The sequence below is a fragment of the Homalodisca vitripennis genome, chromosome 4, assembly GCF_021130785.1.
Source record: "Homalodisca vitripennis isolate AUS2020 chromosome 4, UT_GWSS_2.1, whole genome shotgun sequence".
In the NCBI taxonomy this organism is placed as follows: Eukaryota; Metazoa; Arthropoda; class Insecta; order Hemiptera; family Cicadellidae; genus Homalodisca; species Homalodisca vitripennis.
In genome coordinates this window covers 96,496,207-96,563,699 of record NC_060210.1, presented here as the reverse complement: position 1 = coordinate 96,563,699, position 67,493 = coordinate 96,496,207, and the positions used below count along the sequence as shown (strand labels likewise).

Genomic DNA, 67,493 nt, shown 5'->3' with positions numbered 1-67,493 from the left:
ATAGACACTCTGATTCAACAGCACCCCATCCCCTCTATTTTTTGGCCAAAGAACTCAATACAATTATTTGGAACCTCCAAAAAATCTGTATGGGGTATTTTTGGAGAATAAGGGTTGTTTTTAAGACAGTTTTAAATGTTATCTACCCAGAAACCAACCAGCCAACACAAGAAAGTAATAGAATTTCAAACATTATTTTGGAATGTGCAACACAGAAAGTCTGACCAATAATGAAATAGCTAAAAATAACATAATCAATAATGAGATGCACATTGGTAGAAAATAATGCAAAAATGTAGAGAAACAAGAGCAGAGGAGAGGACAGAGGAATAAATGCCAACATAGAGATATAAATTATTGCAAAAATGTTCGGACCTCTAAAATTCCTTCTACTATGTTGGCCTGTGTTGATGCTGATTATATCCTCCACCTATTTCCTACTACCCCTTAGCTTGTTATGCTCCCAGCCAGAAACCCTTATTCTCCCTGTCCCTTAGATTGTTGTACTATTCAAGATATAAACTAAGTTGAAACATAATATCAGTTATTGTACAATTATGGATCCCGATCCCCTAAAAATTCTTTCTGGGTATGAAAACATACTACTGGGTGCTTCAAAAAAACGTATACACACTTTGAACTTCCATAGAAAATTTATTTACTGTTCTACAAAGTAAAATTTCTGGAAATTAGAAAGCTTAAAGTCCAATGTAAATGAAACGCAAATAACAAATGTTAATACTGTTCAAATTGGTGACCTGCAGCATCAACACAATTCCGAGTGCGAATCACCACTGATTCTGTACATCGTATCAAAACGTCCAATGAGATTTCTCTACACACAGCTTGAATCTCATTCCAACGAATGTCTAGGTTACGTGGTTTACGTTTGTACACCTCATCTTTTACTGTGCCCCATAAGAAGAAATCCAGTGGTGTAAAGTCTGGAGAGCGTGCTGGAAACTCGATTGGCCTCCTGCGTCCTATCCACTGGCCCGGCAAATTTTGATCCAGGTAAGCTCTGCTATTATTAAGCAGGTAAGACTGCTGTTGAAGACTCATCAATTGTAGCTGTTCGAGGTCGACCTGAATGACCTTTATGCATATCACACACTGTTCCATGAACTTTGAATTTGTCTTGTATGCGTGTAATTGTTAATCTTGAAGGTGATTCTGTATCATAATCCCTTCTCCACTGTCTTTGAACTTCATTTACATTCTCAAACTTCCAGTACCACTTAATAACCTGCTTACGTTCTTCAAAACTCAAACGTACGTCCGCCATGTTGATATTACAAATTCCAACTAACAATATAACAGATTATGCTGCCACCTGGCGAAGAAATATAACATTAGCCATGTAGAGCGGGAAAACTACGAAAGTTCAAAGTGTGTATACATTTTTTTGAAGCACCCAATATTTTAAGAAATTAATAAAAGTGATTTCAGAACATTATAGCTAACGCGGCTAAAGTATATACCAACCAAGAAATGTATATGTTTAAGCTTATATAAAATAACTAAACTTTAAACTATGTTTGAGCTGCATAGTACTTACGATTACTTTAGCCAATCTGAAATGGTATTTCTGCAGGTAGTGATGCCCTCAAAATTACATTCATTAAGTAAAGTTACAGTTTGTTTGATTCTTACTACAATAGCTCATAATTTTCAATAGCCTACATTCATAATATCAAATTTAGAATGTTCAAAAAGTCTTTTCAAGTGCGATATTTTATATGTCTGGTTTGTTCTGATTTTTCTTGCAGTGAAAAACTATTTGATTTTCACCTTTCATCTCGTCTCTACAAACAACACTTTAGATTTAAAGGAGGGAGGTTATTATCGTGTAAACATTGTTCAATGTTTAAAAATACATATTGGGGCATGTTCATTGCCATTGATCTTGCTGGTGTAACTAGCCTACTCACTAAAAAATGAAATAAAAACAGCTGGTTACAATGTCACTTGCCTACTCGGTACATAATTGAAATTAAAACAGCTGGTAATGATTAATTATGAATATCTATAGGTCAAATGTTTAATTCGAAAGTATTTATAATTGATAATTATGATTTGATTGTGTTGGTGGCCGCTTATTATACTGCAGCCAAAATATGTGCCTAGTATTACATTCAAGTTTTATAAGCTCATTTTTGTAAAAACTATTGCTTAAAAAAATGTGTAGCCTAAAGTGAACTCCCACATGAAGCCTTCACCTTACCAGTAACATGGGGTTTTAGAACCTTACCAATATAGGGCTATATGAGGGTGTTAAGCCTTAAGAGTATAGATCTTAAGTAGTTCGGTGTTTTTCATTAGATTTTCTTACATAAATACTGTTAATTTATAAATACATCTAAGGTAGGCCAGTTTGGTAAATTTTATTTGCAAGACTTGAAATTCAAAGTGCAACTCTACAGTTTAGAACTTTTATTTGGATTACCTGTTCACTTCAGTAAAACGTCCTAGTACAGTATACTGTAATATATATTAGATCGTATCACTTTAGTGTTCAATGTGTCTTGTGCTGACACAATTTCTCACTCTGATTATTTTATTTCTGTAAATGGCGAGTAACACATGTAATGCACTGTATCCATTCCATTGATTTGATTCAATTAGTTCAACTGTGGTAACAATTAACTTTGTTATTATTTTAGTTACAACATTGTAATTTGTGCCAGTACCTGTTATTACGTAGTAATTATTATATTTATGTACTATTGTGATTGTTACTAGGTTACATTAGTTTTGGTTATACTGTAGCCAATTGTGTTACAGTTGCCTTCTTCGTTTTATTATTATGACACATATTATTTTGAAATCGTGTATTACAGTTTAAATAAATATTAAATAGTAGGTCAATGAGTCGAGGCTGTCGAGCAATACCTAATGGACGAGGACGAGTGAAGTGACGACTAGCCTACTATTTTTTTTCTGGGTTTGCTCAAAAGAGCAGGCAGGCTTCGTAATAACATGCAACTTCGTGGTTCCTTAATATATATTTCAACTGATATTTTTTACTTATTGAATGTTAATGGAGTTGGATTTACATTAATGTCATGTATTTGTTAGTTTTAAAAGAGGATTGTAATGTCTAGGTGAGTGAATATAAAGGAAAAGGTTTTTTATTCGGAATCTTCATGACCAGGCACCATCAGGCCAACTTCCTAATCCGAAAAGGTTTAGATCTCGGTTTTTTATTTTGTTAAAACTCCCAGGTGATGTACAAATTATATGAAAGAGTGGAAGAGAACGTTTTAATGTTTAAATTTTTTTTTATACTGCATTTCCTTATACATGTTCAAATCATTGGTTTTGAGAACACCTTTATGCCATAGTTTAGACGTTTAAACTTACCAGATATAAGAGAAAATGTTCTTTTCTGGCAATGCATAATTTGTGCATTGTAGTAGTACAAGGTTAATAGTCTATTCTACACATAATCGTACAGTTTAAGCACAATGGAGTATTTTTTTTTTTATTACAAACGAATTACTGTTTACTCTGGCATGGCCCAGTCTCAGACGAGAAATTTTGATGATTTCTTTTTTAAACAGTTTAATATTTTTAAACTGTTAAGGCAAGGAACACAATTTACCTTTTTTTACAATATGTTTGTACCAGTGAACTTTTGAAGTCGATTCAAAGATTACTTGATCGAAAGTCTTCAATCCACTTCTTTTACTAGGTACTAAGGGGAGCGGGAAGGCCCTATCCCGACAATGTTAAATTACCAATTTTCAGGTACATTTTTCTCAAGAGCTAATTGGACTACGTACATGAAATTTTTACACCGTATTATATACACTATATTGAGTAAACACATGCTGTTTTAACATTTCTTAACAAAGTTTACTATAGCTTTTGAATTTTTGAAAAATATGATTTTAAAAGTTTTAATTTTCACGTTACTTAATTTTTTTATAAAGGGTTAATGTAATGTTAAGACCTTGATTTAGCATGTATTTGTTGAATATAGCCATCTTCAAAAGCACAAAAAATTTCAACTCTCTACCTCCAATAGTTTTTGAGAAAAATGTACCTAAGTATTAAAATATATTAAAGTTACGGAGAATGAGCATTAAAGTCAAAACTCACCAATAAGCTCAAAACATCCCTCCACCATAGGCTGGATCATCTGCTTTCTCTTCTTCCTCTCCCAACTCAATTTTTCTTTTTCTTCTGTTAATTCTAGCTTCCTTTGTCATATTTTCAGCTGCTTTGTCCGCTTTTTTCATATACTATATGAATGTAAGCTTAGTTCATAAGCGCCCGCCCACGCGCAAAGGGTAAAAAATCTGACGTGACATGGCTTACAAAAATATTTATAGTAAGCTAAATAATCATCCCACGACATTGAACCTTATATTTTCTTAAAGAAGACATTCCAAGGAACAATAAAAAAATTAAAGTGAATTTGTAAAAATAAAAAAAGGCCTTCCCACTCCCCTTGCCCTCCAAAGGGACGTTAATTTCTGAAACTTTCACACCTGCTGTTATTGTATCTCTGGCTAAATTATTTACTCTTTCATCAAATTCCAGTGATATATGTCCTGGAATCCGTACGAACACTATACCTTTATCTTATAATTTAAACTCATAAGCTATGCTTATAATTAATTGCCTATTATTTTTACCTATGCTATAATAGGATATTGCTATAACCGCAGCTTGAGTCCGTACATATAACTACGTTATCATATTGAGAAATTGCACTGCTTTATATATAGGTATTAATTCGGTGCTATAACTAGACATATATTTGCTGAGAGAATATAAGGTGGTGGTATTGGTCTGAGGAATCAGAAAGACAGCGCCATATCCATCGTTCCAAAAAATGTGTCCCTTAAAATTAACAATCAGTTCAATACGTGTTTTGTTCATTTCCACTTATAGTTCAAACAGCGTTTGGTTTTACAACCATAATAGGGTGGGGGGGGGGTGGGGGGGGGGGGGGGTGGGGGGGGGGGGGGGTGGGGGGGGGGGGGGGTGGGGGGGGGGGGGGGTGGGGGGGGGGGGGGGTGGGGGGGGACTGCACATATTATTCATAGGTAAAACTTCTTCACTATTTGTAGAAAGTAAGAAAAAACTCAAATACAAAATAACTATTGACGACGACAATAGCTATTTTTTTTTGTTTAAAGAACATTTATTTTGATATGTACTACGCAGAAAATTGTATTGAAACGAGTTACATTAATTTATTAACAAGATGTGCGATGGTATAAAATGTTACAAACATGTAGAGAACGAGGTAAAAGACTGAGATTACAGAGAAAAGTCTGTTAACATAGATGTAGAATCTGATGAAAAGTCAACCAATCTTCACCATAGAGGTAGAACCTGTTGCAAAATTGATCAGACCATCAATTTTGATTGATTGTCTTTCAATTTTTTTCACCTAAATATTGGTAAGCCTAGTCCAATTATCCCCTCCACCAATGCCTACCCATTCTTAGTTTCTTATCTTCCATAGTTGGTTTTGTTGTTTACTTTTTTTAATTATAATGTACGAGATTCTTCTTGTTTCTATATTTTATTAAAACTTATTTTGTACGAATCGTACCTATCGAAGTTGGATAGTAATATAGAAATATCCAATAAAAAACAACCGAATAGCGAGTGTAGGCCGGTTATTAAAGCCTCCCCGTTGATTGTCATGTTGACCGCTCATTATACTGCATCCAAGATTTAATTAAAAAATTTCTTTGCTAAATCTATACTTAGAAAATGCAACCAGCTTACTGCTGAAATATACCTAGCCTGAGTTACCATTAATAAGAAGATAATATAACATAATAAAAGGTTTAATGTATACTATGAAAAAGCCACCTAATTACTTTTGACATCTATGCCTTAGCTCTCATTGATATGTAGATGTATCCACAGACTGCCGCCGGCTGTCTTGTCCTGCCTGTTACTACGATTTACCATGGCGGCTGGGAGTTAGCATTTGAGGTATGTGCATCATCTATATGGAGACTTGCCGATATTTTAAACTTTAAAACTTCACCGTGCCGAGACTTTGTACCAGAAGACAACTAATTCAGGTAAAAAGAGAGCACTCTGCACATTCCCTTTTATGTCGTTGCGACCCGACAGAAATGAACTCAAAGACTATAACGACAAGCGAGAAACTTATAGCAAGTATTAACCTACACGTTTAAAAATTTTAGCGTTATGAAAACGGAAATCGAACTTCAAACAAGTTCAATCCGTCTGCAGTATGGCCACTTTAAAACTGAATAATTTAAACTTGCTAACTCCAACGATCCAAAGAATAGAACATATCATTTTTGATCGTTTGAGCGGCTTGAATACATACAAGAGATAATCCGCCACTAGCAATTTTGCAAGCCATTGCAGACAACAAACCAAAACTAAAAGTGGTAGTTTTTTCTTTAGCTAACAATTTGGCAGCCTGGATTTTATCCATGAAGCTTCACTTGGTTGTCAAAGTGTTTTTCATTTTTGTTCTCAACGTATGAGATTATCGTTAGTAACAGCATTAGGTGTGATATCTGTCGAGTTCTGGTATCTAAAAATAAATTGTTATCAAGAACATTCTTACGTTAGCTACAAATATTCTTGATTCTTTTGTGTGTTATTTAGTGTCTAGTGTAAGTAAAAGAATAAACACTCTAAGACAAAATAGAACATCAAAAATTTTGAAAGGTGAGGTATTTACTTTTTTAATAACAATGTAAACATTTCCTCTATAATAATAACTGCAACCGAGGTAGAGGAGAGTCTCAAGAGTCTTGACTTTTCCAAGGGGCCTGGTACTGACATGGTCTCTGCTGGTGTACTCATGTTTTGCAGTGCAGTACTGGTTCCCCACCTTACCACTTCAATAACCTAACCATGGAGTTTACCCGTCATGTTTGAAGATTGGATTTTTAGTGCTTATCCATAAGTTTGGGGATCGATCTAATGTAAAGAATTATAGACCGATAGTAATCCAGCCGACATTGGCTAAAGTTTTTGAAAAGCTCGTTCTGAACCTTCGCTTTCAAAAGCACAATAATTTCACAGCAGCATGGATTTCAGCAGGGTAAATCGGCAACAACAAATTTGGTGGTGTTCACGAACACGATCCTATCTGCCTTCTTAAGTGGTAACCAACTTGATTGTCTCTATCTGGATTTCTTCAAAGCTTTTGACAGAGTTTGCTACTTTTACCTGATAAAAAAACTAGAGACACTGGGTGTCACGGGTTCTTTACTGGCTTGGTTTCGTAGTTATCTGGTTGGACGTACGTTGTATGTGAAGTTTGCTTGTTTACTTTCAAGGCCTGTTCATGGGTCTTCTAGTGTACCTGAAAGTAATAACTTGGGTCCCTACGTGTTCCTCTTATTTAATAATGACATCGGTAGTAAATTCCGGAACATAATTTTAATTTTTTTTAAATCTTATAACACAGCATCTATTGTTATCCATATCTCGTGGTACTCATGTTTTATAGTTTTACATTGTTAAATTGAATTAACCTTTTAAAAAGTAAATTAATGATTTTGACTTTTATCAGAAAGTTTTTTTGATTGAAACTCGTAAAGTTTTACGTAATTTATTTCTCAAGTGAATATAAGATAAAGCCTAATGTAATTGAGTAAATATTATAATTATAATGAACAAAAAGACTGATTTCCTTCCAGGATCAAATTATACTAATCCTTCTTTAAATCTCGTCTGGACGAAACTAAAAGTGAATTGGAATAGAAATTAATATTAACCATGCGGAAAGATAATTCGATTAGCTTTAAATACTGCTATTAAATGATGCAGCACATTAATCAATTTTACGTTGGATTCATTAATAAATAAATTAGTACTTCGTAGATTTCTTCAAAGTAATCCATAGCCCACAAAAAGAAGTACTTATTTCAATAAGGAGTGGCAGTAAACTTTCACTAGCACACCTGGCTAGCTACTGAACGGAGAAACGCTCTGGCTGATATAATCCCGTCCCTAGCGGCTACAGAGCGAGCAAGCGTAACGCGTAACTAAAGTTTCCACCCCGTGTAAAGCATACATTTATGCCCCGCCAAATGAAGTAGTCTCTTCAACATTGCTTAAATTTCGACTGTAAAGAACGTTACTAAGCCAGTCTAAGATTTTCTTATGCTTAGATATTCACAGGTTTCTTTCCTAACGTAATGAAAATTTAAAGGGATTCCATTTTCCTTTAAACATTGAAGGTAAGTACCAACATATTGTATTTCACGGTTGTGTCATATGGTTAATTGCAATCTTGTACATTTAACGATAACCTAGATAGACCATCGTATGACCATGTTTCAGATCTTACATATTCAATGTTAAAATCGCAACGTTAAGCGTTGCAATCTACTTGCTCTATATGCAGATAACCCTTTCTTAGGACCAAGGATAGATAACAATAGTTTATAATCCGTTATCAATGTAAATTTCTTGTAAAACAAATACTAATTAAATTTCTTAAGAACAAAGATAATCGCTAAGGCTTTATTATCAATGACTGAGTACTTCAGTTCAGCTTAGGATAATGATTCGTAACAAAGTAGAGAGGTCACTCAGTAGCATCTGCTTCCTCTTGATTAAGAACACTATCGATGCCATAGCTTGAACTATCTGTATATAATCGTATTTGGAACTCTGGATCATAATGTGTTAAACTAGGTACTGTCACTACTTTTCTCTTAGTAGGTTCAAACGCCTGTTTACAAGCAGCGTTCCATATATAAACAGTGGCTTTTTTAAATAGTTTAAACAAAAGTTAAGGCAGGCAAATTTAATACAAACTTAGCATAATAATTTACTAAACCTAAAAAACTTTTAGTTCGGAGACATTCTCCGGTTCTAGAGCTGTCAGATTCAATTTTACTACATGAAGTTTTTTAATCTTTCTTTACTAAGTACATGACTAAGTTCTCTGCAGAATCACAAAAACTGACATTTGTTTTTACAAACCGTTAAGCCACTTAGTGGGTTACACACTTGTCTTAGCCTAGGTAAGTGTTTATCTTGATGTTTCCCTGTCACTAGAATGCCATATAGAAAACTTACTACTCATGGGATACCCCGTAATAACTGCTCAATAATCCTTTGAAATAATTATGGCGCAGAGCAAATTCCATACGGTACTTGGTTGTACACAAACAACCCTTTATGGGTGCTAACCGTACATAATTTCTTTAACTTATCATCTAAGCTAATTTAAAAAAAAACTTCGGAAAGATCAATTTTAGAATAAGTAACATCTTTCTGTTAGGAATTCAATAAATTCTCGAACCTAGGAATAAGATGCCTGTCAACTTATACGTAAGGATTTAGCGAGACCTTAAAATCTACATGCCGGTATATTCTTATTTGTCAATTTCTTTTTAATACTGAAACGGTAGACGTTTTTCATTCGCTACACATTACACGTGACAAAATACCATTACATACCAAACTCTCAAGTACTTTTCCACTTTTTTAAGAGAAAATATCAAATTGTGAAATATGTTTTGTTATGTCAGTCTTAATATTTACTATATACAAGATAAAATCATCACTGGGTGTGTACGCAACATTAACATTAAACATTTAATTTTGTCCTGATGGTTAGTTTTAAGTGTGTCAAATCAAACAAAATTAATAGATAAAGAATTATAATTTTATACCTGTATTTTTTACCCTTTAGATACCCTTCTATATGACTTCAACCAAAACTACTGTAGTTGACGATCTACTGGAACATTTCTCTGCCGATTTCAAGAAAAACGAGCTTGTGTGCTTGGAGAGAAAACTGATTCTCTGCTTCTGAATTATTAATAAAATGTCACAAAAAAGCAACTGCAAGAAGAGGATAAGTTTGGCATAAAATAAAAACTTGCTTTTATACAAATACAACAAGAAATGTGCCTAGCTCCTGGCCGCTAACTATTGGCTGAACTGGCAAAATGGTAATGGCATTGGTTAATTGTTAATGGTCTCTTGTTCGGTTGTTCTGTTCCCAACGTGGTGTGTGTAGTAATACAAGGTGTCATAACTAATAGGGGAGTTATCCTGTGTTTTGTTTTATAATTGCTGTTTGCGATGGCTAAACTTTGCTTAAGTAAGTATATACTACAAGATAATCCATCACGGTTTAACATACAGTAATGAATAAGTTGATATAATCTCAGCAATACATCTAACCTAACCTAAAGTCTAACCCTAACTAATTTAAGGTTATGGATAAGTTGAGAAACGCACAAAACTTAGTGGTGTAAGAAAGGTGTTTTATTACGCTAAATACTTATTCATTGGAATATCTGAAAGTTGAATGTCACTAATACTGTCCTTGAATGTGGATAAAGTAGCTGATATGGAACAGCAGTCCATTGAGGCTATATTATGCCTGATACAGTTTGTGTAAACTGCTTAATCAGTTTAATAATGTTTAATTTAGCCATATTACTTAAAACAATATCTTACCAATTTCTTAAAATATAATAATTTCATTTCCAGAAATTTGTGCATAGTTGCAAATCATAATATTGCACAAAAGTAATTAACATTTTGGGTTGATAAGTGGACCCGGTTTTTTATATCGAAGAATGTAATCGTCGATACCTAATATTCCCATCTCAAATCTTAGACTATCAATCGATATACAAGTGTTTATAGTCCGCAACAACAAACATATGTTTTAAATTAAAATGTGAATTTAATATTAACAGTGATCAAACAAATTATTATAACCAAAATTAGGAAAACTGGAGGCGACCATATTTATACTTCTCTCACAGTTACATTTGTTTCTTTCCCACAAATTTCACATAATGGTTTTTCGGTACGAGTCCTACATGTTGAAGCTACGAAAAACACGTATTATCATCTTTCAAAGCAATGTTGTGTAGTTTTCTAAAATTGACTGCCGTTCTTAATAATCAAATGTTACTTATGTAAAATTGAAATATTACCTTACGTGTATTACTTGAAAGTGTTTACAGCTGTAGATATAGGTTATTTAACCCTTTTAAGGCCAATGACCAATTGAGTTGCACTAGTCTCAAAGGCCAGCTCCTGATTTTGCTCAGGTACCTTGAAGGCCAGGCTATTTTGGTTCCTTTTTGCACAGTTTTAGTAAATAAGCTGTAGCTTCCATATTGCTTAGTAAAAATTGATAATTTTCTTAAAAAATTTGTTTCTAAAATTATAGGCTTGGACAGGAAACTATAAGTTAAGGTTGGTTATATAAAATAAAAAATATTTTTTACATACGTGTTTGTATGTAAAATTTGTAAGCATAGTTTACTTTTTTTGGTTTTAACACCTCATAAAAAATACAAAGGATTGTTTTGCACCCAAGTAACACATATTTTCTAAAACTACATATTATTTACAACAAACATGCCAATTTTCAAGTGCTTATCAATAATAAAAGTGAAGTAGGCACGAATTATTCAAAATCTGCAACTGCGGCTTATTTGTGAAAATTGTAGAAAAGCTAGTCTTGTCTTCAGTTTTTACACAAAATATCTTTTTTCTTCATACATCTCACAAGAATGCATACAAAATAAACCCAAAATACTGTTAGTAATTAAAAAGTTCATTCATTTTCTAATTCATCTTTAGAATTATCATCGTACAAAGCATCTAAATCACTATCACCTCCCCAACACCATCAACAAACTGAACACCGGTACCACTAGCAAGTAAATTGTTTACTAAAGTGTTTCCACTTATAGGTGATTTGCCTCTCGTTCTTTTGCTCATATTTAGCCTACACTTAATGGTTCACTGCAAATACTAAAAAATACCTATAACATCGCACATAATTACTGAATTGCATTAACAAAATATAAACACAACAAATTTAACCTATACACCACAACGCCTCTGTAGTAAGACAGACGATTTCATCGAAATGCATAGATGTATAATAATAAAAATCATGCAAGAAACGGCAGTGTTTGCGTTTACTCATGAAGCCCATCTAACCCCAAACAAGAAAATATCATGGTTGGTGGCATTTGGAAAGTTTACTGGCCAGTAAACTGGAAATAATGGACGGCTACCTATTGTAGCCGTCGGCCGCGAACGCCATTATGATCACGGCTACCTATTGTAGCCGCCAGCCGCGAACGCTATTTTGATGAGGGCTACAATAGGTAGCCATCGGCCTTATAAGGGTTAAGTTAATTGTTCAAAGTAATTAATTAGTATCGATTGATTATATCGATGGTGATGATAGAGTAATATCGTTTGCCAATTTCGATATAAAAAAAACCGAGTCTGCTTATCGGACCCTACCCAACACTTTGACTGGTGGATTTTTTCCACCATTATATGAGTCCTATAAAGTGAGATTTTTATGTTTGGTTTTGTTTCTTTAGGTGGTATGGGTTTATTGGAGGAGAAGTGTTATGAAAAATGGGTAGGGTATGATAAGCAGACCTGGTTTTTTTTATATTGAAATTGGCAAACGATATTACTTAATCATAACCATCGATATATCAATCGATACTGATTAATTATTTTGGATTATTAACTTAAATAGTCTATATCAACAGCTGTAAACACTTTAAAATAATATACGAAGGATAATATTTCAATTTTACATAAGTAATTTCAATTATTAAAAATGGCAGTCAATTTTAGAAAACTACAAGACGTTGCTTTGAAAGATGATAAGACGTAAATAAAATATATTGTTTTTGTGGCTTCAACATGGACTCATACCGAAAACCCCATTATGTGAAATTTGTGGGAAAGAAACAACTGTAACTGTGAGCAAATATGGTCGTCTTCAGTTTTCCTAATTTTTGTTATACTAATTTGTTTGATCACTGTAAATATAAATTTCATATTTTAATTTAAAACATGATTGTTGTTGAGGACTATACAGTAAATACTTTTATATCGATTGATAGTCTAGGATTTGAGATGCGAATATTAGGTATCGAAGACTACATTCTTCGATATAAAAACAGGGTCCGTTTATCGTACCCTGCCCTGAAAAACACTTAATTAACCAAATAATCGGTACTTTCTCATCCATACTAAGGTAAAAGATCTGTACAAGTTAGTAACAGTACACAACTCGCAAAACAAACAAAACAAAACAAAGGTGCAGAATCAGTTGGGCACACTAAGCGGAACATTGTAATCGTGGAACATCTATGTTGTGTCCCGGCGCTGCTGCTCGACGACGCTGGTCCATCCGCACACTTGACATTCACTCCTTGGCTTGTACTTCTAATTTATAACAGTGATGTTGGTGGGAAAAAAAGCCGGGCAGTCAGTTTTAGGGGAGCATCTCAGTCAAATATTCGTCAGAAAGTCTTTCTTGTGCCATTTTAGGTAGGGTACGATAAGCGGACCCGGTTTTTTATATTGAAATTGGCAAACGATATTACTTAATTAAAACCATCGATATAATCAATCGATAGTGATTAATTATTTTGAACTATTAACTTAAATAGTCTATATCAACAGCTGTTAACTCTTTAAAATAATACATGTTGGGTAATATTTCAATTTTACATTTAAGTAATTTTGATTATTAAAAACCGTAGTCAAATTTAGAAAACTACATGACATTGCTTTGAAAGATGATCTATATATATAAATGCGAATGTTTGTTTGTATGTTCCGTTATAACTCTGAAACCAATGCACGAAACATCGTGAAATCTTGTACAGATATCAAATTCTAGAGGGGCTGATCAGAAATATAAATTGAATTGTAATGGAAAGGCAATTATGTACCGTGCAAATCATGTGATGCCACGCCCTGCCCTAATCGGGATTATCGAGAAAGATAAGATAACAGCGACAACAATACCGATCACAATACCTGGAAATGCTTGTAATTTTGTAATTAAACAGTTGTTTTTTCGTTCTATCATGTTTGTTTCTATAAATTTATATTTTTGTGTTCTTCATACTGGTGTGGTCGGTATAATCCCAAAGTACCGCCTAATTTTAAATTCAGATTGCACCAATGATCAATAAACTATCTAATGCAATGAAAATACTATTAAACGCTATTATGAAAACAACCTCATTGTAAAAATCCGTGAATGTTTGCACATAAGGTAATCGAATTTGGTTACATGGAAGGTAAATGAAAAGAGCCGAAAGAAGACACTGTATGATCGAAATTGGGTTTCTTTGATACATTTTCTTGAAGGCACACTCCTAAATAATACTGGAAATATCTTAGACAGAAAATTAATTTTAACAGACCGAATTTGATTCTTTATAACCTAATTAGTTTACTGAGATTCATCCATATACATTAATTGTTCTGAATAACTTATCAACACCTAGCAAAAACCACGAAAGATAGAGGCAGGAATATGGTACATACCCTCATAATGCGCCCAAGAGGCTCACGATGGAACGACTATCAATTATCTCGAGCAGCAATGTTTAGAATGTGATAGAAAAAGAATAAGTGAATATAGTGTACTGTTTTCAACGGGAAATATTGTGCGAAGCCGCGGGCAACTGCTAGTAAGACATAAATAAAATATATTGTTTTTGTGGCTTCAACATGTTCGACTCATACCGAAAAACCCATTATAAAAATGTGAAATTTATGGGAAAGAAACAACTGTAACTGTGAGAAGAGAAAATATGGTCGTCTTCAGTTTTTCTAAATTTTGTTATAATAATTTGTTTGATTACTGTAATATTAAATTCATATTTTAATTTAAAACATGTGATTATTATTGAGGACTATAGATACTTTTATATCGATTGATAGTCTAGGATTTGAGATGCGAATATTAAGTATTGATGACTACATTCTTCAATATAAAAAAACCGGGCTTATCGTACCCTACCCCCATTTTACACACTCAGTAATTACATAAACACCTGCATTTATTTACTCATGGTAAACACAACAAATCGTTTACAATCAGGTCAACCTGTAACGCAAAAGTGAGATAGCAAAATGTATCCAGTATGCAAATAGAAATAGAATCAGTCGATACTATAAACAACTGATTGAATGAAGTTGTATGGAATTAAATTAGGACTAAAAGAAATAAAAAAAAAGAGCAACTGCGATCTAGTGCAAACAATGTAAACTACTTGTGTTTCTTATCTTTTCTGTTAGATCGCGATATGTATTCAGACAGAAGGTTATTACCTTAAAACATTATTGTGAAAACTGTTTAATACCATAGTACTTCCTGCATACCTATCGGGATTACTTCAGGCAACACGTAGTGCGCTCCCGAATTCGTTTCAGGATTATTAGTCAAATGGTTAAAGTATTTTTATTTTAAGATGGTAATTGTGAAGTTAATGGACAACCCGACAAAATGCAGTTTTGTTTTATCAACCTATTGCTATCGTCCTCCCGAACAAATGACAAATAACGATGTCCACTTAACAATTAAAGTGGAACTACTTTTCTTGCACGGAGTAAATTTTTATTGTTCAACGAACGCCACATGGTCTTGTTATTTGTGTATGTAAAATAACAATAATGTTGAAATCAGGTGAATTTGACCCAATAAAGATGTTTTTGTTAATTTAGACCATTTAAGAATAAAAATTCATATCAGCCTGACATAAGTGCCTCTGGCCATCAGCGTGGAGCAGTACCGAACGTGACATAAAAAAAACATCTCCTAGGTAGTACTTATCAGTATAAAAAATTCGAAACGTTCTGATCACGAATGCCTCCGGCCATTACTGCTTTATAGAAACGTAACTTTAAAAAACACAATTATTGTAAATTCACCCAACCATAACCTCCTACAATACCGCAAGAAAAGTAGTTCCACTTTGAATGTTCTAAAATTCATTATTTGTCATATTAATACCCTAATACCTTATATTGTTTTGTTCAAAAGGACAATAGCAATAGGTCAATAATGCGAGTTTTGTTTCCGGTGTTCTTAATAATAAATTTGAAAGTAGGCCTAATGCGATATAAATTGAATCAAACTTTCAACAAACCAATATACGGTGTAAAAACTAACATAAGTTTAAACAACACTAACGTAACCATAACTCTGTATGTACGTTCTCTGTACTTGCATACCATGTGGTAGCTTCTAATCACATAAAAATAGCTTTTCTTTATTTAAAAATAACACTTGACTACAGGACGAACTTATACTCACACTCTGAAAAAGCGTGACCAATTTAAAAGGAATAAATTAATTTCCTAATATTTTAACTGTTGTTTGCATTTACCTCTTGTAGCATATTTATAATAAAAATTAGCTTTGAACTTAAAAAAAAATACATTTTATAAATAAATAAATCTTGGCATTAAAGGAATATTATGGAATTCATTATTGACATGCAATGGTCTAATAACGTTGAAATTTTGGTTAGCTATTCCGGCTGTTAACCCTTCTGATACCTCTAAGGTATATAATTTTAGCTGAAAGATTAGGTCTACTAACTACTTTCGAATATAATTTAAGACTTTTTCTGTGGCTTTTTCTGTTTTCTGTCATTTTGGAAACAGTTTTTACGTACATGGGGAAGATTATTCATAGTTTTTCCCTTGTTATTTTGGTCCTGTTAGCTATGTTGCAATTTCTTTACTGGCATTGCTATTCTTGACTGGTTGGATTTGATTGTGTAGTCATTTACATACATAATTGTCATTCAGTGATATTTTTCTACATACTCAATGTAAAAGTTGGTGTTATGAGTGCACTATAAAGTGGACGATCTACTTTATTACTACTAGTAACATGTTTATGATGACGTAATGTAAACCTGCTTATATCGCATAATAACAACAAGTAGATAGGGACATGATGGCTTAATTCTTGCTGATGTTGCTTCCTTTTGGGAGGCAAAAAAACAAGAACCAATCATCATTATGACTTGTAATTTTCACAATACGTTTAATAGAGCATATTTATGAATTTGAACTGATTTTATATTCAAATAGCACCACATGTTTTAAACTTAAGCCCCATGTTAAAACATAGTTTCAGGTGCACTGCCAGCAGCTAGTGTGCCCTCTTAAGGGCTACCCTGTAGTGGGAGGTAATTGTACACCTCTTGCCTATGTGGAAGTCAGTTGTTTCATCAATATAGACGTTAGAACCTATTTTATAATTTCTTTCTTTGTTATTTATACCCCAAACTTCATTTCCATTTATTAACTTGTTAATAAATCCTATTTGCAATTTTACTACAGAACACTAGAAACTGATGTTGACAGTAAAAAATTTCTAAATAATGTAAGCTATATTCTTTGCACTGTTATTATTATATACTAACGTAATAACCTTTTATAACTTTCAGAAAAGAAGAGCAAAAGAATTAAAGCTAGTACAAGATACAAAATAGAAAAAAAAGTTAGAGAACATAACAGAAAAATCAAGAAAGAAGCGAAGAAGAAAGCTAAAGGTAAGTTAACATAACTAGTGTTATAACATGTAAAAGAATACATTAAAATAAATACAGGAAAGTAAATTTAAAATACTTATGTGATATTTTATTTCATTGAACTTGGCTGTAGTATAATTTTTATTTCATTGAATTTGACTGTAGTATAATAAGTGGCCACAATGATAATTGAATCAGCAAACAAAATATGGGTTAGAATAACCTAAATATTGAGTACAAAAACATTCTAATTATGTTATTTACAATTAATTATTGTCAGTAATTTTCAATGTACTAAATAAAAATATTGTTAAAATGAAATGAAACAAAGTTAAATCCGGTAAAATCAAGTGTGGTATTTGAGCAATTGCCATAAGTACAACGGTGGTGAAATTTTTTAATTTTTGTTGTAAGCTGTCAGGCATCCTTCAATATAGTAAGAAGTATAGAAAAACAAATTTACACAGTTTTTAATTAGTTATGAAATTGTTATTTTTTCTATATATAAAAACTTAACAATGTATATACATATTTTCAGACCTATGTTTATATAACATTAAAAACAATTGTTGCTTGTAGAATGTTCTATAGAAGTGGTGGGGATATCTTCATAAATCACCCTTTATTGATTCTGACCAGCATAGTGTACTACTCAGTCCACTGCAATATATAAAAAATTAGTTAAATCTTGTAATTTAATTCTCTTACTTCATGTACTTTATTTAGGATTAGTTGTAGAATGTTTCAAGAAACAAATTTGAGGTATGGTGAAACCCTGTTATAACTTTTTTCTGCAGATACAACCTACACTGACGTTATACATAGCATTTTATAAGAAAACTAAGATTTTCATGTTTCTTGTCACAAAATCACTGTTTTAGGCAATTTAAAGACTATTTAGTGTCTGGGTATTCTGAAGTTGTTAAAAATATGATATGTGTAAGTGGATTGAAAACTTTTAACTTGGAATTTAATTTAGTCAAGCTAGAAGACATTATACAATTGCTAATTTATTTTTAAATGGAAAGATAGTAGAAGAGTAATATAGACCGTTATGAAGACAATAAATATACTTAGAGTGACTTGAAAAAAGTTAATTGTTTCTTTTTGGTTTGTAACAAGTGTCGTTATCTTGGTCAACATTTTTATAAATTCTTGGGAATGGTCTCGCTACTGGCACTTGTCTTTCGGCATGGAGGCACCACGTCATCGCCATAGCCATGACTGTCCTCATACATACCCTGCCCCTGCCAACTCTCATAACACTTGTCTGGTGGTGAAGAGTGAGTTTCCAAGAAAACCCTGCTTAGGTTCTGGGAGGCAAGCAGGGTGCAGCTGTGGTTTCCCTGATGCAGTGCCACCATGACTGCAACTCTGGTGTCCAGTGTGTCCTATAAAAATAATATAACACAGTGATTTGTGGGACTAAATCCATTATAAGCGATCAAAATGTATTAAACTACAACACTTTTTTTTGTATAAAAAAGGCCCATTTTTCTGTGAAATGCGTATAGATGAAAGCGAAACAAATTTACAAGTGGGAGACACTGATAAATAACAACAGACATGTAAATAGATAATAATAATTAATTCATTTTATTACAAATAAAATAATTTTAAATCAACTGTAATATAGTTTATAATTATTGTTTTTAACCGGATAGGTACCCTATATTACTGTTTTGGGTATTAAAACAAATTATTCTACTGCATTTATTATTTGATGATTAGTCTTTTTAAATTTTGCAATGATTGAAACTTTGAAAAATAAACAAATAAAACAATTATTTTACAATTTGTATAATTTTAATTACAATTTGACAAATAAAATAGGACTTGGAAACGGTTATTTTTTGCAGGGAGAAAGAATAAAATGATAACAGTGCCAAATATTTGCCCTTTCAAAACTGAGATTCTACAAGAAGTGGCTGAATACAAGAAACGAAAAGAAGAGGAGCGACTGAAGCAGAGGGAAATTTGGAAGACAGAACAAGAAAAAAAGAAAGGGTTGGAAGGTCTTGTAGCTGATGCCAACTCAAAAGTCAGCCTTTATGAGCAGTTTGAGGATGAGCCTATGAAAGATGATGAGATAAAGGTTAATGAAAAATCAGATGGATCTGTAAAAGCTTACTACAAAGAGTTCAAAAAGGTAAATATTGAATGTTTTGTAGTATTATCAATCAAATGGTTTGTCTCATGCATCGATTTTATGCAAGCGTAAAATAGCAACAATCAAATTTTCAAAAATACCAGTAATTAATTTTAATATTTTTAGATTTGTTTGTTTATTTTATCTACAATAGAAAAGATTTGAAGTTATTTAAGTAATGAATTCATTCTACTAATGTTTATAGTTCATAATGTTTTTATGAGGCCTATCCTGAAGTTTTGGGCCATCACAGTATATTTAAAATTGGTAGATTTGAACACAATTTCAATTGTAATTATTTTTATTCCTTAGTATTTTACGAGCTGGAGAATACAAATTGCAATATCCAAGACAATTGTTTTTATTTGCCAGTGGACTACCTTTTATGGACTGCAGTTTACAAAATGGGGATGATTTATTTTCCTACATTGTTACAGGCAACTTCACATAGACATATAATACACCAGCACAAAATCTAAACAACAGTCAATGTAGTGTTACAATTCAATACAAACCAAATAAATTTATTTACTTGAGTTGATAGATTAATACTGTTGTTATTTTGGGATGAAAATGCTGTCATTTTGATTGATCCTGGAATGTACACCAATACCTACAACTGCTTACATTATAAAATCCTCACCAGACTGTCATATGGGAAATCGCACATCACTCTCTTACATTTATTTATTCAACCAATGGCAATGCCTTTTTATACAAAGTTGCATGCAATGATAAATTAACTTAAGCTAACTCAACTAGAAGTAGTCTAAGAAGTATGAATGAAACACTATTAAGTGTATAACAGATAAACTAATTTAATACTTAACAGGCTGAAGAGTAACAGTTATACCACGTAGGAAACACAGTAGTCAATTCACTACTTTACTAGTAAGATGGCAGATTCAAGTCATCTGTTGTCAATGTGTGATAAACTTGTTAATTTTCCAAATATCACCATAATATAGATAACTTTATAATCTTTACAACAATTTAAAACATGTAACAGATTTATTGAACTAGAGTTGTTAAAATAATGAAAACGTAAAAGTGTTATGTCACAGAGCAGCTGAATGAATTCAGCCCGGTATCGTCAGAGGCATGTCATGGTAATATATTGGGAGAGGGTTAAAGAAGCTACTGTTTCATGAAAACTTCTTAGAGCTGATGAGCCATTAATGTGAGAAAAAACAATACTATCAATTAAAACGGTTTTAGCATATTAAAAAAAATAAACATCTTTTACTTAAGATTATGAATCATATTTAATTCTTTTGTTTTATACTATCTAAAATTTTGACCAAAGCCCTCGCCATTTTTACTTTTTTCATCCATAAAAATATTTGTATAATGAAATATATGTGAAATTTGTCTATTTAAATTTTAGACCAAACTGACTACTCAGCTTGTACGAAAAACACAGCTCTTGTAATTTCTAAAATGTAATAAAACAGTATTAAGTAATTGTTCTGTTAAAAGGTGATTGAACCAATAGATGTGGTATTACAAGTGCTTAATGCTGGAGACCCTTTAGGCTCTCTGTGCAAACATGTGTAGTCAGCTGTTACGCAAAAGCCAGCCCCAATTAATTTTTCTGTTACAAGGTGATTGAAGCAGCTGATGTGGTGTTAGAGGTGGTGGATGCCAGGGACCCAATGGGTACTCGGTGCAAACAGGTGGAGTCAGCTGTCATGCAATCGCCAGCCCGGAAAAGGCTTATAATAGTTGTCAACAAAGCAGGTAATAAAACCTGCTTTTCAATATATCTCATTATTTTTATATTTTGCTCATTATAAAATCATTATTTTCATGTTTTTACGTATAAATGGCTTTTTTAACTTTCAGAGAAGTATTAAAAACTATCCTATTTTAACTAAACAAAACAAAAAGGCAAGAAAACATTCTGCAGTTTGTCTGATTAGGTTAAGTGAAAACAAAATAATAATTAATGTTATTTCTCCTATTTGATAACATACTAAAGCACAAACACTTACACCAGTGCTTCCCAAAGTTTACACCGCGGCACCCCCGGATGCCGCGATTGAGCGACAGTGATCAACTAAAAAAATGTACCATGTTAAAAAAAGTATATATATATATATATATATAATTTTTTCAATAAACATTGAATCATAAAAAGTATTTGCTCCGCCGGGACTTGAACCCGGATCTCTCACTTGCCGGGTGAATGTGCTACCATTACACCAAAGAGCCCTTAGTTTTTACAATTTACAGAATTTGGCCGTATCTGTCATATGCGTTTAAATAGAGGCTCAGTTCACAGTTTATTATCTTCATATTTATTAAATAGGAAACAAAAGGTTACAATTAAAAATAGCTCTTCTGTCAAGTTTTCTTCCCACTGGCAACTCAATGATCGTGGCGTTCCCCAGGGCTCAGTGCTGGGTCCACTACTATTTCTCATTTACGTGAACGATTTCCCACATAACCTAACTACATCATCTGTAGTTCTGTTTGCTGACGACACCACTCTTACTATAAAAACAAAATCTCTTGATGATTTAGAGAACAAAATTAATCAAGCAACTGATGAAGCAGGACAGTGGTTCTCAGCAAATGGGCTACTGATCAATGAAAATAAAAACCAATTATTAATATTCTCAACACTCCAATCGGCAAGCACGTATATTAACTTTAACCTAACTATTAAAGTAACATTGTCATGTAAATTTCTGGGTTTAGTTGTGGATAATTCAATATCATGGAAAGAAGATTACAGTCTATAGAAAAGAAGTTACATTCAGCCTGTTTCGCATTGAGAACTATCTCTCATGTGGATAGTTTAGATACTGTGAAAGCAGTTTACTATGGTTATGTTTACTCGCATCTGAGGTATGGGGTGGTATTTTGGGGAAATTCGGTGTTATCTAAACAAATTTTCAAAACTCAGAAAAATATCATTAGAATCAGATTCAAACTTAAAAAGAGACAATCCTGCAAACCAATTTTTAAAAACCATAACATTCTCACTTTACCATCTCTATATAGTCTAGAAACCCTATTACTATTTAAAACTAATAACAACTCTTTTCAAACAAATCAAGTATTGCACCATCATAACATCAGAAATCAACCCTTACAATACCCCATACACAGATTAAAACTATTCGAGCAGGGTCCTTATTATTCAGCTCTTAAAATCTATAATAAATTACCTCCAAATCTAAGGAGGGAGAATTCCATAAATGCATTTAAAACTTCCCTAAAGTGCTACCTCATTAACCGGGCATACTATTCAGTTGATGAATACTTAAATGAATAACAGTTGTTTACTAGTTCTTATTATTGAATTTTTAGACTAAGCTTACTAAGCTTTGCAGATATGTAACTGATTTCTTGATTAGTTTAGTTTAGTTTATTAGTTTATTTTTAACATTGACAATTCATATGTTTATCTTTAGCTATGCTAAAAATTATAAACCTATGTGAAGCTTATAATAAATAAATAAATAAAAAAAAATAACCAAACTAACAATCGGAAGGCCAAATACCTGTCAAATGACTTTTATTTACATTAATTAAATTTGTATAAGTGGTAATAGCTGAATTTAATTTTTTTGATAAACATTGAATCATAAAAAGTACTTACTCCGCCGGATTTCGAACCCAAATCTCTCACTTGCTGGGTGAATGTGCTACCATTACACCACAGAGCCCTTACCTTTTACGATACAAGAGATACCTGGGTTTGAGTCTCGACGGAGCAAGTACTTTTTGTGATTCAATGTTTATTGAAATTGAAATATGTATTGTATGTCATTGCCTTCACGTTAGACTAGATTTATAATGTCACATTTAATTATTTAATTATCATTGATTTACCTACAGCTCCATAAATTACTTCAAATTACTTTTATATTAAAACAATTAATTAAGCATAAACATGAGAGATTGCTACGTCATCGCATGAATCATGTTATAGTGAGACACTCGCAGACGCATTCACCACTATTTCTTGGAACGTGTTGCCTTAACGCTACACATGACTTCACCCAGACATACCAATAAGCATGACATTGACTAGCAAAAATGTGTGTAATATGTACGAGGTTTACTGATAGTGGTAGTTCAATGGCGGGTCGAAAAAGGGGGCTTCAAGCTCCGTTCGAGCGAAAGTGATCATTGCGATTTGGACCCATTGCATGATCCATAAAGAAGCATTAGCCGTCGAAGATCTCATTAAAGAACCGAACGATATACTTAACATTGTTACTGGGCAATCAACTACATTAAAACACATGCATAAGGACATTTAATCTGACCGCTCATACTTTATTGAACAGTATTTCTTGTTGGTTTTCTCTTAGTAACTCCCTTTCTAGGATGTTAGTTTACCAAATATATGTTTACCAGGAGGATAAAAACATATCACTGCTGATACATTTATTTATAAGAGCTTTCTATCGAAGACAGCTTTTCTTACTTAATTGTTTGAAAAGTTAAACAATTTGAACATTTCAGTCACTACGTAAGTAATTAATTGCAAGAAAAGAACACAAATATGTTAAACTTGTCAGACAAAGTAGAAAGTTTGAAAAAGAAAAACTCTATAGGCTATCATGGCTAAAGGTGAATATTAGATTTTCCACCTTGAAACATTTTATTGAAGAAAGGTCTTTCCAAACTGAGTGTATTTTGATTAATATCTCCGTATCAATGATATCAACTGTATAATGTGGGTATCAAATCCATTTAACAAAAGAATTCGATCTAAACATTGAAGAGAGTGAACAACTGGTTTAATTCCAAACAGTTACTTTGTTAATGACTGGATTCAAAATGAATTATTTGCTAGAGTCTTGGTGTAATGTCAAATAAAAGTGAATCCGTAAATTGCCAGATAAGTGTTGCTTGTGTTGATACTCTTTGCTATTTCATACCCTTGTAACGTGGGCTTAGAAGAATCAGCAGAACACTTATGGCTAAGTTGTCCTGCTATATGTACAATTACGAACAAATTCCTAGGGGCATATCTCTCAGCCCCAGTGATATCAGAGAACAGGAGCCTTCAAATTTGATTGTCTTCTGTAAAAGCCTCAGATTTTGAGGAGACAAAAAGTTCTTTTAGCACTAAGTGAGGAGACAACAGTCTTTCCCTAGGAAAAGAGGCAGACTTCTCAGCTGTGATAGTAATTGATAGTATTGAAATACAGACTAAAATTAAAAATTGCAAAAGAAGTGTTGTTATGAACATGAGTTCAGATTTTGATGTATTAATTAAAAGATCTTTCACATAGACTTTTAGCAAATATGTCTGATTGGCCTGTGTGAAAATGTGAACGAGTATTACCAACAATGAATAAGAGTGGACATAATCTGAGTAGTTAAATCGTCCTTTTTATTAAAGCAACCATTGAATTATTAAAACAACATTTAAAATGTAAACGCTCTGTACTTTATACTGCTCAGGGTCAAACAGTAATATAATAATAGTGTTCTTTTAAAAAAATCAGTGAGTAGTTCTTATTTTTACATAATTTATTAAAAACAGGTTTTCTACTTGATATTTTTATGATGGATACTTTACAATAGTCATACAGGCAAATATTTTACCGATGCAAATTAATTATTATGTGAACTATGAAGTCACAATACTTTATTGTTGTTTTTCTTTATTTTTATTGAGATGAGCTGAGAGGGTAGGGCGCTGCAGAAAGTAGTACAAACCTAAAGGGAACCTTGAGTCCAAAAAGTTTGGGAAATACTGACTTACATAAATGAAAAAATTAATAGTAAACATTACATGCTCACAAGTTTAATATCATACAATTACATAAAAAAGGTGACTATTATTGTCTGCATTAATCATTAAGTATGATATCCAGATGAGTATCTGAAAATATGTATTCATAGAATGTTTATTTATACTATTAACACAGTTTTCAAACATTGTTTTACTTTCTGAATAAATGTATTTAGTCACCAAATATATAAATTGTTTCAAAGGAATTTATATTGAAACTTTTGCTTTGTTTGGTGTAACACACAAAGTACTTCAGTGTTGTAATATTGTTATTGTTACTTTTGTACAGTAGTATCAAAGTTTAGGACATTTACTCGAACAGAAAATATTGTGGTGCAAAGTACAGATATATTTGTCAAAAATAAATAATTTTCGTAGGTAAATTACATGTTTTTCACAACTGAATGGATAAATGATGAAATGGACAACAAATTATATTCACTGAATATAGTAATGCAATTAGAAACAATAGGGCCTGTTACAGAAGATGGTTTATTTTACATTATTATGGAAAAATAATGTGGCTAGCTGATTACTAATTATTTAAAAATAGATAACAGTTTTGTAATGAAAAAACAAATAATTTAGCTATGGTAAGGAGGACTGATCCGATTTGAATGTTGAATTTAGCTCCAATTCGCCTCCCTTTCATTGCAGAGTCTGGTATCTGACGCTGTCTCAAACTTGTATCCTGGAATCTGAAGTCATGTTCATTTGAAGAGATCCAAAGAAAATGAACCTTTACATCGTTTCAACATCGGAGACACCTAGACTACTAGATACAATAATATATTGTAATCTAGGTGAAATGGTAGTCTCATAGGTTCACTTTGACCTTCTTCATCACCAACTTTGAATCTCTTCAGACGAACATGACCCAAGATTCCAGGAGTCAAGTCTGAGACAGTGTCAGATACCAGACACCGCATTAAAAGGAAGATGAACTGGGGTTTAAATTTAACATTCAATTCAAAAAAGTTGCTAATAGATGTTTGTTTTATTATTTCAGTACAAAAGAACTTTTTTCTGGTATTACTGGATTAACTTAAACTTTGACTAATAAACTAAAATGTTGTAGATTTAAATTTTGTTTTATACAAATTTAGGCTACCCAAATTAAAATTCGTTAAATTTTCATTTCATTTTGAGGTAGGTATGCCAGAATATATGTTAATGCAATTGACTATTATTTTGTTGGTAAACAAATTTTTAATTTAATTAATCTATAAAATTATACTTAGATATACATATGAATACTTCATCTAACATCTTTACTTTATCTGTATATGAAATAAACAGAAAAAGATCAGTCTTCAAGAGTGAAATATGCACAAGTCACTGTCACTATTTATAAAAGAATTATTTTATAAAAGAAGTGATGAGATCCAAGGCAAGGGATAGTAAAAAATATATATTTATAACTTTAAGTTTTTTGGGAAGATCGATATTTTTATTAAAACTACATTTTTAAATATTTTAATCGATATCTACAGTATTGTATAGGCGGACAGTTGAATTGTAATTTCGCGTGGGAGGGTTTATCATTGTAATTTGAATACACATTGCTTTTTCACATTGATGTACGCATGTTATTTTCTGAACAAAATATGTAAGAGTAAATACATCCGGAAAGATGAATGACAAGGCTGAAGAAAATTACATTACTTAAAGAGAAAATAGAATTGAAATTTGATACATGGCAATCCTTTTTTTAGAACCTCAACACAAAACGTAATACTCTAAATGCACCTTTTAATACCCAATGAATAAATACAGTTCTGTTTCAGAAACATTCAGCAATAATGGAAAGTAGCAACAACAGGTGGTTTGGTAAATGCAGGAAAATAAATTTCCTTTTCACGAGCCCCTTCTTGAACATTTATACCAATAACTACTTACTAAAATAATTATACTTGTTGAAAAAATAAGGAGACTTTCAAATTGTTTTTCTTGCTTTTTATTTTTGCTAATTATAAGTAAATTTTTTTGTTCTAAAGAGTAATTTTCTAGTCCAATTGAATAATAGAAATTGATCCAGATAAACGTTTTTGTGAAGTTGCTTGATTAGGAAATTTTTTATTCTGAAAGGCCTCACAAAATAAAATGAATATTGTAAAATTATGAAATTATGTAATAATTTTCTATTGATATTAAATTAAAATCTTTCCAATGGTCCAAGAATCTTCCTTCTTCAGATAAACTATGTTTAGCTACAAAATCTCTGCTTTTATACCATATGTATTAATTTTTGTGTGGGAGGGTTGGAAAAATGCTTTATGTACACAAATTATGTCCAGCCTTTAGGATGGGACTTCTTTTACCGGTGGGATGAATCCCACGGGATACCCACTAGAAACCTCCTCTCCTCTTTAGGGATCTAAACTGGGATTGTTTTTCACATTACTTCAGACTAGGCGTACATTTACATTACTTCTGCAGGGCTCTCCATTTTAAGCCACGTGATCATTTGTACTAGTCCGGTTCTCAGTCTAGATCAGTCCTTTTAAACAGAGGACTCCTTGGGCAAATTGTGGATCGCAATCCAAGTCATCTTCACCCTCCATCAACTTTCCACACACCATGTCCACTGTGAATGTACCAATTGGGCAAGTGGTCTCGAGGCAGGGCTTTTCCCAATGTTGGCAGTGGAAGAAAGTATTTTCCGCGTTGTCAAGAATGCCCGGGCAAGAGATACAGTTCAGGGAATCGGCTCTGCGCATTCAATGCAAGAACGACCAGAAGTAGCTGTGACCTGTAAGGAACTGGGTAAGGTAATAGTCCACCCCACCTTGTCATTCCACTCATGGTTGGACTTGTTTGATTAGTTTTGCAGTCCAACATCTCTGGGTCTTCCTCCCTGCTATGTTGCCACTGGTGTAGGTTTACGAACGTTCCTTAGCAGCGTCCTTGCCGATCACCTTGTCTTAGGTAAATTGCTTTCCCCTCCCCTGCAATGAACTTGACTCCAGCAATCACCATGATGGTAGGTTTGGACACTACAGAAGGCGGGACACACTTTCATTAAATGTTAGGATTATCTTACTTCTTAATACTATATATAAACCTAAAAGTTTACTATTGCACTTCATCAAAATCAGTGCTTTAGTAAACAAAAAAAAAAAACTAGATGAAAATGTGGACATTCCATTGCAACTAATTACATAAGTTTGTTAAAATAAAAGATTTAAATTAATGCAATGAATATAGATTAATTATTAATGAGATATACAGTAGAGTCCCGATAGTTCAAGTCTCGATAGTCCGAGGTTCTGTTAAATCCGAGCCAACACATGTAAAAAAATAAAATGTGTTATTGACATATTTCTACAACACACTCGAGCGCATGTCTGTAAACTGAGTGCTAGGCTACTTGGAGAAGCCGGCAGCCTGACTCATCAGTGCCACTTCATTTGCACCGCCCCACCCCCACCCTATCGTCAAGGCCACGGAACATCACGCCCCGTATTGTCTAAAAATAAATCAGTCCGTTGCTCATCACATTCGACTGCGGTACGGTTGTTCTAGATTACGATCACAGTGCGCTTACCCGTCTGTTATTTACAACGTACTGTACTTGTTGTCTAAATATTAAGTTTTAGTAAAAAAGTATTTTCTGAAGTGTTAGAAATTTGTGGGGAGAAACTTTCGGCGGATTCTGAGGCAGTTGTTCAGTTCTGTGAAAAGTTAAAAAATCTTAATAAAAGTGAAAATTTAACACTTGATTAGATTTACAACTGTGATGAAACTGGTTTGAATTTTAAAACTTTGCCATAAAAAACTCTAGCTTCACGGGAGGAAAAAGCTGCTCTGGGTCACAAAGAAAGCAAAGAGAGACTGACTGTGCTAGCCGCTTCAAACGCGTCGGGAAGCCATAAATTAAAACTAACTGTCATTGGCAAGTCTGCTAAGCCTCGTGCGTTTAAAAACATGTCTATTTCAACGCTTCCAGCAACTTGTACAAACCAAAAAACGCATGGATGGACAAACAAATTTTTAAAAACTGGTTTTTTAGTGAATTTGTTCCTGAAACCAAAAAGTTTTTGAAGAAAAGCAACCTACCCTCTAAAGCCATCTTAACACTTGATAACGCAGGATCACACCCAGATGAAGGGGAACTGCAATGCGATGGCATACGCACGATGTTTTTGCCACCGAACGTGACCAGCCTCATTCAGCCTATGGACCAAGGTGTACTTGAAACTTTGAAAAAAAGTACAGACGCCGTTTGTTGCAATCAATGTTTCAAACAATTGAAGGAGAGGCAACCATAAAAGATTTCCTGAAAAAAGTCACAATCAAGGATGTGATTTATTGGATCGCTGAAACTTGGAGCGAAATTAAACCAGAAACAATCCAGAATCATGGAAGAAAATCGGAGTGTGTAAAATTGAAAATGATGATGAAGACGACGATCTACCGTTAATAAATTTAATAAACAGACTTCCTGGTTGCAATGGGACAAATCAAACTGATATTGGAGAGTGGATAAGTAGGGACGAACAGTTAGAGACAACAGACGACACCATAGTTGAGATGGTCACAGACATGACAGCTGACTGGAGTGAGGAAGAAGAAAGTGTGCAGGAGACAGACCTGGCAATGGCTCACAGCGACGGCTACGCGGTACTGGATGCGGCCCTGCGCTACGTAGAGCAGCAAGCAGAGGTGGCAGACACGTTATTGCTTCGGCGGTGGAGAGACATGGCTGCCCGCAAACGCTGCAGTGTGGTGAAACAAAAAACTCTAGACAGTTTTTTTAAGTAAACATTGCATCTTTGGACCTCTGTAAGTAATTTCTTAATGCTTGTATTTGTAATAAAAGCATATTTCTTTTGTTTGCCTTCAGTTCTAATTGTAACCCAATTTTTCTCAAAGTGTTCCGTATAATTCGAGTTCTTCACAATTCGAGGTGCATTCTGGTCCCATTCACCTCGGATTACCGGGACTCTACTGTACAGATAGATGACAAAGTAAAATCCATTCTGCCCAGATTTAGTGCCGAGGGACAACTTGGAGAAGTGGCTGGAAGTGCTTAGAGGCAGTTTTCCCACAGTGGCATTTAAGGCTTCAACCCAGACCCAGGCCCAGAGGCTGGGGAGGCGGAAGATGAGCAAGAAAAAACACAAGAGTGCTGGTGCAGAGCTCAAGGTATAATAGTAATTCTAAAAATTATTTACAAACCTAAGGGCGTAGCCAGGTGAAGGTTGTTGAACTCAAATAAGAGTTTAAAATTTGTAATTTTTGTATATTTCGTCCTGAATAACTAGCGAATTGAACATATTTTCAATAAGTTAAAATAGAGTTCTTATACATATGATAGTGTTAGTTTACAACAATTATAAAATTACATTAAAATATAAATTAAATTATTTATATTATTAAGTTCCATATCTGAAAAAGAATAACTCAGTGTGGGTTTTAGTAACAATATATTCACCACTAGAATGGTCATGCTGTATATGATTTAAAACATTTTTATCATGCAAATACTATCCTTTAAAAAATATATAATCTTTTAAAATTTTTAAGTGTAGTACTTTTTAAATTATATCAAAACTCATTAAGAATATGTACCACCAGGGTGACAACTTATTGGGAATTCTGGAGAAAATTGAGATTTATGTTTTTTTGAGTTGAAAAAACAGAAAATATACTTTTCTACTACTATTGAAAGGCTTGATGTCTTTCTGGATCTGTTGCATTATTCTTCTACTATAATTTTACCTTTCGGTAATTTTGATGAATTGAATTAATCAACATGATTATAGAATAGCATAATGCAGTGATGTGTTCAAGACGAATCTGAAATTCACCAAATCTGTAAAAATTATTCGGATTCAAGATTTTATTGATGAGATTTTATTAGACAATCAGAGCCAAGGGGAGAAAATATTGTGATTTTGTAAACAATATTTGATTTAAAATAAATATTCTAAATTTATGTTCGTCTGATCGGCAGTACTCAAATTACTGATAGCTTAAACAGGTTTTGATGTAATTTATATGAAAAAACAATTTTTTATTGCAGTGCCTATTTTTTATATTTATGTTCGTGTATTGACACTAGTCTGGTTCATCTATTCATGGATGACAGCTTGTTTGTAGAACCCAAATTACTGAACACTAAAACATATTTTTGTCATACTTCATGTATGAAAAACTGTACATAAATAATCAATTTAACAAATTATCATAGTTTTGTAAATAATATTATTACAGTTTTGTTTTGAAAAGCTAATAGTTCATATTATATTATGTTTGTTTATAAAAGATTAATAAATAACTAAAGGAGTGTATACCACATATATATATACACACACACAGGAATCCATACAAGCAATTTTGATAACTTACAATGAACATATATAAGTCAATAGATTTTAAAATTAAGATAAACTAGCAACCTATTTTGGAGTTAACATTAACATAAAACAAATTATCATACATATAAGATAGAAATATATAAACTATTGTGAAATTGAATCATCAGACAAAATAAAATACTTCCTTTAGACCAAATACCACAGAATACATTAAATCTTAATAACAAAATCAAGGAGTTTGTTATGCAAAGTAAGTTCACAACACCTTGAGTTATAAAGTGAATTTAGATCAAATGGTGACAATACAGTCATACATTTTTATTATTTGTCTTAAATTGGTGAATCTCGATTTTTGTAAAAGAACAGAACAGACATTTACTAGATGATGAACACTTGAATATTGGATGGCAACCAGAACTCTCAGATCTTAAAAGGATTAACATTGCCAGTATTAAATCCACACTAAACCGACAAGGATGATTGGAAGATGAATAAGTGTCAATGGAACACACAAAGTAAAACTGGATTTGAACTCAAGTAAGATCTACCCAATTTATGATTCCAAATCTTTCAAAATTCAAATCTATTTTTTTGTATAAATTCAAACCTAACATGCCCCAAAACCATTTCTATGTTGGATATAATTTTGTTTTGTTCCCATGGTAGTATAATTCACGAAAACCTGTATCATACATGTGACAAATAAACTCAATAATAATTGTAAATCAGACGTTTATTTATTTATATCAATAGCTAATTAAGCAAGGGCAAAGAACGAGTTAATAAATAAATAAAGCAAAAGAAAAATATATCAAGCATGTAATTTGTGTTTCCTATGTCTAGTTTTGTGCATTGTTGTATGTTTGCTGCATATGTGTGTGTACACCAGTTGTTCGGCACTAAACCAACAATTGCTAACTTTTAAAACATTATAATTAGTTTGATTAGTTTTTAAGAAAATTTCATCTATAAAATATGTACGTTTATATATTAATACTTTTCTTCCATGGCTAGGGATGTTTTAAAACATTTAAAATATATTTTATAAGTGATACAAATTTATATCCATATGAAGGAAACAGGATTTTTATTATATCCATATGTTTAGCAGATAAAGGATGTTTTGAAAGCCCACTTTATAATTTTATGAAGTGAAAGTGGAGGATAGTAGATACAACTTAGTTCTTAAAATATAGCTATTTCCCTGAACTGAAAATCCTTTTGAAATAAAGTAATTGGATTATTTTTTGTGTTATCAGGTGGTCTTCACAGGTTTGAGAAAGGTAACATTTTGTAGTAGTAGGGGAGCCTGGGATGCTAAATTTGCAGTGACTAAAGCGTCATGGGGGCCTATAGGATTGTGAAGATTAAGTCTTAAAACGAAAAAAGTTATGTTAACTTTTTTATTTCAGTGTGGAGGAAAGCATGGACAAATTTTCAAAAATGTAAAAAAAAATTAACATGGAAATACTTGAGTGCGTCAGACATTCATAATGTATACGCGCTATGTCTTTCTGATAACTGAGCGATATTAATCTGACGAGTAATTAGTGGACTGTGGCCATAAAAAGGGATAGAAAAAGAAAAAGAAAAAAGTTATTCGAGCGTGTCAGATATTCAGAGGGAATGTTAAGTAAACTCAAAAAAGTATCCTATTTAAATGACTGACGATTTGGACGTGATCGAAAGTCATGACAGATTTGTGAACTTGTAACAAAAATGCGGTCTTGAAATACTCAAGCGCATCAGATATTTATACAAGCGGTTCAATTCGATGTCCTGACCGTTCTAAATGATAATCTGGCAATAATGTGGATGAATATTGTTCATCTGACCATTTGAAAAAAAAATGTTTTTTTTTTCACACGTTTCTTTTCCACAAAATACACATTTCACACTTATATCACTCATTATTGTAATGTATATAAAACTTATTGCATTAAACAATCAAACAAATAAATAAAAATGTACTTCTACAAAAACACGTTGTTATTGTGATCAGCTGAGATGGCATTATGGCGGCAGATGGTAGTGTGCGGATGGTGCGAGAGAGTGAAAGACAGAGAAAGAGTGAGAAGGAAAGAGAGGTGCGGAGTGGGAAATATACAGTTCTCAGCGGTTATACGCTCCACCCTTTATTTATGGTTTTAGCTACCCCACCCCATGAAAATCGTCAGATTATATTTTTCTGGATTCCTTCAAAGATTTCCTTCAAAAAAAAAAAAAAAAGTTCAATCGCGCTTGAGTATTTCGAGGTAACGTATTTTTTTACACCTTTGTGACTTGCCTATTTCCTTATACCACGCTTAAATCATCAGATTGAAATCTATACTGTTCTACATGTACTTAACTTTGTATTTATCTGACGCGCACGAGTTTTTCTGAGGATCGATTTTTTTACTAGTCTGACGGTCTGCCCTCAACGCAGACCCCTATATTAAAGGTTCATATGTGCTAGGAGTACATTACAGGTTACGACATTTCTCCCCATATAATTTTCTGACGCGCTCTAGTAACGCGAAAAATCCCCATTTGGGCTCCCCTACTATAGTCAATGATTTTATTTCAATCAAACTTAGGCAAGCCTAAAATTAGAGTTTGAAATTTTTTATTTTAGATTTTTACTAGGATTTGAGATTTGGAAATTTTGTGTTCGACTGTCACTAGTATGTCATTTGTACAGAACCAAAACAACAAATGATTAACTTTACATTCAACTATAGGGTTGTTGTGACTGGATCGTATCACTATTATATGTTATGAACCATAATGATGGGCTGTAGTATATATGAAAATATATATAATCTTGTGATATTCATAATTTCTGTGTTTTCAGTTGTTTATTCAATAAAAAATAGTATTTTATTATGTGTTTGAATTATTGTAAGGCATGTTTGGACTTTAAATGCCACCTGATATTCGCATTTAATAGGTAATAATGTTTAATGAAAATACTGTATCAACAGTTTATACTTCTTGTAGCAATTTTTAAATCCCAGCTCATACATTTCAGCCACATATTATTAGTAAACTCATTCTGCTTGTATTATTACTATAGCCTTGGGTGATGTGTTCTAGGACCTGTAAAATTATTCATATCTGTATGCTTGAAATCTTGACAAAAAACTAGAACCGTCATTTTTTCTTAAAGATTTCAGGAACCATCCTGATTACATTCTAGAATGTTATAGATATTTTATATTATTGAGTTCCATATCTGATAAAGAATAACTCAGTCTGTGGTGTTAGTAACAATTGATTCACCACTAGAATGTACATGCTGTATTATTTCATTAAAAGCTAGCTTTTTTTTGTTTCTGTGGCAAGAAGATTGATAGCTTCTCCAGTGCCATAAGTATAATTCCATTTAAGATAAAACCGCAATAGTGTCTGCAAAATACAGGAATGATTCTTTACCAAAAATAATCTGCTTTCTCCAGACTTTCATAAAGTGGTACAAGGAAGTTGTATATGTGCAGGTGTCATCGTGTGTTGGAGCCGAGCTGCTCATGTCCCTGCTGGGGAACTATTGCCGCAACAACGGTATTAAGACAGCTATCAGGGTTGGTGTTGTTGGTAAGTACCTTTTCAACATATCAATGTTAATTATCATTCCTTATGAAATTGATGATTTATCCAACTAGTAAACTAACTTCAAATGAAATAATAAACTTGTTTAAGTAATTAAAAATGTTGAGTAAAGTACTAGTACTATGTTTAATTAATTAGGTTAAGGTACAGTTAAATAAAAAAAAAAATTATTAATGTCAGAAATCAAATTAAAAAGCAAAAACCAAATTGAGTAATATGCTTTAACCCTCCTAGTGATGGATATGTTTATTATGAATGATAGGTGCATTTGGAGTGTTTCGCTGAGGTTTTCTTAAAAATTAATAAACATTATTAATTTTATTGAAAATACAACATATTATATACCAAAATATTCATAAGAACATAAAGAACGATTTTAAAATAAATAAAACTACTTACCTTTGTACATATCCCTTAAAACTTGCTCACAAATTAAAAACCTGTTTTTTGAAAAAAAATTTTTTTACCACAAAAACCACATAGTATGAAACTCACTAAACAAAGATTTGAAGATAGCCAATTTTTTCTAAATTTCATGAAGATAAATAATATATACAGTTTTAGCACAATATTTTACTTGAAAAAAACTGTTATGATGGAAATATATACACTATGTACATGGAAGAAACCGTTGCGTTCACTCCGAGGCACTACTACTATCATGCTTTCTCTTCTCCCCTTGATACTTAGGTCTCCAAAAATGATCCAATTTATGGAAACACTCTCTATGAACACCAGAATTGCATCCTGGACACCAGAATCGTGATCTTCCCCTTTTTTTTGTGTGGCCACATACAATACATAGCCGCTCTTGCTTCCTGGTAAGCGTTGGAGGGAATGGCCTGCGCCAGGATCTCCTGCAGGACCAGCAACAGGTTGCTCATCTTTACTGACCAGGCTCTCTACCACCACCACTAGGAAGTTATACCTAGACATAGGCTTGTCAGTGTTTTTGCTGTATAATACATAAGCATTATACAATGCAATGTCGACTAAATTAAAGAAAATTTTCTTCCAGTATTTGTTTGTCTGCCTGTTATCTGAGTTATGATAAATGGCCTTATCACTTACATCAACACCTCCCATAAACTGATTATATTTGTGGATAAGGAGTGGTTTCTTACCTTCCAGACCTTTTTTACTTTTCACTATTTTATCTTCAGCATGGCATGCTGTTGTGAGGACCATCACAGGCTTCCGGGAAACAGTTTGACGATAACTTACTAACAACAAAGCTCCTTGTCTAAAGTACTGTATATACTTTCTCTGGCACCTAAAACTGCTTGCTTTACAGCTTCTGGCAAATGTTGAGACCTCTTGTTGATTGTTCCAGTGAGAAATGTATTCCTTTGTTGTAAATTTTTTGCCAGAGGTATTTTAGTATAAAAATTGTCCGTAAACAAATGATAGCCCTTATCAAGTAGATTGCTTTTTTGTAAAACTTCCATAACCACTTTCTCAGTAAATGGAACACCATCCTTATCCCATACAGCCAAATAATCTTTCCCACTATATAATTCAATATGATAAACATAATTTGTCCCACTATCACAAACTTCAAATTTCTTGATTCCAAATTGTTTGTGTTTTTTTTGTTTCTCATATATTGAATGAAGGGGCACCTATTTTTCGTTCCAATCAATGATTCATCAATACAAATTTCCTGGTTTGGTGTGAAAAATTTCTTGAATGAATTATTCAGGTGGTCTAAGAATGGTCTAACTTTTTGCCATGGGTCATAGCCTGGTTCGCCTTTTTGAATTTGTCGAGCCGATGTCAAGTGGAAGAAAGAATTTATAAGTTGGAATTAATTTACAGAGAAATATTTAGAAAACCATGGTGTGTTTTGGGATTCCCTTTGGTCCCTGGGTGGGGGGGGGGGGGGGTGGGGGGGGGGGGGGGTGGGGGGGGGGGGGGGTGGGGGGGGGGGGGGGTGGGGGGGGGGGGGGGTGGGGGGGGGGGGGGGACTGATAGGTATAGATGTTTGTGTTTGTCTTGTTTTAATACAGTCCCTGGGGCTTTTGATTCATTTTTTTTTGTTTCCATTCTTTTCTCTTCATATTAATTTTCAGTTTGTAGCAGTAGCAAATTTTAATAAACTGCCTTTATTACGGCTTTTTGAATTTATGATGTTGCCTCAGTTTCTATTATTCATATGTTGCACCTCAGGATGTTTTCTTTATACTAACAAATTTTACCAGACGTGCTTCTTATGTCACTTTTAAATTTGAATGATTTTGACTAAATTATTTCTATGGTTACAACACTGTCTAATTGTTCATTTGGAAATGACTTAGATATCGGCATGAATACTGTTTATTTGTTAAATTTCTACCCTTAGTAAGACCCGTAGGAACAACTTCATTTACATTAATTATGGAATAATAAAAAATATTAGATTTAGTTCCTTTAAACCAAATTTACAGCTACTCTTAGATGAGAGCGTTAACTCATAGCTCATAACACATTTCTCATGAGTAAAAATATTTTTTTTTTAATGATAATTATTGTGATAGACTATTAAGAAATATTGAAGTAAATAATTAATTCAAAAGTTTTGGATATATATTACATTAAATAATTATTACCGCAATAAAATAAAATAATTTCCAGAGGGCATTCTCTCTTCAAAACATATTAAAATACAGCTACTTTTGCACGAAAAATGTTAGTTCACTTTTTAAATACTTGTATTATTAATGGGTCTCACATATCTTCTTCAATTCTATTCTTTGACTACTAAAGCAACATCACATACATTAGGCGACGAGGTTTCTCGTCGACCAGCAATCTGATTGCTAGCGAAAAAAGAGTCCGAATATCGCTCAATGTATGGGGCCGTTTCGGTCAGATTTTCAACGATCTGGAGTTCACTCGGCGATCTCGAGATCCCACTCTATTCCTAGGCGACTGATTGCCGAGTGTATGGTGCCAACCGACCATCATGAGCGATGTCTGAGCTCCGCGCATGCGCAATACGGTCTCAGAATAGCTAGAAGGCGATCTTTGCGTTCGTCTGCATTGAGTGAGTTTCTTAATGAGGGGCTACTCCAAACTAAGAAGGTGATGAAGATTTCTTTCAAACATTCTCAGATAGTTCTTGAAGTTTTCCTGTCGTAATGTTCTTAGAAAATGTAATGTCACTAAACTCATTCCTGTTCTCAAGCAAATCTTTACACCAAAATCGTGAATCGTGTTTCACCACCTTAAAGTTTAAGACTACTATGAAATTAATCTAACGCTAAATAAACGTTACTTCATAATAATTGAGTTGTTATACATCCAGTTAAGAAACTTATTCTTTTTATTTCTGTTCTTAGATTATAAGTTTTTTGTACTTTTTGCAAGTTCTTAGAACTATACCGGTATTCACTAATCAGGTTGCTACAATTTGGTTTATCTATTATAATTCTGCAGGTACATAGAATGCTTATAAATCTACTTCATAATTGAACGGAAATTTTCTATAGATACTCCAATAATATACATGTATATTTTCAAAAAATCCATAATATACGAGTAAAATCTGTCACAGTAGAATAACTATTAACATAACTGTAATTTAGTGTGTTTGATTTCTAAGTGGAAAAACTTGTCAAACGTATAGATCAGGATGGTTCGGCACCTCCTGGGCCCTTTCTTTATCCTTCCATTCATGACGCCACCTTCAAAGAGGCTCTCCAGAAATCTTAACTAGAATGCTGATACCAGAACATTGTGTATCTTGGCAAAGCAAATCAACGTAAGGTGTCCACGCATGAAATGCACCTACTATTGGAACACTCATATAATATGAGGTTAATCTATTTATTAGGAGGACCAGGAAAGATTATTCCTACAATGTCAGATTCACTAACCTTAGGTACTCTTTATTCTGGATAGCTGTTTAGAGTGAAAGGTCAAGGTTTCCACCCATAAGAACAATGTTAAAGCTCAAACCCTTTTTCGCACTTGTTTTTCATCTTAACTTTATAAGATATGTCTCCCTTTTAAATCTTTTTAAATTTGTAACAGCCACATGTTCATTAGTATGCCCTTCACAGTGTATTCTTTTTCACCTGTTTTGAAAGTCATTTTCAACCTTTTGGACGTAGGTATTATCTGGATTTTCAGTTTAGAAGGACTTAAAGTCTATAAAATTCCAATTTTTTTTTTTACCAAAGAAAATTTGCTTACTACACCAAAACTTTTTTCAACAGTAGGCCTAATTATTGTAATCAAGTCCCATTAGTATGTAATTTCCATTGAGAAAGATCGCTGGCAAGTGATAAGAACTTTCCACGAGTCCAGATCTTTTCATCATTCTCTATTTACTGTTAAAAGTCAGTCCGCAATGTGGTTAACCAAATAAAAAATCTAATCAGATCTAACTTTGATAAATCCATTGTTAGCTTATCAATATTGATCTTATGGTTTAATCAAATTCATCAAACCTATGTTTCATATTTGGGTAAGTAATTTGCTAAAGTTTAATAATGTTATTAAATAGAAAACTAAATTTCTTTTAAGAATAGTAAGAACTCTCCATAATTCCATTTATATTTTATATATATATCATATATATATATATATATATATATATATATTACATATAGTGTTTTATATCTATAATGTTGAAAATTTATCACGTAAATTAATATAGTATCAAATAAATTGCAATAATGTGATACACCACAGTAATAATAGTTCAACTTCTCTAAAATGTTCATACATGTGGGGGGGGGGGGTTTACTACTCACCAATACAAATACGAGGTCCATCTCCAAAAGGCATGTACTTTGAACTGGGTTTATGATTGTTCCCAGCGAACCGTTCAGGGGTGAACACCTCGGGGTCGGGATAGTAATCAGGATCCATGTGTATCCCCGCAACAGGGATGGCCACCTTCATGCCCTTCTCGAGGACTATATCAGAGTCTGGTATACGGTACGGGATTGTGCACTCTCTGTTATTTAGCGGAATGATGGGATATAGTCTCATAGTTTCTGTCGGACAATATCAACTGTCTTAGTAATAAATTATGAACAGCATATATTTCTGTAAAACATGTATGATGCATTTATTATATTACATAAATTTATCCACTATATGACATGTAATATATACATTAACTCACAAGACCATGTCACTGGTGGTTGGTAGGGCTGGCCCTATCTTTTAACACGCTATCAATGAATAAATTAACACGCTCCGTAGTTTAAATTAATTTTAAACTGTATTTTTGTATTTTTTGATAACTGTGTTAACATTTTAATTTCAGTTATCTCTTTCTGAATAACCTTGTTTATTACTTACGTTTTTAAATTGATTCTGGATGCTTGATAACTTTGCAAGTAAAATATAAATAAGTAATAACCAAACTAACACTCCATCTAGACGTAACAGGTCTTTGACGTAACTACGGAGCGCCGCGCTTTATGAACAAGTATTGTATCGATTATATCAAGCAGTGATAGTAACTAAAACGGTAGAGAGAATACTCTTCAAGTGGACTTTCCCGGAAATGAAAGGAAGATTACATGTGTTATCTATTTGCCGTACTGCAGTACAGTGATTTTAAATAAAACACTTTTTAAATAAATTATTTGTTAAATAACTATCTAAATTTGATTATAGTTTAGGATCTGTTATAAACATATTTTGTTAATATCGATGTTTTGTAATTTGCTATATCATCTAAATTCTATTTGCTGTTATCGTGATTAAATGTTATTCTATTTGTTATATTTATCTCTATAAATTTATTTTAATAAGATGTTCAAAAGTGAAAAGACATATACTGTAAAACCTTGTAAGTTATAGTCTTCAAAAAATATCAAATACAGGCAGCAAAGGACTCTGAAAACTGGAGAGGTACCTTGGCGCTGCCTTGGAAATAGTTTGGTGCCTCAATTAAAATGCCGATGAAAATATTACAAGAGTGACTGTTTGTAATAGCAAACACAGCGATAAGTACCCTGTTACGACGCGCTATGTCTGGTCGCCGCCGCTTCCAAACACAAGAGCTGTGTCAAAGCTACCAGTGTTAACACACTTCATCAACCGTGCCGCCCGGACACGACACTCCTACTCGTGGCTTACCGACTACACCCGTCTCAACGTCTGTAACTGACACTCCACCTGTACTCGATAAACCGTCTACACCTTGTGCAGGGCCTGGCTATTCCACTCCTGGCCAGGCATCCGTGCTGACCGTCACCCCGGGTATTTCACCCACAACATCTGACCACCTGGTAGAGGAGATTTTTTAACTTTAAAAAATATAGAGCGCCTCAAAAACCAGTATCAATAATTGTGGAACTATACAGTCGAATCCGACACTCGTTTGCTCCAGTTCACCGACGAGACCTTAACGGTGAACAACTCGCTTCGCGTCAACCGGATCGTCCGCGCTTTCACGACGGTAGACTGCGGGATTCAGTGCGATCTACCACTCGGCCCACCGGTGGATTCAGGGCTTGCCACGGTGGAGTTTGGTGGACAGTGTGACTGAAAAACTTGTGTATGCACGGTATCATGGTGGTAAAAATTTAAAATAAAGAAACCACCATATCCTGAACATTTTAAAAACAAATCGTCACTGTTATCACTAAACAGAATTAATAGTCTCACTATCCACAAATCTACAGAAAATTTTACCTAAAGTCAAAACCACAGAAAGAAGTAAGAGAAGGCATGAAATAACAAAATAGACATTCTATTAAAACATCCATTTCCAACACTGATATAAAAATCATCAGAAGCGATAGCCACACCATATCAAGAGACTTGTGCGGGAATTGACCGACTCTGCGAACTCGATTGGCGGTGTGTGCATGCCCGACTGCTAGACATAATCAAACTGAACCAGTCATCCCCTGGATCTGGACCAGGTTCAGCGGTGCTGATTGCCGGCATAAATCATTTGACAGTCCGTGCGCAGAACAATATATACCGCTACCCTATAGTTCGTCGTTGTCACCCTGCCGCACCGCTATGATCTGGACCAAGAAAATCCTGTCCACGATGAGACAGTCCTCGTAAATATTTACATCAAGGAACTGGCTGACCGATATAGTGCCAAAGTGTTAAACTTGGAGGGGATCTGTCAAAAGTTCTTCACGAGGCATGGTGAACATCTGACGATGAGGGGGGGTAAGCGGCTATTAGCTGGGATGATTGTTAGCTGAGTGTTGTATCGATGATAACTCTCAAAACAGCCAGTTAATCACACCTGTCGATTCAACAGTCACGTACCACCATTAGCCAGGAGGTAGCTGCTGTCGCCCCTCAACCATCACTCCAGAAGACTGCATCATGTTTCGTACGCTGAAGCTGTGAGGAAATCCCCTGTGCTGGACTGTGGTGAAAGGTTCGGATCTGCTGCTGCCGTGCCACAGGAACTTACCGAGGATAATGCTGCTTCAGTTTCACCCGGAGTCGAGAGTCTTGCTGGTGCCTCAGAAGCTTCCAATAATCCAACGGCAACTATACAACCGACTGACTCGCAATCGACTTTCTAGAGAGCCCACTTTTCGGTAAAGGACTGAGGTAGCCAGCTCAAATCGATACAAAAAAAACATATACAACAATGATTCATTACGACTGCTTCATCAAAATGCCCATTAGCAACTAACAAAATGGAAGAACTTATAGCTGAAGATCTGAAAGCAGATATTTTTGTTGTAACTGAGAACGGTTTCAACAGCAAAAATATTGGTCTGTGCAAAATTCAAAATTATACCAACAACAAACAAACGCAAACGCAAACGCATACTGCAGGCTAAGGGAGTGTTGATGCGATTTTCTTAAACAGAAATGTATGATCACAAATTTTTGCAGTCAAAGACACGTCTGAAAAACATTTTGAAGCAATCGGGGTCAAATTTGAAACAAACAAATCAAAGTTAGTCGCCGTATGAATGCAAAGATCTCCAGGAGGAATTTAATTTAGCAACTTTAATAACGTACCTGGGTAAACAAAAAATTACATTCTGATTGGTGATTTTAATGTTTGATGCATTAAACAATAATCACACATTCACTAAGCGTTTTATCGATTTGCTAAGGTCATTTTATCTTGAACTGTTACTGAAATTTCCAACGAGAGTACCTAACTGATAACATATAATCGGCTAATATCTCTAATATCAAAGTATATGTGGTCAATACAACAATCTCTGATCACTATGGCCAAGGCCATTATCTGAGGTAAACTAGTCAAAAAAGAACCAAAATTTTCAAAAACAATAATAACAAATTGTTTGCACCTGTTGCTGGTGGGCAAGATCCTCGTTCATCAATTCCACTAGAAACCCCCAGGCATAGTCGAAGACTAGCAACCTCTTAGTCGCTGGCTCCTATATTTGAAAAAGAGGCCAATCAAATAATTCAACAACTTCCAAACAAAAAGTCATTATTTAACAATGACATTAGTTTGATGTCAATGTGGCTCATAAAAATGCTCAAAGCATATAGTGAAGCCACTGACCAAATTATTTGATCTGTCTTTTCAAATAGGAGTCTCCCTCTCTCCTAAAATTTGCAAAAGTGCATCTAATTTATAAGAAAGAAAATCCCAATTCAATAAATAACTATCGGCATGTCTCTATTTTGTCAGTATTGAACAAAATATTTGAAAAACTCTTTTTGTGGAGAATGCTAAAGTTTTTGAACAAACACAACCAGCTTTCAGAAGACCAATTTGGTTTCAAAAAGAGAAAATCGGTAATTGTCATTGTAGTGAATCTTGTCGATATGGTTGTATAGAGAATTTAAGATCATAATCACACATTAAGTGTGTTTCTTGACCTTATTAAAGCATTTGACTGTGTTGACCATAAAACACTGCTTGAAAAATTAGAATCCCACGGCATTCGAGGCGTACTTTTATGGATTAGTTCATTTCTAAACCATAGAACACAGTTTGTCTGAATTTGGAATCAAATTTCAAAACCTACTGCACTGAGCTATGGAATCCCCCAGGGATCAATATCGAGTCCAATTCTTTTCCTGATAAATGTTAATGACATTGAATCATCACTACTGCAAGGAAAGCTTGTACAGTATGCAGATGGCATGACTCTTTATATTAGAGGAAGCATAAAACAAACTTTGGAATTACAGGCCTCTGTTGACCTTAACAATCGTATTTAACATTTCAATAGCCTCAATCTTCAAATAAACTCATCAATATCAAATGTCCTGAACTTTTCAATTAAAACTGAAAGTGGTCCTCTGTATTGGTTGCAGAATCATTATTGAAGGAAGTATTGTCTTCAATGTTTCGTGTAGTATACCTTTATCGAAGGTTAATATCAAAAAAATCACATTGATCATGTATGTACCACATTATCCTCAGTAGTTTATGTCTTATGATCTTTGCCAAAATATTGCCCGAGACAGGTACTGATTACGGCGTACTACGGCTCAATTTATTCCCACCTTTCGTATGGAATCGTATTTTGGAGAGCCTGTGAAGACCATTGTATGAGAGTTTTCAAATTACAAAAAATGCAGTTCGCATTAACGCTAATTTGAACTTCAGAGTCATGAATGACAGCGTTTAAATACTTGCAACAGTAGACTTTACCATTTCTCTACTTATTATTAACAACCTTATATTGCTTGACTAAATGTTCCTTAACTTGAGGACGAGACACACATGAATTTGAGACAAGAGGCAGAAATAACTACCGTTCAGGAATGCACAGAACGGTGGGTGGTTTATGAACATTTGCGTTCACAGGCAGATGTGTATTTTATAAACATATTGTCAAATTAAAAATGACTCAACGCCCAGGGTTTTAAAAAACTCTTATCAAACTCTGTCTGGCGTCAAACGCTTTTTATAGTGTTGATGAGTTTCTGGAATTTAACTTGGAGACCACGCAATGGAAAAACTTATTCCAGCGCTGGAAGTGGGTTTAATTGGTATGGAATGAATGCAATGTGAATGTTTGAGTGTTGTAAGTTTGAATGTGGCATGGTTAAAAAGGTTATATATGTAAACATTGATGTTTGCTATGCAGTATATATCGTTGACTGCAATTTATATATATATATATATATATATATATATATATATATATATATATATATATATATATATATATTAATTGCCAATACCAGATTTCCTACCAGCTTCACACCATGTTAACAGAAATATATGAACCAATATCCAAAGTGGATTGTTATAAAACTATAAATCATAGAATTTGGAATATATAAGAAAGTCGACCCCCCCCCCCCAAACCTAAATAACGAACAGGGAGGTTAGAATGTTTAAATTTAATATAAACTCCCATCTCATGTTTAATACCCTCTTCAGAGGCCTATTAAAAATGGTGCCTGTCAAAATTTTAATTTTAAAAAATAAGCTAAAAATACATTTTAAGAATTTGATAGGAAACAGAGGGAGGAATGTTTTTTTTTTCAAAAATGTTTGTCTCCTGAGTTAATAATAAAGTATTTCAACATATTTAACTAAAATCTTCTTTGAGATATCATATTGAAGGTATCAGAAAAGGGAAATGCAGAGTGACTGAATTCCTTCCTGTGGCAAAATACACATTTTATATTGTAAAATTTAAATCATACATACTTAAAAAATAGATAAAATTTAATTATATAGTCAAAGCTCGAAAATATGCACCATGAGCATTAATAAAACTATAGTAATATTAGCTTTTTAAAGGACTAAAAGAAAATTACTAAAAGTCATAAATAAGAGTCCTCCAGACTCATTCCACCAAGTAAATAAACAAGTTGGTCCGCAGTTGTGGATCAAGGGGAGAGGTAGGGAGAGGAGATTTTGAAACAGAATTTTTTTTCACTCTTATACTTTTGTTACAAAACAAAACTTATCTAAACTTTGAATACAAATGATTTCTTTCCAAGAATTTTATTTTCGGTTGTATCGAAATGCAAATTTACCTCTCACAGAAATGATAATGATAACTTAAAACTCAGGTGGCCTCTCCAAAAAGTGGTGCTATATCCGTCCTTTGTCAGTCGTCATAAATGAATCTGAGTTACTAACATTTAAACTGTTAAACCCATACATCCTTACGCCATTATTTAAGTTTAGATTAAATTATGAAATATGTTCTTCTTTCAAGGTATGATTTTAATACATCGTTTCTTTTGTAAAGTACGATTTAATACGAATTATTTTGCAAAGTATTTACTTTTAGAATACTTAAACATTGAGATGATGTTTTAGTTTAAAAAAATGTAAATAAATCATGATAAATGTGTAAACAGTGTTTGAATGCATTTTAAATTCTCTTGATTCAAGATCAAAATTAGATGCATGAAAGTTTTGATTTTTAACAGGTTCTTATAGTACAAAATTTTAGATTGCTGGTAGTATAAGTTAAGGTTAAGGCCCCGGGTCCGGGCATGAGACACTTTAAAAAAAAGCATTGAAACATATAATTAAATTCAAATTACAAATATATCCTTTTTCAAATCAAAATACCTTCAAGATTAAACTACCCTATATTCTACTCCACTGTAATTATTTAAAGCTTAAAACTTAACCCTAATATTAACATATATTGGTTTTAGTTAGTAAAAAACTGTTAGTGGTACGTAGTTGCGTGTGTCGTGCGTATAGAGGCAAGGCGCAATATTAAGACGCCGCCACCCCCTCCCCCTGCAGTAAGCCAGTCGCCACTCAGACCAAACCGCCATTACTGTGTTGTACTTATCAGTTATCTTTTTGCTCTAAAGATAGGCGCATCGCTTTCTTTCTGTACTACCATGACCACTCTTAGTCAGGCCACCTGTCATCTTCGTTAGACACGGATTGAATGCCGTAATTTTGTCTCATGCAATTGAGATTAATATAATTCTGACTGGTTTCCTACTAATTTATTAACAATATCTTAACCAAGCTTCCTATTAGTTTTTTACGGTGCTTTTGCTTCATGAATGATGTCTGTTATATGAACGTATTCGTTTATCAATCTCAATCAAGAATCAAGAAAAGGTCAAAGCAATACTCTTTACTAATAATAACACTAAGATTTATATCTAGAGGGGTAAAGATAAATCTTAAAAACGACGATGGGGTGAAATAAGGCTTATTCTTATACAACCAGAAATAGTAAAATAAAAAATTAAAAGTAAAAATATGTTATAGCTGGTTTGTATTGTTTCAGACAATTAAAACAAAGACAAATCGAAATTAACATGTTCAGCTATAATAACAAATCTGGGACATTAAAAAGAAAACTCCAAAACTAAAATTGGAAAAACTAGCTGAAGGTCATCATACTATAAAAAAACATCATGTAAAACATGAACAAGACGTTTCAGTCTCAAATATCAAAAGCTACAACAGCCTTAGATAGTCAAGCATCGTGCTCTTTTGATCAATCCATTTCAAAGGAAGACAAACAAAATGCTATGGATTATGAACATGAACAAATAGTTGAAGCAGAGAAAACAAAAATAGCGATGATCATGGTATGAGCCCAAATGACAGCAACACTTTCATTTTAAACGATCATAGCTCTTGGTCTGGAGTGGAGTAATTACTGATAAACTGAGACAGGAAATAACATCATCTCACACTGAGTTTTCTGCTTTTCAAACCAGATCAAAATCATTTCCTACCGATCTTACAGTACAATATTTTCATGAGACATTGCTTTATATGAAAACAGATAAAAACAAACCTAGTAAACAACTTCCACATGAATGTTTAATGTGGAGCGAATTAAAAAGCACTATTTATTGTTTACCGTGCAGCATGTTTCAATTAAACCAAAGTAAACTGGCGAAAGAAGGGATTTCCCCTCTAATAACACCCTTCAAAAGACTTTACAGGTTTTTCCTTATGCATGAAAAAAGCTCGAAGCATCAGAAACACTTCCTTGAATGGAAAACTCTTCAGACATCATTAAAAGGTCATGGTGTAGTCAGTAACGTCCAACAAGTGATCAAATGTGAAGCAACAAAATCGAAAGCCGTATTGCAAAGAATACTGGCTGGACACAACTTTATTCTTTAGTAGTAGAGGTTTAGTGTTTCAAGAGGAAAATATTCAAATCCGAAATGTGCACAATGGCAATGTTTTGGGAGTATTGGAAAAATATGACGAGGTAACCTGTGAACATCTAGCAAAAGTAAGGAAGAAACCAACTTATGAACAGGAATATGATAGGCCAAGTTCACTATTTGTCTTGGTACACTCAAAGTGAGTTTATTTTTCTATGTGGAGAAAAGATATTGAAAACCATTTTACAGTAAAGAGAATAGTCTGTTTTCTATGGAAACATAGGTGATGCGACCTCTGACATTTCACATCAAGGGCAGAATGTATTAATTCTTCACTATGTATCTAAAAATCCAGAGCAAAATTCGTTCGAAGTTTGTGAAAGGTTTATTGATTGAATTCATGAACTTCGGGAAAACTGAAGGGACAATAACCGATGAAATACTGTCCACATTGAAATCTCTTCAAATACCATTAACTTGTTGTCGTGCTCAGGGCTATGACAATGAGTCCAACATACATGGGTCACATAGTGGTGCTCAGCCAAGAATATTTGAGAAAACAAGTCATCTATTTTTTCCTGCTATGGAGCACATTATTTCAACAGAGTTGGTGTTAATGCTGCTAAAATAAATTCTGATGTTATGACATTTTTGGAAACAGTGAAAGTTTTTGTTCTTTATTCTCTAGCAGTCCTGACTTTAGGAATATTTTTAATACAACATGTACCGTTGTCTTTTCAAAGCCGTTCTGAAACTCGTTGGAGCGAAAGACTACAAGTTGTGTGCCCAATTGTGAAACACTATCGTTTAGTCCTGAAAGTGTTAGACATGCTCCTGGATGATAAAGTACCCACATGAACTCCATCAGCAAGAAATACTGTTTTAGGACTAAAAGTGTACTTTGGATCTTTCAATGGCCTCTTGATGTCATCATTTTGGCTCAAGATCTTGGTTTCAATTGATCAAAAAAAGTAATAATACAAAAGAAATGTATCTCCCTCAACGTCAAGATACAACTAATTAAAGATTTACTGAATGAGATGCAGGTCCTATGAGATTCATGGGAAACCACCCTCAATAGTTACAGAGGTAGTAGGCATTCCACCTAAGTTTGTTGTTAACAGGAACCCCGATGAAAAGACGCCTGAACTTGACCAACTTCAGATATAGGTATCCAATGCATTCAAATCTTCTGTTGTGGATTTCATTGTGGCTGATGATATATGCATTAAAAACCATATTTGTAAGTTGTGAACAAATATTTTAACTGTTTTCACCAGTTATTTCATGTATGGGCTTGGAAAATGAGGTACTTTAAGTAAAAACAAGCGTTCATGTATCCACTTAGATATATTCAGACAGCTTAGCTGAAGAAATTGTTCATAAGAAAACCGTTCAGAGTACAGTATTCCATCTGAGAAAGACCCAATGAAGCTTCTCAACTCCATCTACGAGAAAAATCATCCAACAATTTTTGTAAATCTGTGTACTGCAATAAGACTTTTTTATACAATTCAGTAACTGTGTCTACGGCTGAAAGATCACTTAGTAGATTGGGTAACTCCTTAAAACCTGGCATAGAAGTCCAACAAGCCAAAGTTGACTAAATAATTTAGCACTTCTGTCGATTAAGAATGAGTTGGCTATGACGATTGACTTTTCTGATGTGATTGACCTTTTTAGTCAGAAGGAAGCAAGAAAACCCATTATTCAATAGAGTTACTGTAATGTAACCCGTGTTTAATGGCACATGAACAGCAGTGACCGAGTGACCTATTGTAACTGAACTAAATATTTGTTTTAGTCTACTAGTGAATTATATAAGCGATAAACACATGAAACAGTATGTGGATAAAAATGAATCAATTAACCAGTAATAAATCACAAATAGTAACCATTTTGTATAGTTCTCAAGGGTCTATTTTGGGACCAGTCTGGTTTTTGTGTTACATTAAAGGATTGCCAACAATTTTCATGGGTATGGAAAACAAAATATATTCATACGTTGATATTCTAACCTTATTGCATCAAATAAATTATTAAATGAAATCAAAAGAATATCCAAGCAAAATGTAACATAAATTAAAAACTACTTCAGCGATAAGAAACTTTTACTTCATCCTGATAAAAACTATTTTATTTTACTCCAGACTCAACAAAACAAATCTAAACCAAATCATGCATTGAAATCGATGGTACCTATATAAATTACAAGTAGACCAGAATAAATATTTAGGTTTGATGTTAGATCAAAGTTTGACATGTGAAACTCAAATTCTAGCTCTTCAAAAAAAATCCTCTAGATTGTATGTCTAAAATGTATCTCTAATTATTGTACTACAGATACACTAAAATGGTACTTTTCTCATATTTATTCCCACTTTTCATTTGGTTCAGTTTTATATAGTTCGACTAGTAATAGAGATCTGCAATCTCTTATTGCAGAAGAGAGCTATTCGAATCATTTCAGGTCTAAAACCACAAGACGGTGTAAGAGATCTCTTTTCTAGTTTAAGTATTTTGACAATTTATGGCATATACATTATGGAAACCGTTCTGAAAATAACGTAAGCCAGTGATAGATTACTAAATCTATCATTCTATAGTTATTTAACAAGAAATCAGAACCAATTTCAAGCTCAAAATATTAATTTACAATTTATAAGAAAAAAACACTGATTGCAAGGGTATACATTTTTATAACAAATTTCCACAACATATATTAGGTATAAATATTGAAAAAGTTTTGTATTCTTTTGATGATTTTATATGATAGTTGAGTCATTGTTCATTTTGTTTATAGTAAAAAATTCAAGTAAAAAGTGTGATGTCATCATTAAATGTTTGTGTGTTTATTTATGTACAAATTTTGAATAAAGTATGATTTGATTTGACTCATATGAATACTGTGGACCTCAGTACAAACCTTGAATAACTTGGTCAAGATAGACAAGCTCCTTGAGTGCCTCATAGCTCCAACTGCCATGGTGTTTGGCAAGGACTGTGTCCACCTCGCAGATCACCTGCTGCTGGATCTCAGGGTCCCTGGCGATGTGATATAGGGCGAAGCTGATAGTGCCAGAGACCGATTCTGAACCTCCAATCAGGAATACTACCGCCTGAGCAGCAAACCCCTTGTCCGTGAAAACTGCATCAGTGCCCATAACTTAATGAGAAAAATATTTTTTTGTAAATATCTTTATGAGAACTATACTACAATACGTTTGTTTTGAATATATAGGCACAGTTAGTTTAGTTTTCCTAAACATATTGACCAGTATTTAGGAAAATCAATAGTGGCAAATTGAAACTAAGACTAACGATACCAACTATAGTATCACAGCTAAATACAAATATCAGTTGTGGTAGCTTTTACCTATTGCAAAATTTTAATACATTTTTTTTTCCTTAAAATTTATTTCGACATCCCTACATTCACACCTTGGTTGCACTGTTACCTGAAAAATAAATAGCAACTTTTTCTAAGCAGGCAAGATGGACGGACCAAATTTATCAAGATTTTATACAGTACTTGGGGAGGATTTATTGGGAAAGTGAATATCAGGTGTATGGCCTTCTGAACCCTAGAATTGCTTTTCTTTTAGTTATTCATAGAAAGACAGTATGCTATTAGTCCAATGAAATCAATAATTAACATAATTATTATTCTGAAAAATGTTGAGGTTGGTGTAAAGATCAAATTAGTCCATCGATTCTAACCTTTAAAAACAAAATGGATTAATCAAATTCTCAAACACTACATACATTTAAGGTCCGGCCTAGATGGCGAGGATGATTGTGAAACATACTTCATTTGATTGATGAGAACATCATCCTCATTAATGTCAGTCACAGCTGCTGTTTCACTGCTTTTTCCAGTTTCCTCTGCCTCTTGTAAAGGACATAAGAAGCTGGAAATAATCATTCCTCTTTATATTTCCAGACTTGCGGTGCTCTTTATTGGCTCTTATGATGTTGACAAAATACTCTTCAGCCCCTGGAGTGACAAAGCTCAATTTAAACAGCTTTAGTAGCTTCGGAGCAAAGTGAACAAAAATACCAAGCAACATCCCACGAACCCCACCAGACACAAATAGCGTTGACAGTCTTGATATAAATTCAGCATACTGAGGATTATCTTTGGAGAAGCTCAGACCAAAAGCAGTGCTGCCAATGACTTCAATAGAAAAACTGGTAGATAAACCTTTTGCTTCTACTGGTATGCCTATCTCAATGTCTTCCAACAGGTGTTCTCCGCATTTCACGAACTGTGGAAACATAAGTTTCAGCTTTCCTGAGGTAAATGTTGGAATCAATTTTGTTTCTAAGCTCCTTCCAACTTTCTCCTTGCATATGGAACAGATTTTTTGTCACTAATTCGTCTCCTTCTGGCACTCCAAAATTGCGATCTTGGAAATGCATAAAATCTTTCACCAATATGCGGTGTATCAGGTCTGGGTCTCTAACCAATAATGTTGGCACCTGGAACAAAGGAGTATTAAATATCATATTATAATAGTTTTTCCTATAATGATCTGCTTACCAATATTATTATTCAGTTGTGTAAATATTAGATGGGATGAGGGGGATAACCCCCCCCCCCACCACCACCACCACCTATATTCCTTTAAGTAAATAAAGTATGTATATAACATCAATTCAACTTGTATCAAATGCTTCAATTAAATGTTTTACATTGAATTAGGCCTATTACATAAATACAAATTTATATGTACCCTTAATCATTTCATACTATCTGGTATGGTGTCTTCTTCCATTAGATTAAACCTCACTCCAAATCCAAATCCTAGTTACACCACTAGTCTACTTCAATTTCAAGAAAGATTGATGTGGGGGGGGGTGGGGGGGGGGGGGGGTGGGGGGGGGGGGGGGTGGGGGGGGGGGGGGGTGGGGGGGGGGGGGGGTGGGGGGGGGGGGGGGTGGGGGGGGGATAATAACCTTAAGAGGTCTGGGCTTTGAAGCTGATCCTTTACCCACACGAAAAAATCTCAAGATGCTCGAATTGCTGTTTGGGTCAGCTGATGACAAAAATAGCCTCAATATTACGCTTGTCACTCTCACGTTTTTCATTTGGATTTGTCATAAGGCTTTCAGGTAGGCCAAATATCATTATATTTTTCGAGCGTAACAACCTCTCATTCACCTCCTCGACAACAAGACTTACGTCAACTTGACTGCTGCCTGCCAGAGACTTTGCGCTTCCTACGTTAGAAGCAATTCCAGATTCAATGCTGTCTACTCTGTCTCCTATATCCATGACCTGCTGTTCAACGGTAGAAACACGGGGTTCAAGGGACGAGAGACTTGTGTTAATGGCTACAATCTCTGATTTAATGGAAACTCTAGATACTGAATCAATTTTGTTTACTTTCTCTAATAAATCATCCAACTTAGAGAGGACCGAATTCATTTGAGTTGATACCTGATTGAGTGGTTGGTTCGAGAGATTTTTACAATAATTTCTATTGCAGTACCATTTAATATTAGTGTTGCCGCTAATTCGTTGATATTCGGCCTTGGTCATTTTAGCGCATTCTCTGTGAAACCAACGTTCACAAGGGCCGTCACAAGAGACTCCTTCCTCGGTATCCAAGACAGATTTGACACAGACGGGACAGGTATTCATTGTTTCTTAGTTATGGTAATGTAATATGTAGCGGGGTAGATTATTTAAGATTGATGTTATTTGAGGTATTGCTGGTACAAGGCTGGAAAGTATCTAAGCTCCAGTCACTGTAAGCTACTCGATCCACCCACAGTGAGATGAAGCAATAGACACTTGTTATAGTATCAGTTTGTAGATCTAGAAGGCTGTGGATTTTGAACGAACAGGGGTTCCTCTATGTAATCTCTAGCAGACGATAAACGTAGGTGAGTTGACACAGACGACAGGTAGAATGAGAGAGACAGTTAAATTGGAATACATTTAATCAGGATGAGACTCGGAAGTTTAGCAGGCCAGGCAAGTTATTTGTGTGGATGATAATTTAGTGCGGGAGCGGAGACTCAAAACACATAGACAAAACTACTCACGGACAAGAACAGATCACGCGATAACAAAAGCACAATTAACAGGTAGTATGCAGACTAGAAATATAAGTTTTATGAAGAGTGAACACAAGTTGTAATCTATCAGTTAGCCATCTTGAAGAGGAAAAAAAATATTGTGACTCCGTATTGGTTTATTACAAATATCTGATCAGTTTGATACTTTTGGTTTTCTTTTTAGTTCATTTTTTAGAATTGGCAACCAAATCGGCCTGATCTCGACTGATGGTTGACTGATTGGTTGGTCTGCCAATTTAATGTATGTTGCCTCAATTAATTTCCTTTTGAAGAAATGTGCTTCCCGATGTATTATGTTGGCTTCATCCCAATTCATATGATGGTCTTCGGATCAACAATGGTGTGCAGTTTTTTACTTTTCTCTGAGACCCTTTCTCGTGTTTTCTTTGTGCTCTTTTATCCATACGTTTAGTGGTCTTTTTTATCTCGCCTAAGTATTCCCTATTGCAACTACATTTTATACTGTAAACACAGTTTTTGGAATCCTGAAAGAACCCAGGAAAAACAGAAAGGATATAGTTTAATAATTTACCTGTCAGTTTAACAGGTAAATTATTGGAAGAAAAGAAGACTATTATGTTATCTAGAGTATCGCTGACTTCTTTACTGAAAAATAAATCAAACGTACACTAATTGAAACTAAAAGTAATTATAATTTTTAAAATGAAAATTTAATGTTTTGTCCAAATTAAAAAAGGATTGTTTCATTGAGCTTGTAAAATTAGATTGGAGATAGATCAGGCACTTCCTCACTTTAATAGTAGCGAATTTTCAGTTAACTTATTAAACAATATTAATTCCACTGGCGTATAATTATTCCGGTAATAACGAACAATATCATTGTAGTATTATAAAAGAATCCATATTTGATTCAAGGAATTTATTTACCATAGCAGTAAAACGATTTAATTCTGAATTAATTCAATTTATAAAATGCTAGTATATAATACCCAACATTATACAGAGTGTGATTTTAATCCGTCATAAACGCTTTAATCATTTAATAAGTTTATAAAATAATTAAACTGATATTCACCAGATGGATTATTCTCTTTTGAAACGAACCATTGCTGGAAATGTCAGTTATCTGAAAGCAATATAACGCGCACTCTCCCTTCTGTACAATGCATTAATTGATTTTCATATCACTAACTGGACAGAAGTGTTCTAAACTGTGAGAACGCGGCAGCTTTATAATCAGTGAAATTCAGTTGGATTTATTTAAACATGAGTTTTTCCTCGAAAGTGGTGATTTTAATCTGTCATAAATGCTTTAATCATGTAATTAGTTTACAAAATAATTAAACCGATATTCACCAGATGGATTATTCTCTTTTGAAACGAACCATTGCTGGAAATGTCAGTTATCTGAAAGCAATATAACGCGCACTCTCCGTTCTGTACAATGCATTAATTGATTTTCATATCACTAACTGGACAGAAGTGTTCTAAACTGTGAGAACGCGGCAGCTTTATAATCAGTGAAATTCAGTTGGATTTATTTAAATATGAGTTTTTCCTCGAAAGTGGTGAATATAAAGTTATAATAAAACTTTGAATTTTACTATAGTGTTAGTTTGTAATGCAGATACTGTATATCTTTGTATCCATATAATTAACAATTAATTTATTAAATCACATATTAATGTAATAGCATTAAACTTTATTATTGGCTGAGATTTAGCGAAGCCATCACTGGGGAATCGGATTTTTTTATTTCTGTCAATCTACACAATATCTCGAAAATACAATATTATTTACAGACTCGATATTTTGGATGAAGCTTCACTTCCATATGAGCAACATTGAATTAGAAGATGGTGCATGTCACTGTTTGGATATACCTCACTGGATTTGGGTATATTTGTGTGGGTCTTATGAGTAACCATGATGACAACGAGAATGCAGCAGAATAAATAAATTTCTATACAAACTGTGTACCACCATATATGATTTGAACATGTGACAGGAAAGCTCATGCAACCTCGGGAATCCTGTTACGCGACACTTGGTGTGGTATAGTCCTACTCTTTTTTTATTATTAGATTCCTCTTATTATATTGCCCGAAAATAGTTTAAGTCATCATTAATAAACATTCCAAAAATAATATTTTACAACCACAACTAAACAGTTGTAAAAATACTGCATGAGTATCAGTTTATTTTCAATAGTTGATTTATGTTTTAAATCCTGGAGGTCCTTTTTGATGCGGCCTCGTATTCAGGAGGGATACTGTGTTAGATCTAGGTAGAAGAAATTCCAGATTCAAATCTGGCAATTGTTAGATTTTTTTTCAGAAAAAGGCAGCTTATAATGACGCCACCCTGCACGGCATGGTACAAAGAGTAAGAGGCACATTTTTTAAGTTAGATTGCATAGGCTGTTATTATACAGACATAACTTATTATTAATCCGCTAACTATCTTATAGGTTCTATTGCAGATTTAGATTGAATTGTGAATTAAGCTGTTGCTTGATACAACCACACATTTCAGAATGTAACGTACATAATATATGTGTAATATATAATATTACAATGGTTTACTGTTGGGATAGAATAGAGTAAATAAATGAAAAAAGTGACAACGGTTTTTGTTCGTGTTCTACGAACATATTGGACATATACCATTACAGATTTTAAAACTAGTTACAATCACGGGGGAGGGGTCTAAAATACGGATGTAGTTGATGCATATGTGAGTATCATGTATAATATTTGTCAGAAATGTGTTTCTAGGTCCTGATAATCCGCTCTCCAGGTGTGGAATTTATTCATAAAATCCCGTCTGGTGATTTTTGGTCATATCTCTATAAGATATTTTTAGATGGATTTTAGAGGCAGAAAAGAAGTATGATTTGGGTTTATTATAATATACGTTAAGAAAATACATTTTTGAAAATAGTAAATAGAATGATAATTTTTCTGGCATTACGTTGTAAATAAAAGTTAATACAAGCAGGTTATAATTGAATAAATCCTGCGACAATTTTTTCAAATATATAATTTCTTAAACAGAATATATATGCATTTCCCTTTGTGTGTTTATTTGAAGAAAAATGTTTGACCTTGTAGCTCGCATACTTAAAAAATAAATTTTGACACTGTTAGCAAATAAAATAACATTGATATGGCAAAGACGTGCATTGTAAAGTTTTTTGATGTCTCATTTTAAAATGGAATAAAGGTAATACCAAAAATACATGCATAGAAGATATGTGTGTGTATACTTACTTATATTACATACAGGGAGTTCATGTTAACTGTAACAAAAATGTTATATCAAAAACTGACAAATGTTTAGGAAAGTTTAAATGGCGGACTTCACATACGTTTTACTCTACATTGAAAGTACGAGTTTCCAATTTGAACATTTTCTCTACACTTTCCAATGCCGCGGCTAACTACAGAACGTTTTATACATTTGTGTTTTTTTGCACAATTGGATTTATCGTTTACTGGTTTGAAAGCCACAGAGCCTACTAGAGGTTTTAATCTCAAACGTGATAAAAAAAATCGAATTACGTTATTTTTAAGTGAACTATTATGTCAAATCAGTGATTAAATATTAATGGTATAAATTACTAACATTAACAATATTTGAGTATAAAAGTTGAATGATTAGAAAATAATAACCACTATAGTAGACAAACAATGAAGATCGTTTGGGAATGGTATTACATTTTTTCTTGCTCCATTGTTGATAAATCCGTTAGCGTTACACATTTTGTTAATTGTTCGACCAACAGAAATCCCTTTTTTATACAAAGTTGCATGCAGTGATATAATTAACTTAAACTAACTCAACTAAGAGTAAACTATGAAGTAAGAAACACTATTAGTAAATAAAAAATAAACTAATTTATGACTTAACAAGCTGACGGGTTAACTGTAAGTTATATTAAGTACGAAAAGCAATAAATAATTCTTGAGAAAATTGTATCAATAGGCAAATAAAGTATTAAAATAATAACATCAAATAAACTATTAAAGATTTCACAATTAAGACTACAAATGAACTAAATATTATAGATTTAACATACAAACAATAATTCAGTAAACAATCTGGTATTAAATCAATAAATGAGAGTAACGGAACAATTGAATAACAGAACTAGTGTATACAAATGAGCGTGCATGTGTTGATATGAGATATATATATATATATATATAAGTAGATATGAATATGCCGGTTCTAGACCACTTTTGGGACAGACAGAAAATCAATGTAAAATACTGTCCATTGAACCATAAACAAATCTAATAAAATCTAACAGGAAAGCACGAATGTTAAATAACCGAATCTTTAGCTGTTTTACTGTTCAATGTTTGCTTCTACATTTATAAGCTGTTTTAATGAAAAAATCAAAAAATCTTAATAAAAAATCTTTATTCTACAAAGTTAATTGTAACACAGTCTTTATCTTTTATAGTCTTCTTTCCAGTAACAACCAAGTGTAATTTTTCATTTTTGTTTAATTCTTTAATCTTTTTCTCATCCAAAACAGTCAAAAATCTGTTTGGCAAGTGTACTTTACAATCTTCCAACTCGGCAATTATTGTAAACCCGAATTTATCTTTCATTTTCTCCAAATTCAAGATTCTATGTTTCTTCCTTTCTTCCAATTCATTTAACTTCTTATACTCTTTAAACTTACATTCTCCAATATCATTTAACTCTTTCAAGAACTCCATTTAAATAGAAAAAATTTAAAGACGGAAAAAATGAAATTCGCTAACCTTCACTCGAGAAGTCGGGGAGAATGTGAGTAAAACCGCATTCTTTTCAAGAGGTTCTTCGTTTAATTTCTCCAAATGTACTATAAAATCATCGAGGATTTCTGGTTCAAAATCATAAACAAATTCAACATCCAGATAATGAAAAAATACAGGTAATATCTTTTCATAATAAACGTGTGTATCGATACCTACAAACCTAATGTATTCTTTGAAAAGGAAAATAATTTTGTCAATGGTTCCAAGAGATAAGTAAAAATTTTTATTCTGTTTTCTAAATTCTGTAACAAATTTTGTTTGCTTCTTGTCTCCATATTGCAATTTTGTAAGCAGGTTATTCAAATGTGTTAATTTATTTCGAAATTTCTTAGGTTTAGGTCTTTCTAACAAAATTAAATTACAACCTCTACAAACTAAATATCTTTTATCGATAATTTCTCCTCTATTAGAACACTTGTAACAGTTGGCATTATACTCTTCCATTTAAACAAAAAGATTTTTTTATAAATGGAGATTATGGAACTAAGTCTGCCGAGATATAAATTTTTCAGCGCAAATGTTTGTGTTTACATTTCTACAACAGAGATAAATAGAAATAATTTCATTCTATTGTACAACTATTTAGGATATTATGTGTACGATTACAAAGATTATTCCGGAAGAAATCGAGATTTTTCATCAGCGAAAGAGTATATTTTTGAAGTTTTAGAAGGAATGAAAGAGAATAATATGAACATCATCAATTATTGTAAAAGACAAAATGAATGATTGTGTCTTTGGTGTAGTGTTGTTAGTGTGCGTGTTTGCGCTATGGGGAATCACATCACATTCAACTTCTACGGTGTCTATTGTTTAGAGACTTGGCCCTGCACTGCTACTGTCCAACCAAGTTAATGGCTAGGAGCTGTAATTCGGGTCTTAGACTCTGGAATTTTTTTGTTCCCAAGTCTCATTTTTTCTTTGGTAACTACTGTGTAGAAGTTGATGGAGAGATACAATTAGGGAATTTGTGTCGGGTGTTTTGTAAGTGTAATGTTGTATTAATGAATGATGTGAATGATGAATGTAATGAACGAATTAAGGAAGAGAAGGAATGTACGAATTAAGGAAGAGAAGGAATTAAGGAATGAAGTGGAAAGGTGAGGAAGCAAATGGCGCGCCAACCACAGTTGTCATTACTCGGCTTGTTCTATAGTCATTACACTATGGCCACTCGTGTAAAGACTTGTCCCCAACCACTGAACGACAACCATGTCTTCCTCAATAAAAAGCGCGCCTGAAGCTCTGGGATTTGAACCCAGAACCTCAGGCTTTGAAGGCAAGCGTCTTACCAAACTGAGCTACGGAGAGTCTCGAAAGTTATAAGCTATATCTCTGCTATATAAGTTGTTCAATTAGGATTGCTAGTTTACAAATTTATTAATAATTTTATATTTCAAAAACCACTCAACCGATTTTAATGAAATTTGGTACACATATAGTAAATACTTAACTCTTTCGACTTAACTTATCCATAAGGGTGAAATCATCCCCTATTTCTTAATATTCATAAAAAAATAAAAAAAATTATCAGAAAAATCTGAAACTTCAAAAACAAGCGAGTTCAACTTAAAATTTCATGAAAATAACAAAATTTTCAAAAACTACCCCAATCATCCCTTATCTTAAAACTCTTATATCTCGAGAACTATTGGAGCTTTTTTGCTGAAATTTGGTATATAGGATCAGTAAATATTAAAGTATTTTTTTAAATCATAACTTCCGGTCCAACCCTTAAGATGACCTTGGAATAGTTTTTTGTTAATATCATCCCCATTTTTTAAGATATTCTTTTGAAATTAAAAAATGAATACTTATATCGATGTCTTTAACAATTCTGTAAAGTTTTAAAATTATCCGATGAATAATAGTGAAAATAACGTGAATTTTACTGAATTTCTCTAATATCGTTCTTAATCACATCATAGGCTAAAAATTTCTCAGAAACCACAACCACATAACATGTCGAGTTTGTAACAGCTTTTTGAAAATCCATATTGATAATTATATCGTTCTTTGAACCAGAAAATATTTGTCATACTCTTTGTTGTATCAATGACATAAATAGGTCTATTCGCTAAAAATTCTTTAGGATTGTAATACATTTCCTTATTATTACAGTAAACTTTCTTAAAATCTTGATACATCTGATACATGATTCTGAAAAGACCTCCTGAAATGTTTAAATTTTGTAATTCATCTGGATAATAAGAACCGTTCAATTTTACTCTGATATTTTTTACATTCAAACTATCAAACTTTGAAGGATTTTTTTCTTGATTATTCTGTCTATCTGTTTGAAAACCAATGATAACGAACTTGGGATTGAAGATATTTCTATAAATGTTTGTGATATCGAACGAATAAGTTGTTCCGGAAATACCTTTTTGTTCAATACATTGCCAATCTAGAAAATTAAACATAATGTTTTGACTTTTTGTAATTTCATCAATCAACCTTATTTTACTCGTGATTTTATAATCAATCATTGGAACTCTAATAAAAAAATCTGTAATTGTTATTTTTTCCATCAACAGGCATAACATTTCCAGTTGCAGTCTTCAGAATCACATCATCGTCTTCTGCTCTTATAAAACTTAGATAAAATCCTCCTTTATAGATCGGAATAGTAACATTTTCAAAAAATCCTAATCCAAAATGAGATAAATTTCCAGCTGCTTCAAAAACACCAAATTTAAAATCTGATTCAAAGCCATTAGAAGTTTGAGAAATAACATCACTTTTTGAATACGAAATAGTTCCTTTAATTGTGCTTAATTGGCCACAGTTTTCGACTTCTTCTATCAATTTATTGTGTTTTCTTACTTCAATCTTAGAAAATAAAAACGGTATAAAATTATCGATTAATCTAACATTATCAGTTCCAAGATATGCTTGACCATCTTGTTTTGTTAAAGTTCCAGAAATATAAAACTGGAAGTTAGACGAGCAAAAGTTATCTCCAAAATCAATATTAAACTCAGTTCTTTTATTCGGTTCATTCAAATGTTGTTTACTAATTGGATAGAAATTTTTAAACTCCGCCCTTTCAATATCACTAGCATATTTTCTGTAGTCCGCCATTTAATAAGAGAAAATTTAGAAATTTTAAACATCGTGTATCATTTTTTCATCGATCTAATGTACGTTTTTATAAGAAAAGATATAAATTTTAGTAAAATAATTAAAAAGATTAGAGTCATTTTTTAATGATCTACTTCGTCATATTCAGGATTCTCCTCCTTAAATTTTGCGATCTCGGTCACATATTTCAATAAAATTTGCACAGGATAGTAACCGCTATCTATAATATTGTTCCAATCAACTGTATCTTTATTTTCATCCAAAAACTTTATACTCAAGTGTTGATAGAGACAAAGAACAGACATATGATCTTTTAATTGATAATGTATATTTTCTTGAATGAACTCTGATGATAAAGTTTGATATTTAGCAATGTTATACCAATTCAATTTGTTTACGTATAATCTCATCATATCTTCGGATAATTCATATTTTTGAGAAATGTCATCCCAATGTTCTTTTTTCAAATCTCTTTCGTGTTGCATTATAAAAAGATCGAAAGCACTGTAATGTCCCGCCATCTCTATTTATTAAGAAAAAATTTCAAGTTTTTATAAATTGGCTCTTTTTTGAGTTACATTCAGCACATTTTCCCGAAATTCTTTTAACTCCGTTAATGTTTGCATAGTATTTTATATCGTTTGTGGCAGTTTTCTCTTTGCACCTCACACAATATATGAGCGCCATTTATATAAGGAAAATTAGTCATCGTAACCACCTACTCCATTAAATCTGTTGTCGATGTTTTCAAAAGTTTTATCGACATCTTCTTTAAATTTATTAAAGTTTTCTTCTAGTTTATTTACTTTATCGAGATATTAAAGAGTATCGATCATCTATACTTTTAAGTAATTCATTATTATGTGTTATTTGCTCATTTAAACGTGTACCAAAATCTTCAAAAAGGTTTATTTTCTCATTAAAACTTGTATCAAAATTTTTTCAGAATTTTGTTAATTACTTCACCAACTAATACATTAACACTATTTTTATATGTATTAAAGTTTTCTTCTAGTTTATTTACTTTATCAAGTAATTCACCAACATCGTCTACTGATCTTTTACTTCTCGCTTCAAGTTTTTCATAGACTTCTGTTGTAAAATCTTTAACATGCTGTTTATGATTCTCGTAATTTTGTTTTAGTTCATTAAACATTTTAATAGGATCTTCTAATTGAATCATTACAACAACATCAAATGGATTAATTCCTTTACTAACACCGCTAATTCTTTTTCCTTTAAAATCTAAGGCATTTTTAACATTCGGATCATGTAAATCAACAATATCGATGTTTTCTGATAATTTTAGAGGTTTTAAAATTTGTTCTTTAACAACAACATCATGTTTGTCAATACCAGGTCGAACACCGACAATTCTTTTCTTATTAGCCAAACTAACATAATTCTTTTCAACTTTGATCGCTTCAGTAATTTCATCAGCTTTTTCGATATGAGACATTAAATTGGTAAATAATTTTTTTACACCATCATCAACTTCTTTTTCCAATGTTTTTATTTTATCAGCAACTTCATTTGAACTCATGAAATTTGCAAGTTTGTTATCATATTCTGCTTTAAAATCTTCAATCTCGACAGCAAACATATCTGAATCTGGAAGGCTTTGTAATAAATTTTCTAACTTGTTATCAAACTCATTTCTCAAACTATCAAAATTCAAACTATTATCTACATTTTGAATAATTTGTGTTCCAAATACGTCAAAAATATTTTGTGAATCCATATTTATTAAGCAATAATTTGTTAACAACTTCTTTAAAATCTTTACCAGTACTCAGTTCATTCAACACAAAAACACATAAATGACCACAAATTGGGGGATCTTTATAGTCTTGAATCTGAGAATCATTGTAGTAGACGCTTGATTTTTTCAAATATTTAATCAATTCTATAGGTGGTTTGTCCTCAATTCTTCCATACGAATCAAAATAACATGCATTCTTATCATTTTTATAATAACAAATCCAATGCGTTCCACTTCCCATAATCGAGTCTAAATTCACAATTCCACATTCAAATTTCTTAACTTTTTCCGGTAATGTATCTCTCATGAAGATTCCTCTAAAATGTTTAATATTTTTGCAGATTTCTTCCAATTCCCCGAATGTTAAAGGTTTAAATTTTTTTTCAATGTTTGATTTCACGTAATTCAAAGTTTTTTCATCTAATCCAGATCCTGTAACATCTTCCAACTCTTTATCTAACCAATTTAAAATGTTTCGAACAATAGGAATCACATCCTTTTTAACGATTGGAGCAGCTTTACGAACATAAGGAACAACATTTTTAACAACTGGAATATTTTCTCCAAAATCTAATAAATCTTTCAAAAGTCCACCATTTTTGAGTTCTTTCAACTGATTATAAGAAAATTCTATTCTGGTTCCTTTATTGTTTTTTTTTATGTTTTTCGAGTTTATTGTATTGTCTATTTGTTAAAAATATCTTATCTTCGCCATTTTTTAGTTGATCTATTTTAAATTGAATACTAACGGGTATTTTCTTCTTAAAAGCGGATTTTATTTTTTCTTTCTGATTTTTGCTGAAATTTACGTTCACCTCCATTTATATAGTTAAAATTTCAAGTTCTCTTCGATTCCCATTCCTAGTTTTCTCTTCAAAAACATTGCTCCAGCTGTTGGAAGCGCAACAAATCTTTCACCTAAACTAGCATCTTTTGATAAAAATCTATCCATTGCCTTATCTTGCAAAACTTTATCTGCGATATGTCTGGAATTTGTGTCTCTATGTTTTGCATAAAAAATATCGTGTTCCATAGCAGCTTGATCTAATTTATTTATACCAGTATCTCCTCTTTTTAGTCTTTTTTCGAGTTTTGTGCCAGGCCCCAGATACTGATAAGTTGGTACGTGTAATTCAAAAGGTAAATTGTTGATAAAATCATTCAAAAGTCCACTACCCTCAATCATAGATGAACTTATTGCCGGCAAAACTCGTTTTAAATATTTAATTCCATCAGGTTTTTCAATCATTTCATCAAGTTTGTTCGAAATAAAATCTTTAATCGCTTTCTTTTCGTTCAAAAAATTGTTGTTTCCAGCCTTTTCTTGAGCATAAATATAATTAATAATTCCATCGAGTTTTGTCAAATCGTCGATATATCTGTACTCAATCTTATTATCACTGTATTTTCTCACACCTGATCCTTCGATTCGTTTTTCCCAAATTGGTTTAATCAAATTGAGATATTTTTTACCTTTACTTGACTTTGGTTTCTTAGTTGATGGATCATTATTTTTGTAAATTGAATCAGATTTCCATAAAATTTCAGTATAACTTTTTCAAGTCTTCTTCAGAATATAAACCGTCTTTTGGAACATCAGTGCCTGTTAATAATCTCCATAAACCTTGAGTTCCTTCATATGTTTTTTCATTAATAATGATATCATTATGCTCAAAATTCACGGGCAAATTTCCAATCATAAAACTTTTCTTTTTTCTGTCCCAATACAAACCAAATTTATCATCCTTTGCTCTAGGAAGAAATTTTTTACCAATTTCACCAATTATTATATCCGTTGTTCCAGGACTTATTGGTTCAACTATGGTAGAGTCTTCAATGATTCGAGGTCTAAATGGTGTTGAAGATGGTAATTTTGGCAATTCAAACTCAGATTCTGGTATCGAAATATCAGCAAATTGTCGTACAACTGGAACCAAATTCATCAAATTTTGATTATCGCTTAAAACATTTTCAATTTTGCCCTCAACATTTTTTATTGCAGATGTTACAGGTTGATTAATTTTTTGAATAAATTCTTGTTCTTTTTCATCAATTCGAATCTGTTCTTTAAATTCTTTGATTAATTCCTTTTCTATTTGATCAAGTTTTTTTGCTTCTTCTGAAGTTACGTTCGCCATTTATTTAGGAAAATTTTAAACGTGGAACGTAAAACGTGAACACGAAACGTGAACACGGAACGTAAAACGTGAACGTGGAACGTGAAACACGAACGTGGAACGTGAAACACGAACGTGAAACACGAACGTAAAACATGAACGTGAAACGTAAACACGAACGTGAAACATGAACGTGAACGTGAAACATGAACGTGAACGTGGAACGTGAACGTGGAACGTAAAAACGAGAACACGAAACGTAAACGTGAACGTAAAAACATGAAAACAACTAGATTATCACACGTTTATATTGGAAAATTTATTCAAATATTTACCATTTTTAGGCTTCAAAGTTAGATTAATAGTTAAAAATCCATAGTCTTCTTTCCAAATTTTATCACACAATTCATTAAAGTGGTTAAAACTCATATCAGATCCCACATAATTGTTGTAAATCTTTCTCGAATAGTGATCGTCTTGCTTAAAAACACACAAACATATTCAAATTATTTCTAATAACTTGTTTATCAACCTTTGAAAAGCATTGAGAAAGATAGATACAAGAGATATTTTTGTGACGAGACATTACGAAATATTCCTTGATAACGTCTTGATTTTCCAAAATACAATCATCAAAAACGATTAAAGAATTCGGTTTACATTCGCTTAACGGAACTATGTCCTCGGAAGCATTATAAAAATATGATATTTTCTTACTTAAGTTCTTCTCAATATTTTCAAATCTTTCTTGTAATTTTTTATAGGCGTCTTGTTCTAAAGATTTACTAAAGACGTACAAATTGGAATAAGGAATCAACCTATTGTAGATAAAATTCAATAATAAAGTTGTTTTTCCACATCCACTTGAACCAACAATTAACAATCTGATTGGTTGATCTTTCTTATTTTCTTCAAACGTTTGAAGTTTTATCTGATCTTTTTGCTTTAAAAATTTCTCCATTTAAATAGAAGATTTTCATCTTGAAGCAACGCTTGCGAAAATGAAGCTGTTCAAGTTGACTTCAGAAAGCTCTAAATTAGTTTTAAACTTGGAACATCCTATACACTTAGAGGAAGAATCAAATTATTTTATCGGTTTAAGCGGTTTTTATTCTGACAATTTTGTAATAAATATTAGTGAAAGTTCTCCTTATTGTATAGGATTTAGTGAGAAGAACATAACAAAATATTATGGTTTAAACAAAGGATATTATACTTTCGATCAAATTAAAAATTCCCTTAAAAATTATCTGAAAACATTCAAACAATCAGATAAATCTTTAAACTTTGACGAAAACAAGTTTGAAATGCAAAAAAATTATCTCTCTAATAAAATTCAAATAAAATCACCAGTAAGAATAATGTTTTCAGCAATTATTGTAGATTTATTAGGGTTTGTTCAAGAAACTATTGAGCCAAATCAGGTATATTTAGGAAATAAAACGCCAAAATTTAGACCGTTTGATGTAATTGAAGTACATTGTAATCTCGTTGAACCTAGTTTTGAAAATCATACCGAAC

The 67,493-nt window shown here is 32.9% G+C and overlaps 3 protein-coding genes across 6 annotated transcripts in view; 1 reads left to right on the top strand and 2 right to left on the bottom strand.

Annotated features, from left to right (window-relative positions):
- Positions 1-2,924, bottom strand: part of LOC124359815 — a 7,400-nt gene extending 4,476 nt beyond the window's left edge. For 2 of the 4 annotated variants that reach the window (XM_046812864.1, XM_046812865.1), the window contains exon 1: positions 2,447-2,924. The gene's annotated coding sequence lies outside the window, so the exon portion shown is untranslated. The other 2 variants (XM_046812866.1, XM_046812867.1) reach the window with 2 other exon arrangements.
- A 7,002-nt stretch (positions 2,925-9,926) lies between these two features.
- LOC124359814 (guanine nucleotide-binding protein-like 3 homolog) lies at positions 9,927-35,213 on the top strand. The gene is made up of 6 exons (XM_046812862.1): positions 9,927-10,084; positions 17,250-17,354; positions 19,193-19,482; positions 21,087-21,222; positions 30,237-30,394; positions 35,049-35,213. Exons 1-6 carry the CDS (start codon positions 10,066-10,068, stop codon positions 35,211-35,213), a joined length of 873 nt encoding a protein of 290 aa, XP_046668818.1. The 5' UTR covers positions 9,927-10,065.
- A 168-nt stretch (positions 35,214-35,381) lies between these two features.
- On the bottom strand, positions 35,382-52,219 carry LOC124361124 (probable cytochrome P450 6d4). The gene is made up of 5 exons (XM_046815159.1): positions 51,913-52,219; positions 51,074-51,295; positions 39,900-40,145; positions 35,779-36,074; positions 35,382-35,390 (listed from the first exon to the last, which is right to left on the bottom strand). Exons 1-5 carry the CDS (start codon positions 52,070-52,072, stop codon positions 35,382-35,384), a joined length of 933 nt encoding a protein of 310 aa, XP_046671115.1. The 5' UTR covers positions 52,073-52,219.
- Positions 52,220-67,493: the final 15,274 nt, after the last annotated feature.

Bases quoted from the DNA above. Each gene is read 5' to 3' on its own strand.
- LOC124361124 (XM_046815159.1), bottom strand. From the start codon at position 52,072: ATGATTATTTCCAGCTTCTTATGTCCTTTACAAGAGGCAGAGGAAACT. The intron at 51,296-51,912 runs GTATGTAGTGTT...GCACTGATGCAG, and splicing joins ATCTAGGCCGGACCTTAAAT to TTTTCACGGACAAGGGGTTT. The intron at 40,146-51,073 runs GTTTGTACTGAG...ATTGTCCGACAG, and splicing joins TCTTGACCAAGTTATTCAAG to AAACTATGAGACTATATCCC.
- LOC124359814 (XM_046812862.1), top strand. The intron at 17,355-19,192 runs GTAAGTTAACAT...TATTTTTTGCAG, and splicing joins AGCGAAGAAGAAAGCTAAAG to GGAGAAAGAATAAAATGATA. The intron at 21,223-30,236 runs GTAATAAAACCT...CATTCTGCCCAG, and splicing joins AATAGTTGTCAACAAAGCAG to ATTTAGTGCCGAGGGACAAC.